Below are 72,089 nucleotides of genomic sequence, written 5' to 3' on the forward strand. Positions count from 1 at the left end.
GGCCATTAATCCTCATAAAACCTTTGCAGCTTAGGGGTCATGGTAGTTACCATGATGCAAGCAACTTTTGTTGCATCATTGTAGTGCTTTTGGTAAGAGGCGTATTCTTCAGGAGTAGCTTTGCCTTCTTTGACTTTAATGAGTTCCTTTTCGAGAACATACTCTTTGCTCTCAAATCGAAGGGCCATTTTAATGTTTCGCATCCAATCATTGTAATTGGAACCATCCAATATGACTTTGGAGCAGATAGAGAGCAAGGAGAAGTTCTTGATAGATAAGAATAATCCTTAATACATAAACCAAAAATAAAATATTAAGAATAATCCTTAATACAGAAACCAAAAATAAAATATTAAGGTTAGGATACAACCGTATAATTCACAAATTAGAAAAGGGATGTCGTAATCTGATTGTAAATTTTATAAATGTAGGTAATGACGATTTACCAATTCCATCAATGGAAAACAAAATTTAAAAGAAATTAAGTTAGGTGAAATTCTTAGGTCTTTTGAGATTTATTGAAATCATTCAATGACATGTTTAATCTCATATTATGCTCTTTTATTTGTGATTCTGATACTGAGGATCACAAACAAGCTGTGAATAACCATGCAAATGTGCTTGGTAACCTTGTTGTCATTTATCATCTCAATTGATGTGTTGGTAAACCACACACGCTCCATCAACAATGATAATTTATGAGATACCCATCACAACTCTTTATTAGTCCTTATTACTGTGTTGGTTAATCACACACGCTCCACTAACGACTTATAAAGTGTAATGTGCAATTCATGGGTTAGCATACAAATTCATATTTTTCCTTAAGTAACTAGATTTGGGATTTTTATAAAAAGGTTTTAGAACTTTTTAATATCATTATAGTTTTTATGAGAATTAATTGTTCTATCAAAACTCATTCGGCTAACGACCATTCACTAATCAAGGAAGAGGTGAGTGAGAGAGGAGTGGGACACCCATTCAACTACCATTTTCTAGACAGTTTCCTTATACCCCCCTTATAGACTAGTTTCGTGAATGAAACGTACTAACGGTTCGACTGATTTAGTCTTATACATATAGTAATTATTAAACTTTTAATTTTACATATAGTATAAAGTGTATTTTAAAACTTTTTTCAAAATAATAGGTTTATAATTAAATTTTGAAAATTAATAACTAATTTAAATTTAAAAATAAACCAAATGATTTAATATTTATCTATTAATTAAATATATTAAATTAAATAAGGATTAACTAATTAAATTAATGAAATAATTTAATCATAATCCTTACCCTCTAAATTTTCGAAAAAATGGGTATATGGTTTATCCAATTTTATAATTATCCATTTTAATCAGATTAAACTAACAATTATCAAAAAAATTAGGAAACCCTAACCACATATGAAATTTTCGAAACTTAAGGAGGAAGGTTAGGGTTCCAAAATCCTAACCCTAATTTCGAAATTCAAGGGATGGGCTAGGGTTTCGGAAAACCCTAATCCCTAGACAAAATTTTAAGTCTTTTATAGTTTAATTTCTATAAACACTAATTTTATCAAATTCAACAATTATAAAAAATTCAATTGACAACAAACCAAATGCTCTGATATCACTGATGGATATTAGGCATAACAAAACAAACTTAAAACTCTTAAGTGTACATACAACCTAGAACAAGATCTATGTTTTCTCTATTGAACCTATAACTAAGAACATCAAAATAAGAACCCTAGAAACACTAGGTAATTTTCAAAATTACTAAAGAGAAGGTTTATGATTACATACCTTTTAGTTGTTATAGTAAACAACCAGAATTCTCCTTTATTGATCTCTTGGAAGCAAGCACCACAAACATCGTGCGTCTAATGTAATCACACCCAAAATAGCAAGAGGAAGATTATTCAGAGAGGAGAAGGGGGAGAAAATTTATGATTGTCTTTCTAAGAGTATTAGTGGACAATATATGAAGGGCGTCCTTTATATACTGGTACAAGGAATCCATGGATAATCCTAATCGGAATATAATAATAATATTTCAAATCGGTAATTATCTAGCCCCATATTTATCCACATGGGATAATCTAGAAACCATATATTATATCCTTGAAATTGTCTACCCTCTTGGTGGAAGGTTCTGGAGCCTTTTGTTCAACTATTGAACAATTACACTTTAGACCCTGTAGTTTTAATTAATTCTATTTGTAACAACGTAAATTTTCAAACAAATTTTTCATTTCAAAATATAGCATTTCCATTCAAAACAAGGCATAAACATTTTAAGTGTCATGTCAAAATACAAATCGTCTAAATCCCAAGATCATAAAAACATCCTTCAGTGTGTACAGATCATGCCGGCGCCTTCCCACGGTCCTCGCTAGTACCTGAAACACATACATAACAACTGTAAGCATAAATGCTTAGTGAGTTCCCCAATATACAACTTACGCACATACGCCTTTCCAGGCCCTGACCTTCCGGTCCATGTGTCTCAGGGGACTTCCGTCCCTGCTGGGTAAACCTTCCGGTCCTACCCACGCCGACCTTCCGGTCCATAACACAATGCCTTCCGGCCCGTAACATAATCGCCTTCCGGCCCATAATATAATCGCCTTCCGGCCCATAACATACATAGCACGTATAACAAATAACTTACCACATATAGCACATATATCACATATCATATCTGACCTTCCGGTCACACAGTCAAACCCTTCCGGGTACAGTATAGTGAGAAGACTCACCTCGTGAATATCGAAAGCTAGCAAATCCCGAAATCACTCGTGCTCGATCCGCCGAGCTACAATCTCCCTATAACATCATATATCTCTTATTAACACTTTTATCTTCTAAGTTTGACTATCCCTAAGAAGTCAGGCATAGGTCAACTCTGGTCAACGGTCAACTTGACCGGACTCGGCGAGTGCTAGGGCGACTCGGCGAGTCTAGACGTCCTCACCAATTCTCTAAGATTCCCCTTCTACTCGTCGAGTATCCTCCTTGACTCGACGAGTTCCTCCTGGAAGAATCGCGGGGCCACCCCGACTCAACTCGTCGAGTCTGAAGAACAACTCGACGAGTCCCAGTAAATCTTCAAGCTACTCGCCGAGTTTGTTCATCGGACTCGGCGAGTCCATGCCATGCAACCGCTTAAACTGCTTACTAAGGTCAGAACTGCTCCGACCATTCATAGGTCTGGCCTTCCTAGACTGATCCATCACGTAAGGTCCTCATTTCGGTGCTCATAATACACCCCATGACTCATAATTTACATTTTGGCTTAAGACATAAGGATTCCAATCCAAAACCTCCATTGATTCCCGAAATGCTCAGGCATGGGACATTCTGGACTTCCAAAGATCCCAATACAGGGTTCCAATCGTTTGGGGGACTAAGGTAACATTCAATCTATCCACAAAAGGGTTCAATAAACCCTAAATCCATATACACATCAACATAGAAGAATGTAACTCGAATTATTACCTGAATAATGTGCTCTCTGTGTCCCCAAATCCTCAGAACGTGACTTCTCTTGTTGTTCCCTTAACCAAGCCTTCTCTTCCTTGCAAAACAATACTTCCAAAATCAACAATGGTCTTCAACCTTGCTCCAGATGCTCACAATCGTCTTAGGGTTTCTCTCAGAAGGCTAGGGTGAACAATGACGGCCATAAAGTCCCTCATATACGTCCCAAACCTGAACGGTTAGGGTTTTCGCTAAACAGCGCAGACTCGCCGAGTCCATATCCGGACTCGTCGAGTCCAGTCGCGAACCCGCGACCAGATCTGCGATCCTACTCGGCGAGTCTAGGCTCCAACTTGCCGAGTCCCCTCTTAAAACACCCAGAAACATAATTATAACAATACCTGAAATTCCGGGCTGTTACAACTCTCCCCCACTAGGACTAGACTTCGCCCTCGAAGTCTCACTCTGAAAATAGCTCCGGATGCTGCTCCCGCATCTCACGCTCCGACTCCCAAGTCATTTCCGATCCCTTCCGGTGTTGCCACTGAACCAACACCAGAGGTACCTCCTTGTTCCTCAGAACCTTGATCTTCCGATCCCTGATGGCCACTGGTCTCTCAGCATAATTCAGGCTCGCATCCACCTGAATATCCTCTAATGGAACCACTGCCGACTCATCGGCTATACACTTCCTCAGTTGCGACACATGAAAAGTGTCGTGGATCTGCCCCAACTCTGCTGGCAACTCCAAACGATAGGCTACCCGGCCTATCCTTGCAATCACACGAAATGGCCCAATATATCGGGGTCCCAACTTGCCCCTCTTCCTGAATCGAATCACTCCTTTCCAAGGAGAGACCTTCAGGAGAACGAAGTCGCCGACTTGAAACTCAAGCTCGGATCGGCGTCTGTCTGCATAACTCTTCTGTCGGCTCTGGGCGGTCAATAACCTTTGTCTAACCTGCTGAATCTGCTCTGTCGTCTGAAGCACGATCTCTGTACTGCCCATCACTCTGTGTCCCACCTCTCCCTAACAAATGGGGGTCCGGCACCTCCTACCATACAACAGCTCAAAAGGTGGCATACCAATGCTCGAATGATGGCTGTTGTTGTAGGAAAACTCTGCCAAGGGTAAATACGCATCCCAGCTACCCCCGAAATCTAACACACACGCTCGAAGCATGTCCTCCAGCGTCTGAATCGTTCGCTTGCTCTGACCGTCTGTCTGGGGATGGTATGCGGTACTAAAATGCAATTTAGTACCCAGCTCCTCATGGAATTTCTTCCAGAATCTGGAAGTGAAGCGCACATCACGGTCTGAAACAATCGAGATCGGCACCCCATGCCGAGATACCACTTCTCTCACATATATCTCCGCCAACTTCTCCGCTGAAGAACTCTCACTGGTGGCAAGGAAGTGTGCACTCTTCGTCAACCTATCCACAATCACCCAAATTGCATCGACTCCTCTGGCAGTCCTCGGCAATTTGGTGATGAAATCCATAGTGATCTGTTCCCACTTCCACTCGGGAACCTCCAATGGCTGTAACTTGCCATGCGGTCTCTGGTGCTCGACCTTAACCCTACGGCAGGTCAAGCACCTCTCAACGAACCATGCGACGTCCCTCTTCATACAAGGCCTCCAATACTCTTTCCTCAAATCCAAATACATCTTCATAGCCCCGGGATGGATCGAGAATTTCGATCGATGAGCCTCTTCCATCAAAGTAATACGCGTACCGCCCACGAACGGTACCCAAATCCGACCCTGAAACGTCAGAAGCCCTCGTCCATCCTTAACGAACTCTGAAATCAACCCAACGACCCACTCTCTCTTCTGCATCTCTGGTCGCACAGCCTCGGCCTGTGCCCCACGAATAGCATCCAATACTGGAGCCATCACAGTCAATCTCAAGCATACATCTCGCAGTGGAGTGCTCTCCGCCCTGCGGCTCAATGCATCGGCTACCACATTAGCCTTGCCTGGGTGGTACAGGATCTCACAATCATAATCCTTGACCACATCCAACCACCTCCTCTGACGCATATTTAGGTTGGGCTGATCCATCAAATACTTCAAGCTCTTATGGTCCGTGTATATCGTACATCGAACCCCATACAAGTAGTGACGCCAAATCTTGAGAGAGAACACTACTGCCCCCAACTCTAAATCATGCGTGGGATATCTCGCCTCATGAGGCTTCAGCTGCCTCGACGCATAAGCTATCACATGACCCCTCTGCATCAACACTGCACCCAGTCCCGAAATCGATGCATCGCAATATACTACAAAATTCTCCATCCCTTCCAGGAGGGCTAATACCGGGGCTTCGCACAACCTTTGGCGAAGTGTCTCAAAGGAGGTCTGCTGCTCGGGTCCCCGTGAGAATGCAACACCCTTCCGGGTCAATCTGGTGAGCGGTACTGCGATCTTGGAGAAATCCTTAATAAATCTCCGATAATACCCTGCCAACCCAAGGAAGCTCCTGATCTCAGAGGGTGACTTCGGCACCTCCCAACTCATCACCGCCTCAACCTTGGCCGGATCGACCAATATCCCTTCCTGATTAACAACATGTCCTAGAAATTGGACCTCCCGCAACCAGAAGTCACATTTGGAGAACTTTGCATAAAGCTTCTCCGACCTCAATACCTCAAGGACCTCCCTCAAATGCTTCTCATGTTGCTCTCTAGATCTCGAATACACTAGAATGTCGTCGATAAATACAATCACCGACCGATCCAACATCGGCCTGCATACTCTGTTCATGAGATCCATGAACACAGCCGGGGCATTGGTGAGTCCGAAAGGCATCACCACAAACTCATAATGCCCATATCGCGTCCTAAACGCTGTCTTCTGGACGTCCTCATCCCGCACTCTTACCTGATGGTACCCTGACCTCAGATCGATCTTGGAAAACCAAGATGCTCCCTGCAACTGATCGAATAAATCATCGATCCTCGGTAACGGGTAACGATTCTTGACCGTCAACTTGTTCAACTCCCGGTAATCAATGCACATCCGGTGTGAACCATCCTTCTTCTTGACGAACAGAATAGGCGCTCCCCACGGCGAGCTGCTCGGCCGAATGAATCCCTTCCCCAGCAACTCCTGAAGCTGCGAGGACAACTCTTGCATCTCTGGAGGTGCAAGACAATAAGGCACCTTAGCAATAGGCGCGACCCCCGGAATCAGATCGATACCAAACTCTACTTGCCTCACAGGAGGTACTCCCGGTAGTTCCTCGGGGAAAACATCTGGAAACTCACGCACCACTGGGACCTCCTCAACTGATCTCGGTCTCTCGGAAACCTCCCGCGTATCCATTACATACACCACAAAACCCTTACAGCCCTGTTGTAGACATTGTCTCGCCCTAGCGGCCGAACAAAAAGCTGACCCCGAACGGGTACCCTCGCCGTACACCGAAAGAACTCCCCCACTAGGGTCTCGTATAGTCACCAGCTGACGCTCACAGTCGATGACAGCGCCGAATCGGCTCAACCAGTCCATGCCCACAATGACACAGACATCACCCATCGCAATAGGAATCAGGTCAATCGGAAACTCAACCCCGAAAATCTCTAGCACGCATCCCCGGAGAACCTCCGTGGCACAAATCACTCTCTCGTCAGCTATAGAAACTCTCAGAGGCCGACTCAACGACTCACGACTAACGCTGAGATGCTGACTAAAAGCTAAAGATACAAAGGACCTACTCGCACCCGAGTCAAATAACACTAGAGCAGGCACAAAGTTCACAAGGAAAGTACCTACGCATATAATAACATAAGCATAACATCTCGACATTAAAATAAATACATGAATTACAGCATACCTGCCACAACATCGGGCGCAGCGCGGACCTCCTCCGCAGTCAGCTGAAAGGCTCTCCCACGAGCCCTCGGGGCCTCGACCTTCACCGGTCGAGTCGCAGTAGCTCTGGCAGTAGGTGCAGATCCCTGAAGAAGCTGAGGGCACTCGGCCTTCCGATGGCCTGTCTGGTTGCAATGAAAGCAAACCGTAAACCCCTTGGGGCACTCCCTAGCAATGTGCCCCTCCTTGCCACACTTGTAGCAAGCACCAGATCGACATGCCCCATCATGACCCTTGCCGCACTTTCCGCAAGTGCGGCCCTTCGGACCTCCTGTCCTCGAATCGGCGGACTTTATCCGCTTGGCTGCCGGCTGAGACTGAGCCGGCCGCCGGTCCACCCGCTGAGACTCGGCCTCCTCCCTGGCCTGGGTCTCCAACTCAATCTCGCGCTTCCTGGCATTCGCCTGAAGCTCAGCAAAGGTATGATAGGTGGAGTTTGACACAAACTCCCGGATATCCCTCCTCAAAACACCCAAGTACCGGCTCATCCGAGCCTGCTCAGTGGACACCAGCTCGGGGCAGAACATCGCCCTCTCATGAAACTTCCGCGTGATCACCGCAACCGAATCAGTACCCTGCTTGAGGGTTAAGAACTCCTGAACCAATCGTTCCCTCTCCACCGGGGGAACGTACTCGTCTCTGAACATAGAAGTAAACCCCTCCCATGTCACTGCTGAAATCTCTGCCAAAGTGAAGTTCGCCGTCACGAACTTCCACCAATCCTTCGCTCCCAGACGGAGCTGGTTCAAAGCGAACCGTACCCTCAGATGCTCCGGACATGAACAAGTGTAGAAGCACCCCTCAATATCAGCGATCCACCTCATCACAACAATCGGATCCTGCGTCCCATCGAACTCAGGTGGCTTCGTGTTGCTGAACTCTCGAAACAGCAACGAGTCACCCCCCTGTGGCCTGGCAGCGGCCACAGCTGCGGTAGCTGCAGCGGCTGCAGCTTCAGTCAATGCGGCGTACCGCTCCTCAAAAGTCTCCATCAAGGTGGTCTTAATAGACCCAAACATCTCCGGGATCTCAGCCCGGATCGCTGCAGCTACCTCCTCATGAATCATCTGACGAATCTCCTCGTCACTCACACCGCTCGAACTCGCTCCGTGACGTGGTCTAACCATGATGTCTCTGAAATACAACATAAAACTATCAGAGACTCCGTCGAGTATAATCGCACTCGATAACGCAACCCTACTCAGTCTCCGATATCCAGGGATTCTTACTTGGGTCTCCCACTGACCCGGTGTCTTCGGTAGTACGGGCCCAATACTACCGACCACACCGCATCACCATTCATCCCAAGTCTTCCTCCCCAAACCCCGGATAGTGAACACTCTACTTTTGTTATGCACTATCTACCCGCACACTAGCAAAGCATCTCATATCGGCAAACTTCCCTAGACTAAGGCATCACAAATCAGGCCACTCTAGTCCTATCATGAATACCTAGTCTTCTAGCATGCATAACAATTCATATCATATAATATTGTAAGGTATTTTGGGGATTTTTACCGTTCGGGCGCTGACTGATCGTACACACTGCTTCTTTCTTGTTTACCACAAAATCATTTATAAAACTTTATGCCTTTGTTTTAAAAGTTTTCCTCAAATCCTCGGTTTGAGTTCAGTTACGCCCGAAGGTGCACCTGAATCCCTCAAACCAAGGCTCTGATACCAATTGTAACAACGTAAATTTTCAAACAAATTTTTCATTTCAAAATATAGCATTTCCATTCAAAACAAGGCATAAACATTTTAAGTGTCATGTCAAAATACAAATCGTCTAAATCCCAAGATCATAAAAACATCCTTCAGTGTGTACAGATCACGCCGGCGCCTTCCCACGGTCCTCGCTAGTACCTGAAACACATACATAACAACTGTAAGCATAAATGCTTAGTGAGTTCCCCAATATACAACTTACGCACATACGCCTTTCCAGGCCCTGACCTTCCGGTTCATGTGTCTCAGGGGACTTCCGTCCCTGCTGGGTAAACCTTCCGGTCCTACCCACGCCGACCTTCCGGTCCATAACACAACGCCTTCCGGCCCGTAACATAATCGCCTTCCGGCCCATAATATAATCGCCTTCCGGCCCATAACATACATAGCACGTATAACAAATAACTTACCACATATAGCACATATATCACATATCATATCTGACCTTCCGGTCACACAGTCAAACCCTTCCGGGTACAGTATAGTGAGAAGACTCACCTCGTGAATATCGAAAGCTAGCAAATCCCGAAATCACTCGTGCTCGATCCGCCGAGCTACAATCTCCCTATAACATCATATATCTCTTATTAACACTTTTATCTTCTAAGTTTGACTATCCCTAAGAAGTCAGGCATAGGTCAACTCTGGTCAACGGTCAACTTGACCGGACTCGGCGAGTGCTAGGGCGACTCGGCGAGTCTAGACGTCCTCACCAATTCTCTAAGATTCCCCTTCTACTCGTCGAGTATCCTCCTTGACTCGACGAGTTCCTCCTGGAAGAATCGCGGGGCCACCCCGACTCAACTCGTCGAGTCTGAAGAACAACTCGACGAGTCCCAGTAAATCTTCAAGCTACTCGCCGAGTTTGTTCATCGGACTCGGCGAGTCCATGCCATGCAACCGCTCAAACTGCTTACTAAGGTCAGAACTGCTCCGACCATTCATAGGTCTGGCCTTCCTAGACTGATCCATCACGTAAGGTCCTCATTTCGGTGCTCATAATACACCCCATGACTCATAATTTACATTTTGACCTAAGGCATAAGGATTCCAATCCAAAACCTCCATTGATTCCCGAAATGCTCAGGCATGGGACATTCTGGACTTCCAAAGATCCCAATACAGGGTTCCAATCGTTTGGGGGACTAAGGTAACATTCAATCTATCCACAAAAGGGTTCAATAAACCCTAAATCCATATACACATCAACATAGAAGAATGTAACTCGAATTATTACCTGAATAATGTGCTCTCTGTGTCCCCAAATCCTCAGAACGTGACTTCTCTTGTTGTTCCCTTAACCAAGCATTCTCTTCCTTGCAAAACAATACTTCCAAAATCAACAATGGTCTTCAACCTTGCTCCAGATGCTCACAATCGTCTTAGGGTTTCTCTCAGAAGGCTAGGGTGAACAATGACGGCCATAAAGTCCCTCATATACGTCCCAAACCTGAACGGTTAGGGTTTTCGCTAAACAGCGCAGACTCGCCGAGTCCATATCCGGACTCGTCGAGTCCAGTCGCGAACCCGCGACCAGATCTGCGATCCTACTCGGCGAGTCTAGGCTCCAACTCGCCGAGTCCCCTCTTAAAACACCCAAAAACATAATTATAACAATACCTGAAATTCCGGGCTGTTACACTATTAATCCCAAAATTAATTCCAATTAATTTCTAATTAATTATTAATTAAATATTACTATTTCTAACTAATATATTATTCTCATAATATATTAATAAATTATTTATTTCAGTTTATTAATCAAATAATAAATTAAACTCTCTCTTCAAAAAATCACCATGTCCAATTGCTAGGTTTGAGGGCAACCGAAAAGGAGTGTGCTACTATCAATTCGATTTTATATCAATTATAGTTATGGGCTTAAACACCTAATCTAACATATAAAATGTCCAAAATAACAACAGACAATGTTTTTGGACTTTGAGTTGTCTGAACTCCATTGAATCATAACGAAGAGGGACTAAAACATTTAAAATACTAGATCTAGCCATAAATATCCACAAAGCTAGAGACTTGATCACTTACAGATCTTGATGATGGAATGTGAAGATAAAAAATGTTTATAGGTTACTTCACTAGGCACCAAGGAGTTAGGTTCTTCTTCAAAAACCACCAAAACCCACAAACACACAAGGAAGAAGGAAATGGAGGCTAGGGTTCACTCTAGGGTTTTCTCTGGAAAATGAGGGTGGAGAAATAGCAAACCCCATAAGTTAGAGTCGTTAAATAGGGCTCAAGGCCTGAGATTAGGATTTGGGCTTTTTCTGGACTCGCGTCACGACATTCAACGTGGCGTGCGACGTGACATTCCAAAAAGCACATCACTAACTATGGTTTTTCCCAAACAAAGCACTTCCGAAAATGGGCGTTACAGGATGGGGAAGTGGGTAAGTTTGGTTGTTGTGAGTCAAAAGCCAGTGATTGTAGGTGGGAATATATAGCAACAACAATGGTAGTGTTTGATCTGGTGTGGTGAAGGGGAAGACAATGGGGTGGATAATGACGATGGCTCACCACGATACTCCTACAAAGATTCTTTGGGGGTGGGGGGATCAGAGGGGAAGTTAAGGATATGAGGGTGAAATAACATATAGGGTTCTTAGTTAATTTCATTTTATTTACATACTTGGTCTTTATATTTTATAAAAGTGTTAAATAACAAAAGTGACAAAACTAGGGTATATTGGTCATTGTAACAAAGTTAACAAGTCAAAAGTCTAATTTAACGTTTAAAGGACCAATTATTCAAAAAAAATCATAAAAACTAAGAATGAAGGTAGCTTTGTGTATTAAAAAGGAGCATTACGCCCATAATAGTCATATTTTGGGTATGGTTTCCAAAATATAGACTTAAAAAAAGTATGTTCCCACAAATAGACATAGATATCACAGAGGTGACCTCCGAGGGTTCCGAGGAATTAGGATACCCTCTGCAGAATGACAATATGGTAAATTAGGGAGGAGCATGTGTAAAATTAACGGATCCGCAGAGGCTATAACGAGGTCCGCAAAACATTCATAATTTAAGCAAGGTGTTCTTCAATGTATCAAAAAAACCAAACAATCCAAAAATCTCTTCTTTGGGCAAGAACAAATCCACCGAGCTAAATGAGCAATCTGTGAAAGGTGCTCCGAGAAACCATTCTTCACCTTTTTTTGTTTTTTTTTTCTTTTTTTGTCATTTCGATTTTTCAGAGCATAAGTTAATTCAACGGAGCCCTTGGAGACATCTCCGCGGAATCCATATGTATTTGTGAAAACATAATTTTTTATGTCTTTATTTTGAAAACCATACCCAAAATACGGCTATTATAGGCATAATCCCTTCTTAAAAATAACCACTTTCGTTCCTAAATAGGCTTGTGAATTACACAAGTGGGTTTGGGCACACAAGTCATTTTGATTTTCTTATACGCATAATCGCTAATCAATTAATATACACGAGCATTGTTGAGATGAAGGGATAAAACCAAGAAAAAAGAAAAATAGAGTTTTGAGATTGTACCGTGAAGAAACCATGACCACAATCATGGTTGTAGAGGCTTCATTCATTTGTTTGGAGGCTGCATCGTTTGTTGGAGGCGATAGAGGCCATATCAATTTCTTTGGTGATTAGGGTTTCTAATGTGGCTAAGATTTAAGAATTAAGATGAAATTGTGGGACTTTACCCGGAATAGCTTTTTAAAGTCTTTTGATCTTAAAAATCTAGGGAATTTGAAAAAGTTGTTAGAGATCTTTTTTCAAACTTTTTTTTTCAAATAACTTATCAATTAACAAGCTTTTAAATAAGGTTTCTAATGCTTTAGTGGGCATATATGTTTTCTACCAATTAAAAATAAACAAATTACATAAAGATCACATAAATAATCATCTTTAAAAAGCTCTCAAAGTTGGAAATAAATTAACTTATTTATATATGTTTTATAAAAAAAAAATAAAACTTCAACAAAAAAATCTCTTAGAGTGTGCGGTGTGGGCACTGCCCACGTTTGTTTTACTGACATGGCATTACGAAAACGCGGTGGCCACGACAAAACATCACCCCCTATTTTGTTTTCGTTCGTTATCTTTGACTTTGTTGCCCTCCGTTGCCTCCATAATGATGTGTAACGTCGGTGAATCGGTCAAAAGTATGTTCGTTGTGAAACGCTCGAGAGGTAAAAAAAATTAATTTTTTCTATTTTACATATAAATACACACATATACATAATTTTTAAACACAAAAATCTTTTCTCATCTTCATATTTCTTCCATCTTAAAAAAACTATTTTTTCTTTCAACCAATTATGGAGCAAAACCCGAAAACACTCCGCCTCAAAACACAAATACATCCGTCCTAATGGGGTTCACACAATACGGGAGTTATTTGAACCTACTCAACTCAAACTCTACCAAATACCGCTTCAAGGGAACGTTTTTAATCCGAACTCACCCTCAATGTAATTTCTTTAATCCCTCTTACACGCAACAAAACTCAAATCTTCAATAAAACCTCTTTAGCGATTTCGCTTCCATGCAACAAACAACCACACATGTAACATCCCGAAATAGCAAGAGTAAGTTGAAGGGCTAAAAGAGTAAGATGGGAAGGAGTGACTCGGCGAGTCCACGAGTGGACTCGGCGAGTAGGGTCGCGACTCTAGTCGCGTGTTAAGTGACCAACTCGGCGAGTAGCATGGGTGGACTCGGCGAGTTGGTGCTGAGTGGAGAAAACCCTAAATCCGGAGGTTGAGCCCTATATAAAGAACATTATGTCTCCTCCCCAGCCTCCTTATCATCCCTTGAGTTCCAGAAGCCCTAATTTCGTGAGGAACCCCCATTGCTGAGTGAATTAGAGCTTGGAGAAGGTGATTTAAGCTTGAAGATTGGAGGCTTGTATCAGGAAGCTTGGGGAAACAGCAATCTACAGTTGGTTGGGCTCATTCCAAGGGTAAGGAACCATTTCCTTAAGCTATTTTCTTCATGGGTTCATGTGTGGTGGTTGGTATGGAATCTAAAGTGAGATAGAAGCATGGATCTGAGGATGCTACTTCAGATCTGAGCTTGTGATGGTCCTATATGTCATAAAGTCCCTGTTGATGAGTGTTTGAAGGAGCTAATTTGTCCCAAACCCTAGCCCTAGAGTGTAAAGTGCCTAGATCTTCCTGGATACACGTAAAGTTTGCCACTTTACGTGATGGATGGCCTTAGGAAGGGTAGATCTATGGTTTGGATCATCTGCATGGCTTGGAAAGCCTCTGTATGGATTCAGACCCGGTGGTACTCGGCGAATCACATGAGTGGACTCGGCGAGTTGCTTGAAGATAGGCTGGAACTCGACGAGTTGGAAGAACAACTTTGCGAGTTGGATGAAGATGGCCTGGAACCCGGCGAGTTGGAAGAACAACTCGGCGAGTAGGTTGAAGATAGCCTTAGACTCGACGAGTCTGTTCTTGGACTCGGCGAGTCTTGTCGAAGAGTCCCAATCTTTTGTAGTTGAGCCGTGAATCGGTGAGTCAAGGGGTGACTCGGTGAGTTGTGTGCGAGTGGACTCAGAGTTGTTGAACTCGGCGAGTCCCGGGGTGACTCGGCGAGTTGGGTCGCGGATTGAAGGAAATGCTGAGCATGGGGACTCGGCGAGTCATCGGGTTGGCTCGGCAAGTAGAGTCAGTCAGGGGTTGACTTTGACCTTGTCTTTGACCAAGGGTTGACCAGTGGTTTCCAGGGGCATTTTGGTATGTAACAACGTAAAATTCCAATTAAATTTTTTATTTTTAAAACCACCAAATGTATATCATATCATAATTTCAAATCCGAAACAACAGTGTTTTCAAAACAAATTCCCAAGATCTCTCAAATGTGAACTCCATCGGTGTGAGTGTGTACGGGTCAAGCCGCCGCCTTCCCACGGTCCTCGCTGGTACCTGAGACATCAAACACAACAACTGTAAGCATAATGCTTAGTGAGTTCCCCAAAATACCACATACCACAAATACACCACTCGAGGCTAAACCCGACCCTCTGGTCAAGATGCCTCAGCGGGACCTTCCAGTCCCGCAGCTCGTCGGACCCTTTGGTCCAGTCATAGCTCATTGGGCCCTCTGGCCCGTCCTGAATCGTTGGACCCTCCGATCCGGTCTATATAGTCATACAACATACAAATAACACATAGCATACAATCTCACAAATAGCACATAAGACCCTCTTGCCAATCCAGAATACCACTCAAGGTAACGTATAGTGAGAAGACTCACCTCGCGTGTCTCGGTAACTCGTAAATCTCTTAACCACTAGTGCTCGATCTCCCGAGCTATCATCCTCCTACAACACAAGTGTATTTCTACTTAATACTACTTGAATCTGGCTGACTAATACCACGAAGACAAACCAGTCAACACCGGTCAACGGTCAACGGTCAACAGTCAACGGTCAACTCGACTCGCCGAGTCTGGCGTGGACTCGCCGAGTTCCTACGGGAACCCGATCCCTCTGAATCTCTTCCGACTCACCGAGTCACTCACCCGACTCGGTTACTCAACCCCTGGTTCGAAATCGTTGAACAACCCGCACCAACTCGCCGAGTCTGGGGAATGGACTCGGCAAGTGGATTCCATGCACAACCCCAAACGACCTTCTGAGGTCAGATCCGCTTCACTAACTCATAGATCCAGTCTCCTTAAGCTTATTGACCACGTAAAGTCCAAGTCTTGATGCTCATCAAGCATGGAATAGCTCATGAATGGTGTTTTAGCCTCAAATACATTGATCCCAAGCCAATACCTCCATGGATGCATATAAATCTTTGGTAAGGAGGTGCTCTGGACCTCTATGGGTCCATATCCAAGACCTTAACTCGCTAAGGGACCATGAGGACACTAGATCTAGCCACAAATGGGTTCAAAAGCCCTAAATCTACATGAACATCACAATAACAGAGAATGATTCGAGATTGTACCTCAGATGTGATGTTCTGGACCTCAAATCTTCAAGAATCCACCCCTCTCTTGCTTCCTCTTGGTTGGATCTCCTCTTTCCTTGCTAGACAACAACTCCAAGATCAATAATGGCTCCTTCCCTCACTTGAATCACTCAATCGCTCTAGGGTTCACTCTGGGGACTGATTAGTGAAAATGACGACCATAAGGCCCTTTAAATATGCCTCAAACCTGAGAAATTAGGGTTTCATTAAACAGCGTGGACTCGCCGAGTCCGGATGCGAACCTGCGTCCAAATCCGCGATCATACTCGGCGAGTCTAGGCTCCAACTCGCCGAGTCTCCTCACAAATTACCAAAATAAATAAATGAATAATACCTGGGAATCCGGGCTGTTACATGGTAATTGTTGGATATTGTTTTGAGTTCAGTTCCTTGATGGTTGTCCAGTGGTGGAGATCGTATCAGTGATCGAAGCAGCTTGGGTTATCTGTTCAGTCGGCAGTTTCGAGGTGAGTTATCCTCACTATATCAACAGGGTCTAAGGCACCAAGGCCCGCCCTTTATCGGATTGAGATCCGGGTATTTGTTGTATTTTATTGCTTTGATATGTTGCATCCTGGTAGCTAGGATGGTATACGTTAGAGACTTGTTTGAGATCGGTATCCTGAGATGTAGGGTGATGCTATGCTAGTGACCGGTTAGGTCGGTATCCTGATTAGGATGATGATATGCTATGTGATCTGTTTGATCGGTTTGTTGACTGTGAATTGTTATATGATTGTATGTTTATGTGCACATGGTTGTTGGACTGGAGTTGGGTTGAGGAGGGTCCTGCTTTGTGCTGTAGGCCAAGATACCCAGGGCGGACCGGTTGTCTCGAAGGCCCAGCGAGCGGTCCGAATAGGCTGTAGGCCCCAAGGGGGCGGACCAGACATGCCGAGGCTCGGAGAGTGGACCAGGCTGACTGAAGGCCCGGTGCGGGCGGACCAGTCATACTGTAGACTCAGAGAGCGGACCAGGTGGATTGAAGGCCCGGTGCGGGCGGACCAATCACACTGCAGACTCGATGTATGTGGTTAGATTCGGAGAGTGGACCAGGTGGATTGAAGGCCCGGTGCGGGCGGACCAATCACACTGTAGACTCGAGGTATATGGCTAGACTCGGAGGGTGGACCAAGTGGACTGTTGGCCGGTGCGGCGGACCAGTCACACAGTATACCCGAAGTGCATGGTTGTTCTGTGATCGGATATGTTATGGCATGTTATGCGTGTATGGTATATGTGGTTGGTTTTTTGGGGATATCTCACTAAGCTTTCGGGCTTACAGTTGTGGTTTTATATTTTTCAGGTTCTTCAGGAGACCGTGGCAAGGCGAAGGCGTGATCGTACCGCTCCTCGTGTTTATGTTGTGATGAGATTCTGGGAATACTTAAAATAAATTGTATTGAAAACCTTTTTGTAATAACTTTAATGGAATCGGGTTGTTTTCGAAAATTTTAAATTAGTTGGAATTTTTCGGTCGTTACAACACAACCAACACCAGAAATTGTACACGAAACACAAGCGGAAGGCAGTCGGAAAGAGAAAGGGAAAAGGAAAGGGAAGGCATCACGAAAATTGAAAAAAGAAGCTCCACTATGGTGGACATTAGAGGAGATGTGACATCCCCATTTTCACGGCCAGAAAAGACCGATTTTGTTTATGGTTTATAAAAATCAGAGTACTTTTTTTAATAAAAATGTTGCGGAATTTGTTCCCAGAAAAACATGATAAATACGTTCTTAAAACATTTTTTTGAAGAAACGTATTTTATTCATTTTAAAACGTTTGAGATGTCATCGTCAATATAGGAACATAAGCATAAAAAAAACTTACATTTATTCACACTAGTGATCTACATCTCTTTAAATCTCTCAGTGTAATGTGATTTCATATCAACACCTGTGATATAAATAAATTGAGTGGGTCAGGTTGGGAAACCTGGTGAGTACACATGGTTTTCAACCCACAATAATATAATTATTATGTTTAAACAATCAAGCAATTAAACCCCATTACCCATCCCCATTATATTCTCTATTCTTAAGGATTTACCCTAAGAATCAACTTATTCCTCGTTCATTCGTTCCTAAGGATCATCCAAAGGAATTGGCACGAAGTCCATCGTTGCCATGGTTTACATAACTGGCACTAAGTCTGCATAGTCGCCAGGGTTTAGGCACTAAGTCTGCACAGTCGCCAGGGTTTAGGCATCAAGTCTGCATGATCACCAAGGTTTAGCCACCAAGTCTGCATGGTCACCAAGGTTTAGAGTACACCGGGTGAACACATCGTTCACAACACCTACAGGTTGCGAGCCTGCTAGTGTTCCACTGGACTGTCTAGAATAGTCCGTGGTTGTCATCCATACTCTGCTGAATGACGGGGACATCGTTTGGGAAAAAGGCTTCTCACATCGTAAACCTCTCACCCATACCTCATGGTCTATATCACCTCTCAGCTCATCGTCCAACTCATATTTCATCTATTATATCTACCCATGTTTTACCCCAACATTTTCGTAGATATAAAATACATATATAGTTTAAATCATTTAAAACATGTATAAAATCTTTCACCGAGCATAGACAGCAAGTAAACAGACAATACGCACACATAACACGTAGTAAATACTTCATATCTATGTGTAATTTGAAGGGGACCATGCACTCACCTGAAAGGTGGTGACTCAGCACTCGGACAGCGCTTCGATACTCTCAAAACAATTATCCCTTGACGAAACCTAGTATCAATACCACTAGGGTTTAGTCTATCGATAACCGCGACAAATTAATAGTCTAGCTATTATTATTATTATATAAGCGTTAAATAACACTCAATATAACTCATAATAATAGCCCAAATACTCATTATAAGTTCCTATTAACGTTACTATATTAAAACATAAGTTATACTAAAGATAGGGTAGGCATAGCTCATTTACAGCGGGTTTTCTCGAAAACCGGGCTTCGCTGGAGCAGCGTTCCCGAGCCGAAAGGCTCTTTTCTCGGGACTCCGGGAGCCTCAGGGCTTCCTTCAGGTGCTAGGGGGTTTACCCTAGGCTTTAGGGGGGGGGGGGGTTAGGGAGCTTAGAGAGAGAGTATAGAGAGAGAAAGAAGAGGGTTGAGGGGTGAGGAAATGAGGGAACCTAGCACCTCTATTTATAGTGTGAAATCCTGATGGACTCGCCAAGTCGGTTTACTGGCTCGCCGAGTCAGTGCCACGTGTCATCATCTGATGGTTTTCCTTGGGGAGAAAGTCTTGGCCCATATTCAGCCACGTCACCCCTTTTGCAGTAGCACCCTGCCGACTTCTAAACCCTGTAACTTTCGCATACGAGCTCCGTTTTCGACGTTCTTTTTTCCACGCGTAGGTAAAATCAAGATCTACAACTTTCGTTTAGACTCTGTTAGCTAATTCTCGACCGATCTCAAATTTAACAGTAGAAGGCGTTTAGACTGTTAAATGACCGCGAAGAATTCGTAACTCCTTCATACAGACTCCGTTTTCGTCTATCTTTTTACCGTTGAGTTCCTATTAATGAGATCTTCAACTCTCATTTAGGTCGCGTAAGCTAAAAACCGCTCGAACTAAAATTCGAGTTTCGGGCCGTGCACTGCTAAGCCGAATCTTAGAAAAATCATAACTTCTTCATACGAAGTCAGATTTGGGCGTTCTTTTTATGGATTTTCTCGGTTTAACATATTCTACGACTTTTTTTATATCACTAAGGCTAAATCTCGCTCTATCGTAAATTCACTTTCTACGTTTCTCGATGCCGTGTCGGTTTTGCGGTAAAACTTCAATGGGCCATAACTTCTTCGTTATAACTCGGATTTCGATGTTCTTTATATATACGGAAACCTTGAGACATATTCTACAACTTGGTTAAGACTATTTATTATAAATAATCTTTTGTTGAAAAGTCGTTTTCGACCCCTATTGCCTCTAAATTGACTAGCTTGGATCTGCGGGCGTTACAAGAGAAGTACGTGTTGGCGGTGGCGTGGTGCGGGACTTCAAAGAGTTCAACCGTAAGAAATGATATGCTAAAAGTTGGGTTTTGGGAAGTCGTGCTCGACAAATTCCATGAGCTTATGAAGAAACAGCCATATCGCAATATCGATATGCTTAGTAGCAAGTGGACTCCGATCACTCGTTGGTGCACCAAGTTTAATGGGATTTTCATGAGACTAGAGTCGCAAAAACAAAGTGGTGCAACTGATTTTGATGTTTACAAAGCTGCGCGGGAACAATATCAAGTCAAAATGGGGCATGCTTTCGAGTTTGAAAAAAATACGGGAGGTTGTCAGGCAAGATTCAAAATGGATTAAGGCGCTAACATCGTCAGAGGCACAATAAATGAGGTATCGCAATTGTAGTTTGTTTGACGTTTCTGACGCACGAACTAACATCGACCTCAACGCCGACACGAATGGCATCCCCGACGACATCGAAGTGATCTCCCCCCCTTTCGATCGATTGAGCACGATAAAGTGAAACGTGCTCAACATCACGCCGACGAAACTGATAAAAGGGAACCAGAGTTCACGGAAATGAAAGCAAAGGTCAACCAACAAAATCTGATCGTCCAACAAAAGGTTAATGTGCAACGTGAGCACTTGGAGTTTCTTCGTAAGCAAGTGAAGAAAGATCAAATAACAAATGATTTAGTAATTTTCAAGACTAGCGAAGAAAATATGGGACCAAGAAAAGTGCAAGTACTCCAGAAGATGAAGAAGAAAATCGAAAAGCAATATTTGGATTATTAGTTGATCGTTTTTTAGTTTTTAAGTAAATGTTTTTTTTTTGGTGTGTAATGTTATTTTAAGTTTTTAATGTTATGATTAATCTAAGAATTAATTAAATTGCATGTTTTTTTTAGTAATCTAACATGATTAAAAAATAAATTGAAAAGAAAAAACAATCAAAAGTAAATAAATTGAAAACAGAAAAAAAAAAAAAAAATGATTGACATGAAAATTTAAAGATGTTACAAGTACTTAATTTCTTCCGTTTAGTGTTATAACATCATTTTGACATGACATATGAGATGACACTTTTTAAATGAATAAATTAATTATTTTATTATTTTTTGTTCTTATAAATCCTCCTATCTAATTAAATAATGACATGTCTAATATTTAATGAAATTTAATCATATTTGAATATATTAATATAACACATATCATTATTTAATTAGATAGTATGATTTATAGGAAAAAAAATAAAAATATATTTAATTTGTCTTTTAAATATGATAACTAATCGCTTACACTAATGTTATTGAAATAGGAATATTCTAAGCGTGGTGAGTGAAATTGTCTTTGGGTAATAGTATATTACTTGTCTAATTGATTTATTTTTGATAATTTGTAATTAATTTGAATATATTTCTATGGAAGAGTATTGTTTTTCTTTATATTTTATAAAATGTTTAAAAAATCAATCACCGATTAAATGAAAGGATTTGTGGAAAAGTGTACTACTTTTTCACTTGAAAAATCAGAAAAAGCTTCAGATTGGTCTCTTATCACAAATCAATATCCAACCATTCACCATAAAGAACCCCATTCGACCAACCTTCCTCGCTCTCTATTTCTTTCACCCACCACCGCCCACCACATTCATTCATCCATGGATGAAAAAGAAAACAAGAAAAAGAAAAAGAAGCAAAAACACAAACACCCAAATGATCAATCCTCCTCAGATTACTCTTTCAAACCCTCGTCGGAAGTCAAAGGCCTCCGATTCGGCGGTCAATTCATCGTTAAATCCTTCACCATCCGCCGTGCGCGGCCTCTTGAACTCCTCCGCCTCCTTTCTCTGCCCCCACCGACACCCATCCACAACAAAACCCCATCTATCTTCCCGTCAACCACCGGTTTCCTCCCTACAAACTTCACCATATTAGCGCACCATGCATGGCACACCCTCACACTCGGCCTCGGCACCAAGAAATCGAAGGTGGTTCTGTTCGTATTCGAATCGGAAAAAATGAAGGTGGCGATGGACCGGGTGTGGCCGGCGGAGATTCCTTTAGGGGAAGTGAACCGGAAACTGATCAGAGGAGTGACCGGTTGCGAGATGGCCCGGTTCAAGTTCAGAAAAGGGTGCATAACGTTTTATGTGTATGCTGTTAGACGAACCGGTAACCTAGGGTTTTCATGTGCAGACGATCTGAGGGTAATTTTGGAATATGTGGTGGCTTTGAATGATTTCATGGATCATACTGCTATGCTTGCCATGCCTAACCAGAGAAACATTAGCTTTGCTAATGCTAATGCTAATGCGAATGCTCCCCCAGCTGCCATGGCCCACTAGCCTTGTCAAAATTACCATATCACCCCTTTATTTCATCTTTTAAGTTCTTATTATTTTTTTTTTAAAATGCCTTGACTGGATATATTTTCTTGTAATCTGGGGAAATTTTTTGATTAAATTTTGTGGGATTCTATACTCTTGTATCTTTACTTTAATGTAACTTAGGATCAATAAATTGAGTGCGACAACTGTACTATATATATTTTTAATTTCTGATGTATTTGGTTCGAATACCACTATTGGGCAATTTTTACGACTGAAATTAGAGTGATTTATGAATATATGTCCTTAAGAACAAACATTTTTTTTTTGTAGTTTTAAATTTACATCCTTTACTACTTTATTATAACATTAGTATCGAATTATTTTTAGTAGTGCTAGTTGAGCGTTTTGAAAGAATCGTCGGCAGAATCCCAAGGCAGGACGATAACTCTCTCGCTCTGACCTGTGTTCCCTCCCCATTCACTTCATTTATTTATTCTTTACTTAAATTATTATTTATCCCACCAACAACCATTTATTTAATACCATTTTTCTAGAATTTTAATATGAATTTAATTTTGGCATAGTGACTGTTAACTTTTCATTTTAAACAATATAACATTTTCTTTTGGATCATCAAAAACTATCATACTTTCCGGTATAAAATTTGCTTATTCTTATATTTTAATACAAATGACTTAAAAATTAATAATTTTGAATTGTATCCACAACTTTTTTTTAAAGGCAAACACACATTTTCTAAATCCGCCAGCAGTGCTCATGAGTCGGTAGCCGTGATCATCTCACGTGATCAACATCCAGGCTTGGCTTCTTATGTTCTGAACATGTCTTTCACTTTGTTTTGAGTGATGGTTTCAAAATACGACTGGGGTCTTATTACAAATTTGCTGTTAAGTTTAATGTTTGTCAAGTGGTGGGGATGCTAAGACAAAATCTATACGGTTTTTTCTTGAAATGTTTAGGTATAGTCACTTATTTCAATATGTTAATTTGTATGTATGCATATCTTTCAAGTCAGGGTTCACATGGCATGCATTTGGTTATTGTAAAGTTGGTTCGGTTGTACTGGGAGTGTCATAAATAATAAAAGTTCATAGAAATATGAAGTTGTTTTTTTTTATTATATTATACAGACTTATTTAGTAACTATATATTTGTGTTTCTATTTTTTGTTACTTACCATGTATACTTTTAGATAAAAAAAAAAAGACTTTACATACTTGATTTGACATTATACTAATATTATCATGTCCATTGAGTACAAAAATGTACGAAACACACATGTTTATTCCTAGCAAAGTACAATAAATATGGAACATGCTATAAAAATGTACACTTATTCGCTCATATGAGTATATGACCATATCGCCGAACAATTTTTATTTTAAATGTTACAAAATATCATATATTTTGGTTATAAATTCAGTTCACTTGCAACATTACCTTTTTTTTGACCTTTTTCGATGGGTTACTCCTAAGACTATCACTTTTTTTCCTTTTTAATAAACTTAACGTGTGAATTTTTTCCAAAATTTATGTCAGAAAAATAACTTAGCAAGTCGTTTCTACTAGTTAAATTGTTAACTTGTTATATCTTCTAAAAAGGTTCCAATTTTGTTATTTAGGTTCTGTTTGGTGCACCACAACTAACTTATTTTCCGAAAATACACATATAAGTTAACTTTTCAAAAAGCTACTTAGACTAGTTTTTAGATTATTTTTAAAATTTTCTTAAATATCATCCTTAACTAAACATAAAAAACATATTATTTTAAATAATTTTATGTCATTTTATATATTTCAACTAACTTATGAACTAATTTTTTCCTAAATATCATTTTTTATCAACTAACTTATAAGTTAGCAACTATTTTTTCAGTTAGTACTCTAAATATCGTTTTACTGAATAACTCAAGAATGTAACATATAGTGTAATAGCGACAAAAATAGTAAAACATTTCATGAATGATAAAAATATTAATTTCTACGCCCAACCCAAAAAATTGCATATACATATTAAAACTAAAGAAAATTCTATTATAATTGTACGAGGAAAATGGTGTAGTTATAATCAGTGTCACATAAATCTTTATGGGTTGTGTAAAGTTCATCTTTCTTAATCGATATTTTGTTCTTATGGACGGTTTTCCTAAACTTCAAGTGAGGGATAATCTACAATATGACACTTGAAGTTTTAGGCACAAAACATGAAGTAACAAACTAAACTCGTGCATGGAATGTTTCAGTACGTAGGAAAGCTAAAAATGTAGTGCATAATAGGAAAAAATATGCACACAATTCCCTTAAAATGTATACGGATGAAGAAAATAAAGATTTTTTTTTTCAAAAAGTAATAGAACATTAGGATTGCAAATATCATATCTGATGTGTTCACAAGGTGTCATACATCCTATTATGTTAAAAAATAAACCAACTTTAGAATAACTACATTAAATTTAACTTTCAAGCATTGTTTGTAAACATTATTTTTGTGCCACTTTACCATCCTCAACGTTTGCTTTAAACAATTTTTCTTATTCATGCAATACATGATAGAAGGTGTACATGTTAGACATGCTCCAAAAAGGATGGAACAAGGTAAGAAATAGATTAGTTCTCGTTCTTTCATGTCATATTCATTATTAAAGTTAACATATAACCAGGGACGGACGCAGGATTTCACAGAATCACAGTAGGTGTTGCCGGCGGCACATTTTTTTCTTTTACGTAGTCGCACAATGTTAGGAAAAACGAAAATTTTACATTGTGTCCGAAAAACAGGGGTTGCTGGTGTCATTATGGACAATAACATAGCCAAGATTTTGGTTTAAAGTAAACCAATAATTTATAAAATATGAACGAGATATGAAATTGAAGTTATATATATATATATATATATATATATATATATATATATATATATATATTCGTTCTTTGAGTTGGTAATTAAGAAAAATAATAACAACTTACATGAGAAAACCAGATTAATGCCTCAGGCAGCCCTCATGCACTTCACAGCAAGAGCCAAACAAAAATTTAAAAATTTATTTGTGGAAGTTATAGAAAAAGAAACGCCCACCGTGGGGCTCGAACCCACGACCACAAGGTTAAGAGCCTTGCGCTCTACCAACTGAGCTAGACGGGCTTTTGTTTTAATTCTTACTTTTAAGCATGAAATACAAAAACTGAAGATGTGTTATTTTTTAAAAAGATACGCCCACCGTGGGGCTCGAACCCACGACCACAAGGTTAAGAGCCTTGCGCTCTACCAACTGAGCTAGACGGGCTTTTGTTCGTCTTTTTAATTTTACACAATAAGATCAAAGAAGGAGCCACATTAAAATCGCAAGTCGGCAAGTCCAAAACAAATAATAGTATTGGTATTTTATTTTTACAATTTCGTCCACGATTCGACTGTATTTTAGGGTTTGCAGAGGTTAAATTTGGTGGGTTTAGTTTTTGCTTCGTTGTGTCGTCGTCGGAATCTGAAAGTGAACATGGGAATATTGGGATGGTCAACGATGCTTGAACTGACAGTGACTGTAGCTGTAATTTGTGGATTAGGTTTAATAGTTGCCATTGTTATTGAAACATTTCGAAGAAGATTGAACCACAAGTATTTTCTTCTGAAACCTAAATTTTACCATGATATTGATCTGAGTATGTCTTTTTTTCTGATGTTGATTTTCTTTTGACAGTCATCTCGAAGCTCACCCGATCTTCGAAGATCCAAATTCTTTGAAACAGGTACGTTCCTATCTAAATTTACGATGTCCTATCTCTAACTAATTGTCACGTATCTGTATCTTATTGGACTTAGGAAGGACAAGTTTTGTTGCTTATGATTTCTTAGGGGTTTATATCACTTGACCTTCTAGTGTATACCTACTTATACCATCTCGCTTTGAATGCTGCCCCTTAGGTCTTTTGGGGACTGGTTTTTGGTTTGGATCTTCGTGTCAAATTCATTTTAGAGGTTCTGATCAAATTGAACTAGGAGCTCCCTCATTTCTTTGCACTTTGCTTTGCTAGAATTGTTGTCAATGAAGGATGGAGTGAAATAGGGATAGAGATATATGTGTGCAAAAGCTATCATATAATGAATGTGGCAAGATCCTCAATTAAAGAAACATAATTCTTGCTCAAAACCAACATAAGAAATCCAAAAATTCTTTTGTGAACGTTTAGTTTGATTGAAAACTCATAGTTTTATATGTTTAATGTTTTTGGTAAATTGGTAGTGGACTATTGGGTAGTAACTCTATTTGAGAAATTTATTGCAGGTTGAATGTCCTTATATATATGATCCTGCAGAAAAATATATCTCATTGATCATTCCTGCATACAATGAAGAACTTAGACTGCCTGCAGCTCTTGATGAGACAATGAAGTGAGTAAAGGCATCAACTATCCATCTCCTTTTCTTCAGTTGTAAAACAAGCAATCATATAAGGATTTTACATATAAAGAACATGAATTGCAGCATTTCTTGCTTGATCAATGTATTAAATTTTCATGTGCAGCTATCTTCAAGAACGTGCAGGGAAGGACAACTCATTTTCATATGAGGTATATCTTTTAGATATTTTGTAGCCAAATAAATGCTTGCATTCAAGGTTATGAAACTTTGAAATGAATTGATTGTTGATCAGGTGATAGTAGTTGATGATGGAAGTTCAGATGGGACAAAAAGAGTAGCCTTTGACTTTGTGAGGAAGTATAAAGTAGACAATGTCAGGGTTGTTCTTCTTGGAAAGAATCAAGGCAAAGGAGAAGCTATAAGAAAAGTGAGCCTAATCCATATGATGATTCAGTTCCCATTTTATATAAATATGATATGATTTGATCCATGTCAACTGATGAAAGCTTGTTGCTTATGCGAAAGCATTGTAAAACAGGGAATGCTTCATTCACGGGGCAAATTACTTCTGATGCTAGATGCTGACGGGGCAACCAAAGTTGATGACATGGAAAAGCTTGAAAAGCAGGTTGGTGTCCTCCATAATCACATATAAGTTAAATTGAGGGTATATTTGTAAATATGAATTGATGTTTTTCTGTATTAGATCCTTGCAGTTGCTAAAATGAAACCGGATGAAGATGTTGCAGATATCCCCATTGTGGCATTCGGATCTCGTGCTCATTTGGAGAAAAAAGCTTTAGCTACAGTTAGTTCCTTGTGTTCTTTTTTCTTCGTTTAATTTTTTCTTTTCTTAATAATTTATTTTTTTATAGAGGAAATGGTACCGAAACTTTTTGATGAAAGGGTTCCATGTTGTGGTGCTTCTGGCTGCTGGCCCTGGAGTCCGTGATACACAGGTTATTATTGTTACTTTATATTTTATTTCTCTGTAATAAAAATATGAGATCTGAAGGAAAAAGAAAAAACATTTTTGAATTGTTATTAGTGTGGGTTTAAGATGTTTACTAGAGCAGCTGCAAGGAAGCTTTTCACTAACATCCGTTTAAAGAGGTATGAACTTTGTGTGCATGCTTTAAGTTACTGATTATGTTTGTATAATATATATATATTTTTTTATTTTTTATGGTGGATTTAGGTGGTGTTTTGATGTGGAGTTAGTTTATTTAAGCAAATACTTTGGGATTCCGATAATAGAGATATCAGTAACGTGGTCTGAAATCCCGGGATCGAAGGTGAGCCCATTAAGCATTGTGAACATGGTGTGGGAAATGGGTCTGATGTCTGTGGGATATAGAGCTGGTATTTGGAAAATACACAAGACTCGAGAATCTTAGTTGTAAAATCCCCAAATTGCCCTTGGTATACAACAAACTATCAAAATGTAAGTTAGGTTAACCACAAACAACAGTTTCTATCTGATTATTCTTTTTGATTTTGCGGGATTCTTTATTTGCTAGGAAAACTGTATACTGGTTATGACTTGTGAGTGACAATTATACGGATTGTTTAGCTTGTGGGTTTGAGTTTGAAGAAAGTGTGTGATCTTTTGTTTTTATATCGAATTTTTTATCATGCCAGGTGGGTTTTCTTTTAATTTTTGCATATTTATGTTGTTTATATGAATGATCCTGAGTTTCAACTTTATTAGTTTATAAAGCAAGTGCTTGTGCTGACTCTCCGGTTTCCATACCGATCAAACAACAATTCATTCATGATGACGGCTATAATACCAAACCTTCATAGCTCATACTAAAACTATTAATGATAAACAGGAAATAGATAAATAAAAACACACAGTTTTGAAGGTGGATTTCGTACATTAGGGACTTGGTACTATGATTTTAATTTATGAGAACAAAAAAGTTGCCCAAAGTTGATACAACAAGTTACTTAGTTGTACCGTGACACTATGGAAGAAGCCTGATGCGACATGATATTGTTGTGAAAGATAATATAATTCGGCTTCATGCGATGGATGTCAATGACAAACAATTCACATTGAGAGGTGACATTATGAATCATGTTGACTCTTGGCATCGGATTACTTGGAAAAAGATTATTGCTAGCAATTAGCAAAGGAGGAGTTGGCAGTTTGTTCTCGTTTAATAATGCCATCTTTTTACCCACATGAGGCATTTTGGGCGCGAGTTATAAAACATTATATAGTCATAATGATGGTTTATTTGGAAGAAATGAATTGAGGAATTTTTTTTTTTTTTTTGATCATTGGATCAATATTGTTGGAGCTGTTAATCAATTACAACAAAAAGAGTTTATTTGGAAGATTTGTGTAGGATTCAAGTGGGTAACGGGTTAAGAAATTCTTTGCTTAAACAAAAATTTCTTACAGTTTATGCCTTTGATCTATATGATCATTGTGTTGTTTCAAGTTTTTCTACTTTGGATGGGTTGGATGCATATTAGAAAAAGTGAATCGAGAGGGGGTGTCGATTGTCGAAGCAGCTCAATGGGTGATTTCTTTGAACCGTATCCCATACGTTGAATCTAAGCGATAAATGTATGAAATTGAACATTGTATTTTTCCTTATCCACGATAAACGCATTGAAAATGTTGATCATGTTTTTTGTTACTTGATAGTCAGATTGCTGCAATTTGGAGCTTTATTGGTGCTTTGTGGAAATTGATTTCCCGTTGATTGTTCGTGGGCATATATTTTTCTTTGGATGATATAAAAAAATGCTTTTATGCAGTTGTGATCACTGTGTTTTGGGTTTTGTGGAAATTTCGATACAACTTGATTTTTGAAACGGTTAAACCCAAGAAATCAGACATTTTTTATGATATTGTCTTCTGGTTAGATTTGTAATAGAAGGAAAATACGTAAGAGAAACCGGATAATTCCTCTTTCTCTTTCACATATAGATTCTTACTAGAATTTTTTAAATTTATATTCAGCCGTTCCAAAACAAAATTCATTTATTTCGTTCGTCGTTAGATTTTATGTAACCGAAGAGGCCCACCCAATTTTGAGTTTTGAATAACAATCAAAATCTTTTGATATCTTGAAACATTTGTGTGCACATGATAACTAAACAAATAAATAATGGAATGTAATCATGGTATATTAAAATGAGATCTCCATCTACCAATATAGAAGATTGGATCTGGTAATGATTGCAAAATATATCTTTAAATCGGAGAGTTCCACTATTTTAAAACACTTTTTTTTCGCCGTAGTAATTCTTTGTGGCGTTCATTAGTTCAATAAATAAAATCATAAAATCACTTCTTTTTCAAACATCATAATTCAATATAAAATATTTTCCTCCAAAAAGCAATACTTCAACTTTCTAAAAAATGCTTTGATTTAGTGATCAGATACTCAAATATTTTTAACAGAGATAAAGTAAAATATAACAATTGTTAAAAACAATGAAACTGAGTTATAACTTAAATTTTGCAGCTTTTAGGTATTCATAAATATTTGGATCTAAAAGCTGAAAACATACTTAAATCATATTTAAAAATAATATTTAAATTTGAAAAAGTGGATGAAATTATTTGATCAAAACGTAAAGCAAAGGGGACCATTTCACAACAAGTTTTAAGCAAAATGAAACCTCCAAACGTGCAACCCATACTCTCATTCCCACTTCCTTGGTGAATCTCAAAGCAATGTCATAAACTTACAATCATGAGTTGCTATCTCAATATATTGCTTAAAAATATGGGAACACAATAATTTATTAAAATTTTACTGTTTGGTAAATCTCTAGATAAATTAGTTGAAAAATACAAAATAATATAAAAAATATATTTAAAAAATATTTTTTTATAATTAATTAAGGGCATTTTAGAAAGAACCATCAAAGAGCTATTGAAAAATTAGTCCAAATAGCTTTTAGAAATATAAATTATAATCTAATTTTTAGCGTGGCAACATGAAAACCTAAAAAATATCAGAAAAAATAAACTAGCTTATAAGCTAGCTGTGGCATCACCAATACAACCTAAGTTAAGTAAGTGAAGTAGATCAATTAACATTAAAAAAGTGTGAATTTTTTTCCAATAAAAATATATACACCTATAGTTTTATCAATTTTAACACTAATTGACACACTATTATAAATAAATATGTTTTTTTTTCAATTTTTCCTTGGTTGCTAACACATAACAGGTACAAAAGACAACCATGATAAGCATTTTTTTATTGTGAATATTTGGTATCAAATTTTATTAAGTTGACATCTTATAACTATATATTTCCCAGACATTGGATTTTTATTGGAAAACAATGTGAATTTCATATAATAAACTAAGAGTCATGGACTCATGGTTGATTACTTGATTTGTCATCACATGGGCTGGGTACGTTTCTTGCAAGTTGCATCATAGGACTGAACTTTTTTAAGGAGTATGATGGTAGTGCCTTTTTTAAGGTTTTTAAATTGTCATGTATTGCTGTATTGCTATTGCAAGGTAAAAAATAAATTCTAAATTAGTTTTTTTTAAAACTAGGTAGAATTTCAACTAGTTTACTGTGAGTTTTTTCTTTTCTTTCAAATATATCATTATTAATTATAAAAAAAACACATTCCTCTTAAACAATTGTTATGTGTTTGTAGTTGTATTTTTCTTGATTTTAAATTACTATTTTAGTCTTTTTTTTTTCTTTGGAACGGGAATTTCCTAATGAGGGCTTCCAAATCAGCTTTCGGACACCGACTAATCTGCCGTTGTAAATATGAGGTTATGCCTCATGCATGGAGTTACTACAAGCGAACCTTCATGACCACATGGATTGAACAGTGTCAGCATTTAAATATGAGTCATTATGTTATCTATCATATATATTCCATATATCTTACCACGTCACCACAACACAAGTGCTTAAATTATTATTTAAGTTAGTAACTTATTTAATTATGTGTCGAAATTGAAATGATTCAACTTATTTAAGTTAGTAACTTATTTAATTATGTGTCGAAATTGAAATGATTCAACTTAGTTTATTTAACATTTTGGTTGCTGAAAATATAAGTTCAAGCTGAAGTTACCACGCTTATATACTTTGTCAGCTATATGTGTAACAAATGTAATTTAAATGAGATAATATTTGAATTTCTACTGTGGAAAATAAAAAACAAAAGTCGACCATTTGTAGTTTTGCCTTCATTTAAACTGTTTGGTTATAGTTTGTTTAGTTGGTGGAATATTTTTCTTGTATATGATATTAATTTAAATTTTCCTAGTAGAAGTCACGAAAAAGCATTATATTTTTTCATCATAATTAATAAAAATATAATCCTTTTTTAAAGACAATATCTGATAAAAGTAAAACTAGTAGATAAGAATTAAATAACAAGTTGTGATAGAGAAGTCAAGGTTAAAACCAATGTACACATAATTTTTACTAAAACAAAACTTATCGTATCTCCCACTCGATTCAAACGTGGGCGATTATGGAGTCGATACCCGTTACGTAGTAAACCAACATAATCCGATACTATGTTTCCCAATAAAATAGAAATGGAATGCAAAAGAAATGACTTCTTGATATTCATATTGATATACCGCTTCTAAAATGAGATTGAAATGAAAGAATTGTGAAAGTTACAATAATCGTCTTGCTTGCTCTCAACCCAACATCACCATTCACCAAAAAATAAAAATAAAACAACATTTATGATGACATAAACGACATGTAACATGTGAAAATTAAATGTTGAATATCTTCTTCAATAATCAATACACCTTTCCTTCCCTTGCACAAACTAGAAACACTTCCTGTGAACAATCGAAGGACCAGATTCATCATATTCCGCCTTCGCAATCCACATCTGCAACAACAACAACAAAAAATATAGATTCATTAACTTTTTGCTTTATTGTAATTGATAAAGATGATGAAAAAATAAAACAAACAAACCTGCTGGAAAGTACTGAGTGATGCAAGAATAGACCCTCCAATCCAGACACTGTACTTCCTTTCCGGCGGTGCCACCACCTTAATCTTCATGCTGCTCGGGGCCAACGCGGTGATCTCTTTGCTCATCCTATCGGCAATCCCCGGGAACATGGTGGTCCCACCACTAAGCACAATGTTTCCATACAAATCTTTCCTGATATCCACATCGCACTTCATGATCGAGTTATACGTAGTCTCATGAATACCCGCAGCTTCCATTCCGATCAACGAAGGCTGGAATAACACCTCCGGGCACCGGAATCTCTCTGCCCCGATTGTAATAACCTGCCCGTCGGGCAGCTCGTAACTCTTCTCAACAGACGAACTAGTTTTAGAAGTCTCAAGCTCTTGCTCATAGTCAAGGGCGATGTAAGCCAGTTTTTCTTTCATGTCTCTTACAATTTCACGTTCTGCTGAGGTCGTGAATGAATACCCACGTTCCGTAAGGATCTTCATCAGACTGTCTGTCAGGTCACGCCCAGCCAGGTCCAATCGGAGGATGGCATGTGGCAGGGCGTAACCCTCGTAGATGGGGACCGTGTGACTCACACCGTCCCCTGAATCAAGAACAATACCTACACAACCACACAACAATGTCAGTCTGACACTGTAACACACTAACACTGACACTACACTGAAGCTGATACAGATATTGGTAAGCTGCTTATATATGAGTGTTTCTTTTTTGACTTACCGGTTGTACGACCGCTAGCATACAGGGAAAGAACGGCTTGGATGGCGACATACATGGCAGGGGCGTTAAATGTTTCGAACATGATTTGTGTCATTTTTTCACGATTGGCTTTGGGATTCAATGGGGCTTCGGTTAGGAGAACAGGGTGTTCTTCTGGGGCAACACGAAGCTCGTTGTAGAAGGTGTGATGCCATATTTTTTCCATGTCATCCCAATTGTTGACGATTCCATGCTCAATTGGGTATTTTAGAGTCAAAATACCTCTCTTAGATTGGGCCTCGTCTCCTACATAAGCATCTTTTTGGCCCATTCCAACCATAACACCAGTGTGACGTGGACGACCTACAATACTTGGGAACACAGCCCTTGGAGCATCATCTCCAGCAAAACCAGCCTGTAATGGAGATTTACCTGGTTTAGACTAACTCTGTGTTTTCGTGTGTGTGTGTGTGTGGAAGGAGGAGAAGATAAAGTACCTTAACCATTCCAGTTCCATTATCGCACACAAGGGGCTGAATGTCCTCTGAGTCTGCCATCTTATGTTACCTACAGAACAAAGATAAATCATTAATACAATTGCGAGATTGATATGATTGTGAAAGTTTAAGTATGCAACTCAAATAGAAGTTATATTGCTCAAGTGCAAACCTAATCAGAGGATCAAGATTATGGAAGAAACTACAAGAAAAAAAGGCATGATATAATAGTAGATAGATGCTGATATCATGGCATCGAGCCAAATTGAGATTCTCTGATCGATACAACCATAGAGAATGACAAATATAATAGGTATTTTATACGGACTGCAACCAGATTGATACGGCAAAAAATATTCGCTGACGTCTGAACACAATTTTAAGGTGGCATGGAGATGGAGATGGAACCCAAAACATCCATAATTATAAGAGTAGCTTCATGTCAAAACAAAATTGATACAGATGAATCTCATCAATCTCCATGGTCGAACCACAAGATTGAAGTTTTTTCGAAATATTACGACGAAGTACAAATAATCGCTTAAGGCTTACAAGCAAAAAAATCGATAATCGACTATAGCAACGAAATGCTCATAACGTTGCTACGTCGCAAACCCTAACGTCAACTGAAAATGACAATTACTGTCTCTGGCCTTTTCTTCTTCTACGAATATGAAAAAAGAAACTGCAAACGACAAATAATCACAAAATTCAACGACAGTCTCTGCGGTAGATGAAAATGCTAGCATTTAACAAGCACGGGAAATCTACTTTGTGGACATGCATAGACGAAATTCGTAGCATTATGTAGAGAAATCGTAGAATTTTACCTAAAATTGGAGAAAAACAATCTGACAGAATTGAACGGATCTACTAACGAAATAAAAAAAAAAAAAAAACAAAAACAAAAAATGGATTGGCGAATAACGTGAAGAAACATACCCGAGGAATGCTAGAAAAATGGCGGTAGATGTGGGAAGAGATATGAGGTGGGAGATTTTCGAAAGAAATGGCAACAGAGAGAAGGTCTTGCCCAGAAATTAAATGGAAGTGTAGGAAAAGATATAGAAGGAGAGAGATTCAATATGAACCGTTGGATGGCTTTGATCTCTAAGATCCTTGATGTACGGTGGTGGATTACACGTCTTGATGGCCACAAGCCCCACATCCCCTTATTTATTTAAATTTTCAAAATCATTTCCCCCTTTTCTCTTTTCTTTTTTTTTTCTTATCCATTTATTCTATTCATTTAAAAGCCATATAAATAAATGTTAATTAATATTTGTAACAACAATGATAGACCAACTAAAAGTTTGTAGGAAAAAAAAAAAAAAAACAATATACCATTATACTATCATAAAACGGTTCAAAACATGTTAGGATTTTGAATTTGAACCATAATTTTTTTTTTTAAATACTAGATATAATTGTGAAAATATAATTGCATAGTAGACAAATGATAACCTTGGAAATTCAATAATCATATTATCTAGTTTTATTTAAGAAAATGGCAAACTACAAAGAAAAAGAATCGTATTATTATCATAAATTTTCAATTTTGAGACCAAGATTTTTTTTTCTTAATTATATCACTATATTTACTATTTTGTTGCAAAATCAACCAAATGACTGATTCTTCATGTTTTTTCGGTAACCATTTTTCCCAAATTACAATAAAATCATTAAGTTTACCAAAATTTTGATTTAACACTATGGTTTGTTTTTCACAATTATACATTGTGTTTTGTTTTTCTCAATTATATTATTACATTTACAGTTTTGTTATAATGTCAACAAATTGATTAGTTACCATCCATCTAACACATTACCAAATAAATGACATAGCAATATTGTGATGCGGAAGCCACATCAGATCTTATGTGGTATGATTGAGTTTCAAATATAAGGTTTGAATCGAACCCAATTTCGCATATCTATATCTCTTCATCGTCTCTTCTCGTCAGAGTACTTCTTCACAAATAGCGTCTGAAAACCCTTGGATTTAAATCATTTTTCGGAAAAATATATCTTGTTTTTTCTCTTCTACAAAAACTTTAACTTGATAATTTTATGGTTTTAGTTAGGTAACTAGCTTTTGGAAAAAGAAAAAATTGATTTTAAGAAAACCCTTATGCTTTGGCTATTTTTTTGAAAAAGCCATTTTTTTCCTTTTATGTTACAATCATGCAAGATAAAAACTAATTAATGCCAAAAAGAGGGGTTTAGGTGATGTTTTTATGATAATGTTTGATGTTTAATTCTCATGAGAATATTTCTTCACAAATGACGTCTGAAGGTACATCCAATAGTTCAAACTCACTTAAAAATCAATGAAAATGGTGTACTTACCTAGGAGATACTATTATTGTTTAGAAGCTCGATTTTGTACAACAAATAAATGAAGACCCCTACAAGGTCGATCCATGAAACACTTACTAAGTTTGAACCACTAAATCGAACTTGTAAGGGTCTTCATTTATTTGTTGTACAAATCGACCTTCTAAACCACAATAGCATACCCCTGTAAGGGTAGCTATGCCTTTTTCCATGAATTGTAAGTGAGTTTTAACTATTGGACCGACCTTTAGATGTCATTTGTGAAGAAATACTCTGACGAGAAGAGGAAGGGAAGTGTAACATCCTAAAAATCACACCCAAATTAAACTTCTCAACCCAACCCATTTACTAATAAAAGTGTTTACAAAATCATTGTTTCCAAAATATAATTTAAAACAGAGTCTCCTAAGATCAACAACATAACAATCAGAATGTATACGGTCACGCCTTCGTCTTGCCATGGTCCTCTGAAGTACCTGAAACCATAACCAAACATTGTAAGACAAAGCTTAGTGAGTTTCCTTCAAAATACCACCACACAATACACATATCATATATAAACAAGCATGTTGGGTCCAATCAATCATCATACTGGAACACCCACGGGTCCATAGCTACCGAGCTGGATTACCCATGTCCCAATCAATCGTCGTACTTGAATGCCAATATACAACAAGTCTACTTATTCATCGGACTGGAATACCAATATACAGCGGGCCCACTCAGTCATCGAACCGGAATACCCCCCCCCCCTCCCCCGTATGTTAACTCACGCACATAGCAGTAAAGTCTCAAACCAACACAATATGTCAGCATATAACAAGTAACAAACACAATCAACAGACATATAATCATGCAGTCAGAAATCACAGGTAGTCCTACAAATCTACCGGTCTATGCATATTAACAACTATCATATAATCATATGGATCTATCCCATACTCAGCATATCATAAATCAATGTATAACAGGAAATCAATGCACACTGAGGAAAACTCACCTCACAATCTGACGAATAGTTGATCAATACTCTACTCCCAAATACCGACTCAACCCAAATCCTAAACGTCAACACATTATTCATTAATAATATTTTCCCCAAAATGCCCTTGGTCAAAGCTCAAGTGTCAAGTGAACACTTAGCCGATTCAACCCAACCGAGCCAACCCGACTGAGTCGACTCAACTAAGTACATTGGGCATACTCTTTTGTATGCAGACCATACTCAATTGTTGACCAGCTTACGAGGCGCTGACCACGTATGCGCAGTGTAAATGTACGTGCCAGTTCATCCATTTCCCCATTAAGAGCTTAATACTCAAGATCTTCACGCCTAAAATCAGATCCAAAGCCAAAATATCCTCAAGAATCATAAAGTTTCCAACTTTATGACTTTGCATGTCCATTAAGTGCTTAAAACACAAAATATCAACATCTTAATGAATTAAGACCTTATATAGCATGCATGGAGCAAAACTAACCAATAAGACCACATTTTTATGACTCGAGAGTCGAGACCCCTCATGTAACGACCCAAAAATCACGACAAAAAAATTTCTTTTAAAACATTACTAAAACCATATTTATAAAACTATATCATAAGTCATAACATAATTTTCGAGTATTAATTCAAAACATAATCTCATTATCAGAGTAAAACATTCCCATGCTAACTGACTATGGTGTGTGCACTGCAATCTTCCCGAGCTCCTCTTTTGAAAATTGAGTACCTGAAACCAAAACTGAAAACCGTAAGCACGAAGCTTAGTGAGCTCCCCTAATCTACCACATACCATACAACAACATATAAATCACATACTGGGCCTTGCCCACTGCATTGGACCGAGGTCCGGACTAACTGCGGCCTTGCCCCCTGCATTGGACCGAAGTCCGGAAACTGACTGGGACCTTGTCCCCTGCATCGGACCGAAGTCCGGACTAACTGGGGCCTTGCCCCCTTCATTGGACCGAAGTCCGGACTAACTGACTGGGACCTTGTCCCCTGCATCGGCCCGAAGTCCGGAAACTGACTGGGACCTTGTCCCCTGCATCGGACCGAAGTCCGGACTAACTAGAGCCTTGCCCCCTGCATCGGACCAAAGTCCGGACTAACTAGGGCCTTGCCCCCTGCATCGGACCGCAGTCCGGAACTAACTAAACATAACATAACATAAACATATCAACTAGCATGAACACACATATACTGCATACTGCATCGGGCCGTAGCCCGGAACACATAACACATAAATCTTGTCTGAGCCACGAAGGCATCAAACATACTAACTACTGCATAGGACCGAAGTCCAGAAACTACTGCTAGCTAAACGGGCTGGCATTCTGGCCTTAGACCCGTTCCTACTGGAAGGAAACTCACCTGAACTGCTGAGCTCTGCCGATAATCCTCTGGCTGCTAATCGACAATCCCCTGAGTCGCTGCTCCTCCAGCTCTCCGAGCTACCAATATCAATATGACACTTAGTCTGACAGTCCTCTAAAAGTCAACTAAGTCAACTCTGGTCAAATTCAACCTTCCAGGTCAACCCTACTCACCGAGTTCATATACTCAGGGTCCTTCTATTCGCGACTCGACTCGCCGAGTCAGTCCATGACTCGCCGAGTCCAATGATTTCCGAGTCCTGTCCTGTCCAACTCGCTGAGTCTCCACCCGACTCACAGATTCGAGTCTCAATTTGAAGGGTTTGGGGTTTCGCGACCTGACTCGCCGAGTCCACGAATAGACTCGCCGAGCCCAAGGCAATCTTCAACCAACTCGTCGATTTGTTCTTCCAACTCGCCGAGTTCATTCCCAACTTCATCCGACTCGACGAGTTGTTCATCCCACTCGTCGAGTTCCTCCTCATCTTCATGCTACTCGCCAAGTCCACTCGAAGGACTCGCCGAGTCCATTCAGATCTACATACATGCAGAGGACTTTTGAGTCATGCATGGGCTCCAGATCCACTCTTCTTAAGTCTATTCCTTACTTAAAGTGGCAAACTTTATGTATAACTAAGGAGATCTAGGATCAAAACACTATAAACTAGAGTTTAAGACAAAGGGGCTTAACAATCAACCCAAAGACTGATGCTTTATGATTCTCTAGGCCAAGATACACTTAGATCTGAAGTAGCAACTTCAGATCTGGGCTTCTAACTCGAAATGGTTCTTAAACTTGCCCTAAAAGCCCCAAATCCCATGATAAAGGTTGATATATATGCAAAAGAGGGAAGGTAGCGACTCATTACCTTCAAATGTTCTGGAAGACCTCACAAACTCTGGATCTACTGCCAATCCTTGAATCCCCAATGGGTGCCTTCTTCCTTCAAATCACCCAAAATGGCAAGAAAGCTTGAATGAGCAACAATGGAGGCTTAGGGTTTCTGGTTCTGGACTATAGGGGCCGCAAATGAGCCCTAGGGAAGAGAATAAGATGCTTAAATAGGGTACCAAGTCCCGAAATTAGGGTTTCCCAACCCAGACCAGACTCGCCGAGTCCACTTGCCGACTCGCCGATTCGGTCACTTACTTTACACCCGGATCCCGCTCCGACTCGCCGAGTTCCTCCCTGGACTCGACGAGTCAACCCTCTTAGGGTTTTTCCTTTCCTTTCTTGACATTTCTGATTTCGGGTGTTACAACTCTCCCCCACTTAAACTAAACTTCGTCCTCGAAGTTCTCTATGATCAACTGACCTGCAATCCGCCTAAACTGAAACGACCCAGAAATACGACCCAAAAATTTCATTTTTTCAACATAACCAAAAACCATAATTTGAGTGTCATATCATGAAACCATACATAATGCATCTCAAAATAATAATAAACCACGGTACGGAAAACTGTATCATATCCATGACATATAAAAATCAGGAACTAAATCAACTCCCAGGATGAAAGCTGAAGCTGTGGTGTGTGCAATGCCATCAACCCGAGCTCCTCCCTCTGCTAGCGGAAGTACCTGAAACCAAAACTAAAACTGTAAGCACGAAGCTTAGTGAGCTCCCCCAAATTACCACATACCATACAATAATATATATATCAAGCACATACTGGGGCCTTGCCCCCCTCCATCGGACCGAAGTCCGAAGCTGACTGACCGGGACCTTGTCCCCTACATCGAACCGCAATCCGAAGCTCACATCAGACCGAGTCTGAAGCTGACTGGGACCTTGTCCCCTACATCGAACCTGAGTCCGAAGCTGACATCAAACCGGAGTCCGAAGCTGACTGATCATAACATAACGTATCACTTAGCATGAACACACATAATCCTGTCTGAGCCACGAAGGCTTCAAACATGCTAACTACTGCGTCGGATAAAGATCTGGATACTACTGCTAGCTAAACGGGTCGGCATTGTGGCCTTAGACCCGCTCCTACTGAAAAGGAACTCACCTCGTGAATTGGCTGCTGAGTGAATAGCTCTGAGGGCTAACTGCTGCTCTTCCGGTATCTCCCCGGCTACAAGTCCATAAACATACTCAATCAAATACTAAACACTGCACTGGGTAAAATGACTCTTTTACCCCAGGTCAAAGTCAACTCTCGGTCAAAGTCAACCCATAGTTGACCTGACTCGCCGAGTTGGGCCGCCAACTCGCCGAGTCCCTATTCTCACTCCTCGACTCAACTCGCTGCTACTCGTCGAGTATGGCATCGACTCGACGAGTACTCTCCCGATCCAAGAACTCAGACAATCTTCATCCGACTCGCCGAGTCCTAAGAACAACTCGACGAGTTGTTCTTGAGCTTAAGAAGATTGCCTTGGACTCGCCGAGTTGTATGAACAACTCGTCGAGTCACTCCATCACTGAGTCTACTCTCAACTCGCTGAGTCCACTCTCTAACTCACTGGATCCACTCGCTACTGATAAAAACGAAGGAATCGGGGACTCGCGACCCAACTCGCCGAGTCGTTCTTCCCGACTCGCCGAGTTGCCGCCATGCAACTGATTTTTACTCGATTTTGTTTGAATCCAACACATACAATTGATAGATCTGAGTCCAATAAGCTGATTTACCACGTAAAGTTTCCAACTTTATGTGTACAACCTCATGAATAAGGGAGATAAGGCTAAAAGATGCACAAAATGGGTAGATCTATGGTTATTATGCAAAGTAACTCCAAAAAGGCAGTAGATCTGGGCTCTACAACCCCCAATCATTCAGATCTAAAGATATCTTGACTTAATAAGGCATTCATGCAAACATAAGGCTTGGAACAAGCATCAACTAGATCCTAGGAGGGCTCTAATGGAGGTTTAAAGCATATAACAAGAGGGGAAATCCGAAAATACCTCAAATAACTCAGATTTGCCCTTGGATCTTTGCACTACACCTCTTCTCCTTGCTCCTTGCTTCTTCTCCTTCTTCAAACCTTCACAAAATGGCACAAAACACTTAGCTCACACAAGGGTGGATTAGGGTTCTTTCTCACAGTGTTCTCAGGGTGAGGGAGGCGAGAATGGGGCTATAAGGTGACTTAAATAGTGGGCAACCCGGGGATTTAGGGTTTCACCCAGTCGGATGGACTCGCCGAGTCAGGGATATGGACTCGCCGAGTCCCCGGCTCACACGTGCTCGAAGTCGCGACCCTACTCGGCGAGTCAGGCTATGAACTCGCCGAGTCCCTCTTGCAAAACTACAAAATAAATACCAAGGAATTACCATATCGGACACGGGTCGTTACAATTCTCCCCCACTTATCTCAGACTTCGTCCTCGAAGTCTGCTACGGCTGAATCTGCAAATAGCTCTGGGTAGTGCTCCCTCATCTCCTCGTCAGCCTCCCACGTCCACTCAGACCCCTTCCGATGCTGCCACTGCACCTTTACTAACTGAATTTCCTTGTTCCTCAAGGTCTTGGTCTTCCGGTCCAGAATCGCGACCGGTCTCTCAATATAATTCAGGCTACTATCAACCTGAATATCCTCCAGGGGAACGACTGCTGATTCATCCACCAAACACTTCCTCAACTGAGACACATGGAAAGTGTTGTGGATCTGGCTAAGCTCCTCAGGAAGATCTAACCGATAAGCAACCCGACCCACCCGGGCCAAAACCCTGAAAGGACCAATAAACCTGGGGCCCAGCTTGCCCTCTTCCGGAACCTGATGACACCCTTCCAAGGTGAGACTTTCAGAAGGACCATATCCCCTACCTGGAACTCCAAGTCCGAACGCCTCCTATCGGCGTAGCTCTTCTGCCGACTCTGAGCAGTCTGCAGTCTACTACGGACCTGCTGGATCAACTCAGTCGTCTTGAGCACCACCTCCGTGCTCCCGATGACCCGCTGACCGACCTCGCCCCAACAAATCGGGGTCCTACACTTCCTCCCATACAGCATCTCAAAGGGAGGTCGGTCAATGCTCGCATGATAACTGTTGTTATACGAGAATTCCGCTAACGGAAGGTACGTATCCCAACTGCCACCGAAATCTAGGACACATGCCCTAAGCATATCCTCGAGAGTCTGAATCGTCCTCTCGCTCTGCCCGTCTGTCTGAGGGTGGAAAGCGGTGCTGAAATGGAGACGAGTACCCATCTCGTCGTGGAACCGCTTCCAGAACCTGGATGTGAAACGGACATCACGGTCTGACACCACCGATACCGGCACTCCATGACGTGCCACAATCTCACGCACATAGATATCGGCTAACTTCTCCGCCGATATACTCTCCTGGATCGGGATAAAATGGGCACTCTTCGTCAACCGATCCACTACTACCCATATCGAATCCACTCCACGTGCGGTCCGGGGAAGCTTGGTGACAAAATCCATGGTAATGTCCTCCCATTTCCACAGGGGAATGTCTAACGGCTGCATCCTGCCGTGAGGCCTCTGCTGCTCCGCCTTGACCTTCCGGCAGGTCAGGCATCTCTCGACGTACCAGGCGACGTCCCGCTTCATGCAGGGCCACCAATAATCAGGTCGAAGATCTCGATACATCTTCGTCGCTCCTGGGTGGATAGAAAATCGAGACTTATGAGCCTCGTCCATCAATACCTGCCGTACCCCACCCCAGTACGGTACCCATACTCTACCATGAAGCGTCAACAAACCCCGACTGTCGTAATCAAAAGAAGCTACTCGGCCCACGATCCTCTCACACTTCTGTCTCTCCTCCTTGAGACCCTCTACCTGAGCCTCCTTGATCCGCTCCAACAACGGAGTGATCACTGTCATCCTCAAACATAGATCCCTGATAGGGGCCGCCGACACCTTGCGGCTCAGGGCATCGGCCACCACATTGGCCTTCCCTGGATGGTATAGGATCTCACAGTCATAATCCTTTAGCACATCCAACCACCTCCTCTGCCTCATATTCAGACTCGGCTGATCCATAAGATACCTCAAACTCTTGTGATCCGTGTAAATAGTACAACGGACCCCATAAAGGTAATGCCTCCAAATCTTGAGGGCAAACACAACTGCCCCCAGCTCCAAATCATGGGTAGGATAATTAGCCTCGTGAGGCTTCAACTGTCTCGAGGCATAAGCTATCACATGGCCTCGCTGCATCAGCACTGCTCCCATACCTGTGATCGAGGCATCACAATAGACTACAAAGTCCTCTACTCCCTCTGGCAAGGTAAGGATCGGAGCCTCGCACAGTCTCTGCCTGAGGGTCTCGAATGCTGTCTGCTGCTCCGGACCCCAACGAAATACCACTGACTTCTTGGTCAGTCGGGTGAGCGGCACTGCTATCTTGGAGAAATCCTGAATAAATCTCCGATAATACCCTGCCAACCCTAGGAAGCTCCGAATCTCAGATGGAGACTTCGGGACCTCCCACTGCATCACGGCCTCTATCTTGGCCGGATCTACCAGAATACCCTTCTGGTTGACGAGGTGACCAAGGAACTGCACCTCGCGCAACCAAAACTCACATTTGGAGAACTTTGCAAAAAGTCTCTCCCTCCTCAAAACCTCCAGCACCTCCCGCAGGTGCTCCTCGTGCTGCTCCTGCGTCTTGGAATATACCAAGATGTCATCTATGAACACTATCACTGACCGATCCAGCATCGGCCTACACACGCGGTTCATGAGATCCATGAAAGCGGCTGGAGCATTGGTGAGCCCAAACGGCATCACCACAAACTCGTAATGACCATACCTGGTCCTGAAAGCAGTCTTCGGTACATCCTCATCTCTAACCCGCATCTGATGATATCCGGAGCGTAGATCGATCTTGGAGAACCAAGACGCTCCCTGAAGCTGATCAAACAAATCATCTATCCTCGGGAGTGGGTAACGGTTCTTCACCGTTACATTATTCAACTCCCGGTAATCTATACACATACGATGTGACCCATCCTTCTTCCTCACAAATAGGATCGGCGCTCCCCAAGGCGAACTGCTCGGCCGAATGAAACCCTTGTCTACCAGCTCCTGCAGCTGTGTAGACAACTCCTGCATCTCAGGGGGAGCTAATCGATACGGTGCCTTGGCTATCGGAGCCGCACCAGGGATGAGGTCGATCCTGAACTCAACCTGTCTCTCAGGAGGTATCCCCGGCAAATCCTCAGGAAACACGTCCGGGTAGTCTCGAACAATAGGAACATCATCAACTGTCGACTTGCCCTTCTCCCGGGCATCCAAAACGTAAGCTACAAAACTGGCGCAACCCTGCTGAACATAGCGCCTCGCCCTTGCGGCGGAACAAAAGGTCGGTCCTCGCTGTGGCCTCTCACCCTGAATCACCAACTCTCCCCCACTGGGAGTGCGAACCCTCACTAGCTGAAGCTCACAATCAATCACCGCCCCATTGGGGCTTAGCCAATCCATACCCACAATAACCTTATTCCCTCGCAGGGGAATAGGTACCAGATCCACTGAAAACTGCTCATCAAATAACTGAAGAGAACACCCTCTATGCACTCTGCCGACCCCCACGGTCCTATCATCCGCTATCTCAACCTCTAATGGACAATCCAGCTCCCCTGGAGCTCTACTGAATCTCTTGCTGAGCGCAAGTGATACGAATGATCGGGTAGCCCCCGAATCGAATAATACCATAGCAGAGATGCCGTTCACCGAGAACGACCCTAAATAAAACATACAATCATAAGCAATATTCAATCAATAATAATAAAGAGATAAAAGGAAGATACATACCCGTCACCACATCAGGAGTCGCTCGCGCCTCCTCTGGTGTCATCTGAAACGCCCTACTCTTCGCCACTGGCGCATCAGCTCGGCCCTGCCGGCCATCGGTAATCCTCAAAGTAGCAAGGGCAGGTGCAGCCACCTTCCCTGCTGCAGCTAAACCCGGACACTGGGACCTTTTATGTCCCCTCTGATTACACTGGAAGCAAATCAGATCTGATGCTGCAACGGCAGTAGCAGGAGCCGTACAATCCCTACTCAAATGTCCAATCCGACCGCACTTGAAGCAGCCGGAACTCCCTGCCTTGCACACTCCTTCGTGCATCTTCCCACACCTACCACATCGACCGTGGCTCGGCTGTCCCCTGGACCTATGATCTGAAACCCTGGGCTTTTTGCCCGAACCGCCTGAACCCGAAACCGCCTCCGGTTTCCTCTTCTTCTCCATCTCAAGATCAATCTCCCTCTCCCGAGCTCTAGCAATCATATCTTCCAGCGTTTTACAGCTGGACCGACTCACAAACTGGCGGATATCACTCCGCAACATCTCATGATAACGGGCCTTCTTCATTTCCTCATCAGCTACATACTGAGGAACGAGAAGAGCCCTCTCCCTGAACTTGGCGGTGATCTCCGCCACTGTCCCTGTAGTCTGGGTGAGGTCCTGAAACTCCCTAGCTAGCTGTTGCACCTCAATGACCGGTGCAAACTCCGCCCTGAACCTGGTAGAGAAATCAGCCCAGGTCATGGCGTCCAATGCTGCATCATCCCCAATGGCATGCCCGACCTCCTCCCACCAATCTCGTTCCCTGTCCTTCAGAAGACAGGACGCCAATCTGACCTTGTCCCCCTCGGGACATCTGCTAGTGCGGAAAGCGTTGGCCACATCCGCCAACCATCTGCTGCTCGCTATGGGGTCTCGCGCCCCATGATAGTCCGGAGCTCCAGATGCCCTGAACTCCCTGAAAGTAAGGGTGCGCGACCCCATCATGGCCGCCACCTCGGCACGGAAGGTGCCCAATCTCTCATCCATCAGCTCTAGAATCCCCTCCTTGATCGAACCGAAGATCACAGGAGTCTGCTCTATAATGATGCGCGTAATCTCCGAAGAAAGAAACTCTCGGGTCTGCTCATCCATGCGCTCATCCCCCGAACCTGAACCTGATCCCTCCCCGGCACCTCCGCTGCCAGATGCTGGTCTCGAACGCAGAACCACCATTCTGAAACACATCACAACTACATCAGAAAACAGAAATATCTTGAGGGATCATTGATACTACAACTAGCTTCCTGGTCTTGTCTCAGCCTTTCTTGATTCGAGTACGGATCCTCTGCTTCCAGTAGTACGGGCCCATACTACCTTCCACATCTATCCGTACTTTCTTCAAGAACTGCCCTGACTCCACCAAGTCACTTCTACTACTACTGATCTCTGCTACTCTCATCCTAGGCTTGCCCCAGGGAAACCTCAAACTCACTCAACTAGTCCTCAGCTGCTGCAGGTCTCCTTATAATGCTAATTAACCATCACCTGAACACCATCACATGTGACGAAGATCAGATAATCCTTCAAGTAAAAGACCCGTCCCTATAACGGTTGGACTCAAACAAGAGCTGCGCAATAGGGCCAGTTCCAGCACTCTGGGATTATTCAACCCTGATCACATGTGGTGTAACGTGTTCACCTAATGGCTAACTTCCATCACTCAGAACTCCCACAAAGCACGAAGCAAGCAGCATTCGGAATAAGGAAACATACTCAGGCAAAACTATTCTCAAAACGAGAAACTGATCTAGCATACAGTGCTAAGCTCATACTATCAGGCATAACCTAAACAGGCTATCCTACTGCTGTCTACTCATTACTAGCATGCAATACTCATAAAGATGTAACACATAAAGCAGGCACATAAGGCATCCTCCTAGATCCTTAGTCCTATACTAGCATGTTGTTCTATTGAACTGAAACTGAACAAATAACTTGTATGGGTAATTTGGGAGTACTTAATTGAGCTCGGCTGATCGCATGCACCACACCCTTATTTTGTTTAAAAATTTCTTTCTTTCTAAGTGCTTTCAAAATTCTTTTAGAAAACATTTTCTTTTTAAAAATCTTTTTATTTCCCCTTAGTTTGAGTTCAGATACACCCGGAAGTGTATTCGAATCCCTCAAACCAGGGCTCTGATACCAACTTGAAACGACCCAGAAATACGACCCAAAAATTTCGTTTTTTCAACATAACCAAAAACCATAATTTGAGTGTCATATCATGAAACCATACATAATGCATCTCAAAATAATAATAAACCACGGTACGGAAAACTGTATCATATCCATGACATATAAAAATCAGGAACTAAATCAACTCCCAGGATGAAAGCTGAAGCTGTGGTGTGTGCAATGCCATCAACCCGAGCTCCTCCCTCTGCTAGCGGAAGTACCTGAAACCAAAACTGAAACTGTAAGCACGAAGCTTAGTGAGCTCCCCCAAATTACCACATACCATACAATAATATATATATCAAGCACATACTGGGGCCTTGCCCCCCTCCATCGGACCGAAGTCCGAAGCTGACTGACCGGGACCTTGTCCCCTACATCGGACCGCAATCCGAAGCTCACATCAGACCGAGTCTGAAGCTGACTGGGACCTTGTCCCCTACATCGAACCAGAGTCCGAAGCTGACATCGAACCGGAGTTCGAAGCTGACTGATCATAACATAACGTATCACTTAGCATGAACACACATAATCCTGTCTGAGCCACGAAGGCTTCAAACATGCTAACTACTGCGTCGGATAAAGATCTGGATACTACTGCTAGCTAAACGGGCCGGCATTGTGGCCTTAGACCCGCTCCTACTGAAAAGGAACTCACCTCGTGAATTGGTTGCTGAGTGAATAGCTCTGAGGGCTAACTGCTGCTGCTCCGGTATCTCCCCGGCTACAAGCCCATAAACATACTCAATCAAATACTAAACACTGCACTGGGTAAAATGACTCTTTTACCCCAGGTCAAAGTCAACTCTCGGTCAAAGTCAACCCATAGTTGACCTGACTCGCCGAGTTGGGCCGCCAACTCGCCGAGTCCCTATTCTCACTCCTCGACTCAACTCGCTGCTACTCGTCGAGTATGGCATCGACTCGACGAGTACTCTCCCGATCCAAGAACTCAGACAATCTTCATCCGACTCGCCGAGTCCTAAGAACAACTCGACGAGTTGTTCTTGAGCTTAAGAAGATTGCCTTGGACTCGCCGAGTTGTATGAACAACTCGCCGAGTCACTCCATCACTGAGTCTACTCTCAACTCGCTGAGTCCACTCTCTAACTCACTGGATCCACTCGCTACTGATAAAAACGAAGGAATCGGGGACTCGCGACCCAACTCGCCGAGTCGTTCTTCCCGACTCGCCGAGTTGCCGCCATGCAACTGATTTTTACTCGATTTTGTTTGAATCCAACACATACAATTGATAGATCTGAGTCCAATAAGCTGATTTACCACGTAAAGTTTCCAACTTTACGTGTACAACCTCATGAATAAGGGAGATAAGGCTAAAAGATGCACAAAATGGGTAGATCTATGGTTATTATGCAAAGTAACTCCAAAAAGGCAGTAGATCTGGGCTCTACAACCCCCAATCATTCAGATCTAAAGATATCTTGACTTAATAAGGCATTCATGCAAACATAAGGCTTGGAACAAGCATCAACTAGATCCTAGGAGGGCTCTAATGGAGGTTTAAAGCATATAACAAGAGGGGAAATCCGAAAATACCTCAAATAACTCAGATTTGCCCTTGGATCTTTGCACTACACCTCTTCTCCTTGCTCCTTGCTTCTTCTCCTTCTTCAAACCTTCACAAAATGGCACAAAACACTTAGCTCACACAAGGGTGGATTAGGGTTCTTTCTCACAGTGTTCTCAGGGTGAGGGAGGCGAGAATGGGGCTATAAGGTGACTTAAATAGTGGGCAACCCGGGGATTTAGGGTTTCACCCAGTCGGATGGACTCGCCGAGTCAGGGATATGGACTCGCCGAGTCCCCGGCTCACACGTGCTCGAAGTCGCGACCCTACTCGGCGAGTCAGGCTATGAACTCGCCGAGTCCCTCTTGCAAAACTACAAAATAAATACCAAGGAATTACCATACCGGACACGGGTCGTTACATCAACACCCTGCCTGGTGACTTTAACCCTTTTGTCCATCACTCCAGCCACTCACAGTGCTGGTCACTACTGTTGTTACATACTGAATTCTTCTCTTTTCCATAATTTCCTTAACGTTACTTCCGCTGACTGAAAATTCTATTACCCCTCATCCGCCTACCGGATGCACTGAGACCACCCTGGTCCAACTAATCTGCCGATATCTAAGTTATCGGACTCTCATCGGTCCCTACACCCCATCGCAACCTACTAGTTGCTTCCAGCGACTTCTGAAGATACTTTGATTATATATAACTGTTCTATCCACTCTACCGCTCATACTGAAACGATGCTGCTGGAACCAGCTTGCTTATCTCCCATCTGATTACTCAACTCCTACTAACTCGAGCCTTCCATCCTGACAGAAAAGCTACCTGCCTCGCTATCTTTACATATCACTTATACTTGGCAGAAGGCTCAACTGATCCTGCTGAGAGGGACTTGCCATTTCCAAATCAACCAACTATACCGTCAGCACTTGCATTCCAACACACATATTAATACTGACCATCACACTGCAACTATCCGAAACACTGAACTGTCTGCAACACTGAACTGCCTGAAACACTGAACTGCCTGAAACACTGAACTGCCTGAAACACTGAACTGCCTGATACACTGAACTGACTGAAACACTGAACTGCCTGAAACACTGAACTGCCTGAAACACTGAACTGCCATATAGCTGCTTCCCAAATATATCGAGACCTTCCTGGTCTCCAATCATTCATCGGTTAATTGCAACACCGAGCTCCAACTCAATTATGGAGTCCAAGGACTCCTTACTTAGTCACCCCCACGACTTTTGAACGAAATCATTCTCTGGAACTAGTTTCCACTAGTTATCCTGTCACTGTGGCTCTATCAACCTCCCAATCCATCGATCAGGTCCAAACGTCACATCCTGACATCATCAATTCCACAACTAACAACATGATGGCTCCCAGACTAACGGTAGCCCCTAACATACCCGAACCCCAACGGTCCACTGCTACTCTGATCTCATAACTGAGGTGACGATCCGACTGTCGAATCGCCGACTTAACCATAACTGAACCATTTGGAAAATCCGAAATCTAACTCGTGGATTCCCATATCTTAACTGCTGCACTCGAACTGGTGGGTACTACTATTTCCCCCGCGTCTAATAACGCGTTCATGCTATCTACTAACTGGACGAGTGCTACGGCTACTTCCGCAGACTTACAACACTATACTACTATCTGACTGCTAGTGAATGCTACGGCTACCCCCGTAGACTTACAACACTACTACTATCTGACTGCTAGTGAATGCTACGGCTACCCCCGCAGACTTGCAACACTACTACTACTACTATCTGACTGCTAGTGAATGCTACGACTACCCCCGCAGACTTACAACACTACTACTACTATCTGACTGCTAGTGAATGCTATGGCTACCCCTACAGACTTACAACACTACTATTACTATCTGACTGCTAGTGAATGCTACGGCTACCCCCGCATACTTACAACACTACTACTACTATCTGAGGACATCCTGACTATCCCTAGTCCTGGTAGTGATTCCTCATCCCGATTTCTCAAAACCAACCCTCAGTCTTTGAATACTGCATTAACCTCGACATCTTATATCCTTGATATACTTAGCGCTTCGTCGAGGAATTCTTCGGCTTGGTTCCCAAACCAACCGTCTACTAATCCGGATACAAGAAGCTATTTTTGGGAAGTTTCCAAACTCCCAACTCCTGAATCTACACAATTCTGCATGCTGACTCTGTCACTGGCTACTAATACGAAAGCATCTCTTGCTAACCGTTCTCAGGATCCTCATTCCGACTCACTTGAGCCCTACAGGTGGTCCTCCAATCCTGAATTCCCAACCAGCTTCTAACCATCTCGATTACATGAACTAACTGCTGGGAAGGTCCTCAAACTCCCAATTCTGAACTCCTCAATCCATTAATCACTGTGCTACTATCTTTTCTTCTCAGAGGCTGCACACTCATTCTGGGTCTACGTGGCTCTTATCCTTGTATACTCGGAGGGTTCTCCCCCACTTGGATTCGGCTAACTCCTTACTAATCACTGGTTGAAAGGATTCCCAACCTTCCTTCCATTAAAAGGGTGATATGTTGTCCGCCAACGTTTACCTCCGTCGACGCTCCAACTAACTCTTACCAGATCCGCACCCTTCTTACTATCTAACTGAGCACCCTTCGATCCTTAACTGTATTTGCTTTAGGGACTATATCCCGAGAACCTGCGTTTAGGGTGCACATCCCCAACCCATTTCCTTACTGACCGGTAGCTACTCCACTAAAAACTCTGGATTATCACTACTGAGAATATAATTGATCATTACCCGACTAACGCCTTCCGCAAGTAGTAAGGCACTACTGCATCTTACACATACATGCTACAGTTACTGTATCCGAAGTAACCTGATCTAGAGGGGACGACCTCCAATTCACCATTCAATTCCAAGGTATGTAAATGGCATAAAACTTAACCATAGGCAGGTAATATAATACCCCAACACATATGCTTATTGACATCAATGCAGCAACATAACAATAATATCATGAATAATAATTGACAAGAAGGTAAAATGTAACAGCCCGGAATCTCAGGTATTATTAAATTATGTTTTTGGGGTGATTTAAGAGGGGACTCGGCGAGTTGGAGCCTAGACTCGCCGAGTAGGATCGCAGACTTGGTCGCGGGATCGCGACTGGACTCGACGAGTCCAGATATGGACTCGGCGAGTCGACGTTGTTTAGCGAAAACCCTAACCGTTCAGATTTGGGTCGTATATAACGCATTATATGCCGTCATTGTTCGTCTTTTAGTCGATTGAGAAGAACCCTAAGCGGCTGTGAGCATCTAGAGCAAGATTGAAGGCCATTGGTGACTTGAAGAAGTTGTGGTGCAAGGAGGAGAAGAGTTTGGCTAAAGAAACTGCAAGGGATTCGAGTTATGAGGTTTGGGGACACAGAGGGTGCGTTATTCAGGTAACATTCGGATCATTTCTGTTATTTTGATGTGTGCATGGATCTAGGGTTTATGGAACCCATTTGGTGATTAGATGGATTATTACCTTGTTACCCAAATGACTATAACCTTGTATTAGGACCTTTAGAGGTCCAGAAGGTCCCATGCTTGTGTATTCGGGACAAAACTTATCTCAGGAAGCAGTTTGATCGACTGCATGGCAGGGACTCGCCGAGTCCGATGAACAGACTCGGCGAGTAGCTTGGAGATTGACTGGAACTCGTCGAGCTGTTCTTCAGACTTGACGAGTGGAGTCGGGGTGGCCCCGCGATTCTTCCAGGAGTAACTCGTCGGGTCGAGGAGGATACTCGACGAGTAGATAGGGAATCTCAGAGAGTTGGAGGACGTCTAGACTCGCCGAGTCGCCATGGCACTCGCCGAGTCCGGTCGAGTTGACCGTTGACCGTTGACCAGAGTTGACCTAAGTCTGACTTCTTAGGGATAGTCACACTTAGAAGATATAAGTGTTAATGAGATATGTGATGTTATAGGGAGGTTGTAGCTCGTCGGATTGTGCACGAGTCATTTCAGGATTTGCTAGCTTTCAGCTTTTACGAGGTGAGTCTTCTCACTATACTGTACCCGGAAGGGTTTGACTGTGTGACCGGAAGGTCGGATATGATATGTGATATGTATGCTATATGTGGTAAGTTATTTGTTATATGTGTTATGTATGTCATGGGCCGGAAGGCGAATATATTATGGGCCGGAAGGCAATATGTTATGGGCCGGAAGGCGATATGTTGTGTGATGGACCGGAAGGTCGGCGTGGGTAGGACCGGAAGGTTTACCCAGCCGGGACGGAAGTCCCCTGAGACACATGGACCGGAAGGTCAGGGCCTGGAAAGGCGTATGTGCGTAAGTTGTATATTGGGGAACTCACTAAGCATTTTGCTTACAGTTGTTGTGCATGTATTTCAGGTACTAGCGAGGACCGTGGGAAGGCGCCGACGTGATCGATACACACTGAAGAATGCTTTTATGATCTTGGGATTTTGATTAATTGTATTTGACAGAATACTTAAACTATTTATGCCTTGTTTTGAATGGGAATAAATATATTTTTAAAATGAAAAATTTGTTTGAAAATTTGCGTTGTTACAATTGGTATCAGAGCCTTGGTTTGAGGGATTCGGGTGCACCTTCGGGGGTAACTGAACTCAAGCCGAGGATTTGAGGAAACTTTTTAAATAAAAGCATAAACTTTTGTAAATGGTTTTGTGGTAAGCAAGAAAGAAGCAGTGTGTACGATCAGTCAGCGCCCGAACGGTAAAGATCCCCAAAATACCTTACAATATTATATGATATGAATTGTTATGCATGCTAGAAGACTAGGTATTCATGATAGGACTAGAGTGGCCTGATTTGTGATGCCTTAGTCTAGGGAAGTTTGCCTATATGAGATGCTTTGCTAGTGTGCGAGTAGATAGTGCATAACAGAAGTAGAGTACTCACTATCCGGGGTTTGGGGAGGAAGATTTGGGATGACTGCTGATGCGGTGTGGTCGGTAGTATTGGGCCCGTACTACCGAAGACACCGGGTCAGTGGGAGGCCCAGGTAAGAATCCCTGGATATCGGAGACTGAGTAGGGTTGCGTTAGCGAGTACGATTATACTCGGTGGAGTCTCTGATAGTTTTATGTTGTATTTCAGAGACATCATGGTTAGACCACACCACGGAGCGAGTACGAGCGGTGTGAGTGACGAGGAGATTCGTCAGATGATTCACGAGGAGGTAGCGGCGACGATCCGGGCTGAGATCCCGGAGATGTTTGGGTCTATTAAGACCACCCTGATGGAGACGTTCGATGAGCGGTACGCCGCATTGACTGAGGCTGCAACCGCTGCAGCTACCGCAGCTGTGGCCGCTGCTAGGCCACAGGGGGGTGACTCGTTGCTGTTCCGAGAGTTCAGCAACACGAAGCCACCAGAGTTCGATGGGACGCAGGATCCGATTGCTGCGATGAGGTGGATCGCGGATATAGAGGGGTGCTTTTACACTTGTTCATGCCCGGAGCACCTGAGGGTACGGTTCGCATTGAACCAGCTCCGTCTGGGAGCGAAGGACTGGTGGAAGTTCGTGACGGCGAACTTCACTTTGGCAGAGACTACAACAGTAACCTGGGAGGGGTTTACTGCCATGTTCAGAGATGAGTACGTTCCCCCGGTGGAGAGGGAACGATTGGTTCAGGAGTTCTTAACCCTCAAGCAGGGTACTGATTCTGTTGCGGTGATTACGCGGAAGTTTCATGAGAGGGCGATGTTCTGCCCCGAGCTGGTGTCCACTGATCAGGCTCGGATGAGCCGGTACTTGGGAGTGTTGAGGAGGGATATCCGGGAGTTTGTGTCAAACTCCACTTACCATACTTTTGCTGAGCTTCAGGCGAATGCCAGGAAGCGCGAGATCGAGTTGGAGACCCAGGCCAGGGAGGAGGCCGAGTCTCAGCGAGTGAACCGGTGACCGGCTCAGTTTCAGCCGGCAGCCAAGCGGATAAAGTCCGCCGATGCGAGCAAAGGAGGTTCGAAGGGCAGCACTTGCGGAAAGTGCGGCAAGGGTCATGAGGGGGCGTGTCGATCTGGTGCTTGCTACAAGTGTGGCAAGGAGGGGCACATTGCTAGGGAGTGTCCCAAGGGATTTACGGTTTGCTTTCATTGCAACCAGACAGGCCATAGGAAGGCCGAGTGCCCTCAGCTTCTTCAGGGATCTGCACCTGCTGCCGGAGCTACTGCGACTCGACCGGTGAAGGCCGAGGCCCCGAGGGCTCGGGGAAGAGCCTTTCAGCTGACTGCGGAGGAGGTCCGCGCTGCGCCCGATGTCGTGGCAGGTATGTTGTAATTCATGTATTTATTTTAACGTCGAGATGTTATGCTTATGTTATTATATGCGTAGGTACTTTCCTTGTGAACTCTGTGCCTGCCATAGTGTTATTTGACTCGGGTGCGAGTAGGTCCTTTGTGTCCTTAGCCTTTAGTCAGCATATCAGCGTTAGTCGTGAGTCGTTGAGTCGACCTTTGAGAGTTTCTATAGCTGACGAGAAAGTGATTTGTGCTACGGAGGTTCTTCGGGGATGTGTACTAGAGATTTTCGGGGTTGAATTCCCGATTGACCTGATTGCTATTGCGATGGGTGATGTCTGTGTCATCGTGGGCATGGACTGGTTGAGCCGATTCGGCGCTGTCATCGACTGTGAGCATCAGTTGGTGACTATACGAGACCCTAGTGGGGGAGTTCTTTCGGTGTACGGCGAGGGTACCCGTTCGGGATCGACTTTTTGTTCGGCCGCTAGGGCGAGGCAGTGTCTACAGCAGGGCTGTAAGGGTTTTGTGGCGTATGTGATGGATACGCGGGAGGTTTCCGAGAGACCAAGATCAATTGAGGAGGTCCCAGTGGTGCGTGAGTTTCCAGATGTTTTCCCCGAGGAGCTGCCGGGAGTACCTCCTGTGAGGCAAGTAGAGTTTAGTATCGATCTAGTTCCGGGGGCCGCGCCCATTGCTAAAGTGCCTTATCGTCTTGCACCTCCAGAGATGCAAGAGTTGTCCTCGCAGCTCCAGGAGTTGCTAGGGAAGGGATTCATTCGGCCGAGCAGCTCGCCATGGGGAGCACCTATTCTGTTCGTCAAGAAGAAGGATGGTTCACACCGGATGTGCATTGATTACCGGGAGTTGAACAAGTTAACGGTCAAGAACCGTTACCCGTTGCCGAGGATTGATGACTTATTCGATCAGTTGCAGGGAGCATCTTGGTTTTCCAAGATCGATCTGAGGTCAGGGTACCATCAGGTGAGAGTGCGGGACGGGGATGTCCAGAAGACAACGTTTAGGACGCGATATGGGCATTATAAGTTTGTGGTGATGCCTTTCGGGCTCACCAAGGCCCCGGCTGTGTTCATGGATCTCATGAATAGGGTATGCAGACCGATGTTGGATCGGTCAGTGATTGTATTTATCGACGACATTCTGGTGTATTCTAGATCTAGAGAGCAGCATGAGGAACATTTGAGGGAGGTCCTCGAGGTATTGAGGTCGGAGAAGCTTTATGCAAAGTTCTCCAAATGTGACTTCTGGCTGCGGGAGGTCCAATTTCTCGGACATGTTGTTAATCAGAAAGGGATATTGGTCGATCCGGCCAAGGTTGAAGCGGTGATGAGTTGGGAGGTGCCGAAGTCACCCTCTGAGATCAGGAGCTTCCTTGGGTTGGCAGAGTATTATCGGAGGTTCATTAAGGATTTCTCCAAGATCGCAGTGCCACTCACCAGATTGACCCGGAAGGGTGTTGCATTCTCATGGGGGCCCGAGCAGCAGACCTCCTTTGAGACACTTCGCCGGAGGTTGTGCGAAGCCCCGGTATTAGCTCTCCCGGAAGGGATGGAAGATTTTGTAGTATATTGCGACGCATCGATTTCGGGACTGGGTGCAGTGTTGATGCAGAGGGGCCATGTGATAGCATATGCGTCGAGGAAGCTGAAGCCTCATGAGGCGAGATATCCCACGCATGATTTAGAGTTGGGGGCAGTAGTGTTCGCTCTCAAGATTTGGCGTCACTACTTGTATGGGGTTCGATGTACGATATACACGAACCATAAGAGTTTGAAGTATTTGATGGATCAGCCCAACCTAAATATGCGTCAGAGGAGGTGGTTGGATGTGGTCAAGGATTATGATTGTGAGATCCTGTACCACCCAGGCAAGGCTAATGTGGTAGCCGATGCATTGAGCCGTAGGGCGGAGAGCACTCCATTGCGAGATGTATGTTTGAGACTGACTGTGATGACTCCTGTAGTGGACGCTATTCGTGGGGCACAGGCCGAAGCGGTGCGACTAGAACTGCAGAAGAGAGAGCGGGTAGTGGGGTTAATTTCAGAGTTCGTTAAGGATGGTCGAGGACTTATGACGTTTCAGGGCCGGATTTGGGTACCGTTCATGGGTGGTACACGTATTACTTTGATGGAAGAGGCTCATAGATCGAAATTCTCGATCCATCCCGGTGCTACGAAGATGTATTTGGATTTGAGGAAGGAGTATTGGTGGCCCTGTATGAAGAGGGACGTCGCATGGTTCGTTGAGAGGTGCTTGACCTGTCGTAGGGTTAAGGCCGAGCACCAGAGACCGCATGGCAAGTTACAGCCATTGGAGATTCCCGAGTGGAAGTGGGAACAGATCACCATGGATTTCATCACCAAATTGCCGAGGACTGCCAGGGGAGTTGATGCAATTTGGGTGATTGTGGATAGGTTGACGAAGAGTGCACACTTCCTTGCCATCAGCGAGAGTTCTTCAGCGGAGAAGTTGGCAGAGATATATGTGAGAGAGGTGGTATCTCGGCATGGGGTACCGATCTCGATTGTTTCAGACCGTGATGTGCGTTTCACTTCCAGGTTCTGGAAGAAATTTCATGAGGAGCTGGGTACCAAATTGCATTTTAGTACCGCATACCATCCCCAGACAGACGGTCAGAGCGAGCGGACGATTCAGACGCTGGAGGACATGCTTCGAGCGTGTGTGTTAGACTTCGGGGGTAGCTGGGATGCATATTTACCCTTAGCAGAGTTTTCCTACAACAACAGCCATCATTCGAGCATTGGTATGCCACCTTTTGAGCTGTTGTATGGTAGGAGGTGTCGGACCCCCATTTGCTGGGGAGAGGTGGGACAGAGAGTGATGGGCAGCACAGAGATCGTGCTCCAGACGACAGAGCAGATTCAGCAAGTTAGACAGAGGTTATTGACCGCCCAGAGCTGGCAGAAGAGTTATGTAGACAGGCGCCGATCCGAGCTTGAATTTCAGGTCGGCGACTTCGTTCTCCTGAAGGTCTCTCCTTGGAAAGGAGTGATTCGATTCAGGAAGAGGGGCAAGTTGGGGCCCCGGTATATTGGGCTATTTCGTGTGATTGCAAGGATAGGCCGGGTAGCCTATCGGTTGGAGTTGCGAGCGGAGTTGGGACAGATCCACGACATCTTTCATGTGTCGCAATTGAGGAAGTGCATAGCCGATGAGTCGGCGGTGGTTCCATGAGAGGATATTCAGGTGGATGCGAGCCTGAATTATGCTGAGAGACCAGTGGCTATCAGGGATCGGAAGATCAAGGTTCTGAGGAACAAGGAGGTACCCCTGGTGTTGGTTCAATGGCAACACCATAAGGGATCGGAAATGACTTGGGAGCCGGAACGTGAGATGCGGGAGCAGCATCCGGAACTATTTTCAGAATGAGACTTCGAGGGCGAAGTCTAATCCTAGCGGGGGAGAGTTGTAACAGCCCGGAATCTCAGGTATTATTAAATTATGTTTTTGGGGTGATTTAAGAGGGGACTCGGCGAGTTGGAGCCTAGACTCGCCGAGTAGGATCGCAGACTTGGTCGCGGGATCGCGACTGGACTCGACGAGTCCAGATATGGACTCGGCGAGTCGACGCTGTTTAGCGAAAACCCTAACCGTTCAGGTTTGGGTCGTATATAACGCATTATATGCCGTCATTGTTCGTCTTTTAGTAGATTAAGAAGAACCCTAAGCGGCTGTGAGCATCTAGAGCAAGATTGAAGGCCATTGGTGACTTGAAGAAGTTGTGGTGCAAGGAGGAGAAGAGTTTAGCTAAAGGAACTGCAAGGGATTCGAGTTCTGAGGTTTGGGGACACAGAGGGTGCGTTATTCAGGTAACATTCGGATCATTTCTGTTATTTTAATGTGTGCATGGATCTAGGGTTTATGGAACCCATTTGGTGATTAGATGGATTATTACCTTGTTACCCAAACGACTATAACCTTGTATTAGGACCTTTAGAGGTCCAGAAGGTCCCATGCTTGTGTATTCGGGACAAAACTTATCTCAGGAAGCAGTTTGATCGACTGCATGGCAGGGACTCGCCGAGTCCGATGAACAGACTCGGCGAGTAGCTTGGAGATTGACTGGAACTCGTCGAGCTGTTCTTCAGACTCGACGAGTGGAGTCGGGGTGGCCCCGCGATTCTTCCAGGAGTAACTCGTCGGGTCGAGGAGGATACTCGACGAGTAGATAGGGAATCTCAGAGAGTTGGAGGACGTCTAGACTCGCCGAGTCCGGTCGAGTTGACCGTTAACCGTTGACCAGAGTTGACCTAAGTCTGACTTCTTAGGGATAGTCACACTTAGAAGATATAAGTGTTAATGAGATATGTGATGTTATAGGGAGGTTGTAGCTCGTCGGATTGTGCACGAGTCATTTCAGGATTTGCTAACTTTTAGCTTTTACGAGGTGAGTCTTCTCACTATACTGTACCCGGAAGGGTTTGACTGTGTGACCGGAAGGTCGGATATGATATGTGATATGTATGCTATATGTGGTAAGTTATTTGTTATATGTGTTATGTATGTCATGGGCCGGAAGGCGAATATATTATGGGCCGGAAGGCAATATGTTATGGGCCGGAAGGCGATATGTTGTGTGATGGACCGGAAGGTCGGCGTGGGTAGGACCGGAAGGTTTACCCAGCCGGGACGGAAGTCCCCTGAGACACATGGACCGGAAGGTCAGGGCCTGGAAAGGCGTATGTGCGTAAGTTGTATATTGGGGAACTCACTAAGCATTTTGCTTACAGTTGTTGTGCATGTATTTCAGGTACTAGCGAGGACCGTGGGAAGGCGCCGACGTGATCGATACACACTGAAGAATGCTTTTATGATCTTGGGATTTTGATTAATTGTATTTGACAGAATACTTAAACTATTTATGCCTTGTTTTGAATGGGAATAAATATATTTTTAAAATGAAAAATTTGTTTGAAAATTTGCGTTGTTACATAAAAGATACATACCTCCTTCACTTGGCGCTGCTTGAATCCTTGCTGAAATCAACCGGAAAACTCGGCTCTGAGCCGTGGGCGCCCTTGCCCGACCCTGATGTCCGCTGGTGGTTCTCGAAGTCCCAGGGGCAGGAACTGGCACCTGCCCTGCTGAATACAAACTCGGACACTGGGCCTTCTTGTGGCCCCTCCGACTGCAATGGAAACATATCGGGTCAAGTTCCTGGACGATGGTAACAGTACAATATCTGCTAAAATGGCCAATCCGGCGGCACTTGAAACATCCAACATCGCCTCCACTTCTACGCTTGCACGCACCCAGGTGCGTCCTACCGCACTTCCCGGATCGACTGCGGCTCTGATAGTTCTTCGTCCTCAAATCCGACCCCTTGGGCCTCTTACCCAAACCTGTGGCTACCTGAGTCCCATCCGTTTTCCTCTTCCTTTCCGATTCCCTGCCCGTCTCTCGCTCCTGCGTTACCTTGTCGACAACGCCCGTCGACTGAACAACAGCTGTCTGATCCTGGAGCTTCGTGATCAACCTATCAGTGATCCTCACGACCATGTCGGGCAGATCCTCGCGAATGGCTCGCGAGACCTCCTCAACTATCCAATCATGCAGAGGTCTCTCTTGGAGACAGGGTGCCCCACTCACTCCTGTCCCCTGATGGCAAAAAATAGAAATGGGATCTCCCTCCCTGATGGATCCCTGATCTCCATAAGCATCGGGCTCTAGACGAGCCCCAATCTGTCCTGAAACTATCCCGGCCTTAAAGGCCTCAAGATGACTGTCCATGAGCTCCACAATGGCCTCTTTAACCGAACCGAAAATCGCTGGAGTCTGATCAATGATGTTGCGCATGATCTCTGTGGAAATGAAATCCCTCATCTGATCATCAAGCTGCCCGGCTCCAAAGCCCGAGCCAGATCCCTCCCCGACACCTGAGCTGCCAACTGATATCTCGCGCAACGTCACCATGCTGAAAATATAACAATTCCTGATCAATTTACACACTACTGCTGAGGGATCTCTCACACACTCTACTAGTTCCCTGGTCTTGTCCCGACCCCTCTTGAATCGAGTACGGATCCTCTGCTTTCAGTAGTACGGGCCCATACTACCTTCCACATCTATCCGTGCTTTCCCCAAGAGTTACCTCAACTCCACCAAGTCCCCTTTTCTCTACCACTGATCTCTGATACTCTCATCCTAGGCTTGCCCTAGGGAACCTCTGACTCTACCCAAACAGTCCTCAGTTGATGAAGGCCTCCTTGTAATGCCAATTAGCCACCACCTGAGTACCATCACATGTGACGAGGCTCAGATAATCCTTCGAGTAAAAGACTCGTCCCTACAACGGTTGGACTCAGACAAGAGCTGCCCAATAGGGCCAAATCCAGCACTCTGAGATTATTCAACCCTGCTCACATGCAACGTGACGTATTCACCTAATGGCTAACTCCCATCATTCAAAGTCCCACAAAGCACAAAGCAAGCAGCATTCAGACACAGAAAACTACTCAAGCAAATCTATTCTCATAACGAGAAACTGTACTAGCATACCATGCTAACCTCATACTATCAGGCATAACCTACACAGGCTATCCTACTACTGTCTACTCAATACTAGCATGAAATTCTTATCAAGCTGAAACACATAAAACAGGCACGTAAGGCATCATCCTAGATCCTTAGTCCTATTCTAGCATGCTGTTCTACTGAAACTGAAATCGATAATCATAACATAAACTTGTATGGGTAATTTGGGAGTACTTACTTGAGCTCGGCTGATTGCATGCACCACACCCTTTTCTCTTACCAAAACTCCTTTCTTTCTGAATTCTTTTGCTTTACTAAAACTGTTTTCTTTCTCAAAACTCTTTTTACAAAACTGTCTTTTCCTTTTGAAAACCTTTATACCAATCCCTTAGTTTGAGTTCAGACACGCCCGAGGGTATGTCCGAATCCCTCAAACCAAGGCTCCGATGCCAACTTGTACCTGAAACCAAAACTGAAAACCGTAAGCACGAAGCTTAGTGAGCTCCCCCAATCTACCACATACCATACAATAACATATAAAGCACATACTGGGCCTTGCCCACTGCATCGGACAACGGTCCGGACTAACTGGGGCCTTGCCCCCTGCATCGGACTGAAGTCCGGAAACTGACTGGGACCTTGTCTCCTGCATCGGACCAAAATCCGGACTAACTGGGGCCTTACCCCCTGCATCGGACCGAAGTCCGGACTAACTGACTGGGACCTTGTCCCCTGCATCGGACCGAAGTCCGGAAACTGACTGGGACCTTGTCCCCTGTATCGGACCGAAGTCCGGACTAACTAGGGCCATGCCCCCTGCATCGGACCGAAGTCCGGAACTAACTAAACATAACATAACATAAACATATCAACTAGCATGAACACACATATACTGCATACTGCATCGGGCTGTAGCCCGGAACACATAACACATAAATCCTGTCTGAGCCACGAAGGCATCAAACATACTAACTACTGCATCGGACCGAAGTCCGGAAACTACTGCTAGCTAAACGGGTCGGCATTCTGGCCTTAGACCCGTTCCTACTGGAAGGAAACTCACCTGAACTGCTGAGCTCTGCTGATAATCCTCTGGCTGCTAATCGACAATCCCCTGAGCCGCTGCTCCTCCAGCTCTCCGAGCTACCAATATCAATATGACACTTAGTCTGACAGTCCTCTAAAAGTCAACTAAGTCAACTCTGGTCAAAGTCAACCTTCCAGGTCAACCCTACTCGCCGAGTCCACCTACTGACTCGCCGAGTTCATATGCTCAGGGTCCTTCTATTCGCGACTCGACTCGCCGAGTCAGTCCATGACTCGCCGAGTCTAACGATTTCCGAGTCCTGTCTTGTCCAACTCGCTGAGTCTCCACCCGACTCACTGATTCGAGTCTCAACTCGAAGGGTTTGGGGTTTCGCGACCTGACTCGCCGAGTCCACGAATAGACTCGCCGAGCCCAAGGCAATCTTCAACCAACTCGTCGAGTTGTTCTTCCAACTCGCCGAGTTCATGCCCAACTTCATCCGAATCGACGAGTTGTTCATCCCACTCGTCGAGTTCCTCCTCATCTTCATGCTACTCGCCGAGTCCACTCGAAGGACTCGCCGAGTCCATTCAGATCTACATACATGCAGATGACTTTTGAGTCATGCATGGGCTCCAGATCCACTCTTCTAAAGTCTATTCCTTACGTAAAGTGGCAAACTTTACGTATAACTAAGGAGATCTAGGATCAAAACACTATAAACTAGAGTTTAAGACAAAGGGGCTTAACAATCAACCCAAAGACTGATGCTTTATGATTCTCTAGGCCAAGATACACTTAGATTTGAAGTAGCAACTTCAGATATGGGCTTCTAACTCGAAATGGTTCTTAAACTTGCCCTAAAAGCCCCAAATCCCATGATAAAGGTTGATATATATGCAAAAGAGGGAAGGTAGCGACTCATTACCTTCAAATGTTCTGGAAGACCTCACAAACTCTGGATCTACTGCCAATCCTTGAATCCCCAATGGGTGCCTTCTTCCTTCAAATCACCCAAAATGGCAAGAAAGCTTGAATGAGCAACAATGGAGGCTTAGGGTTTCTGGTTCTGGACTATAGGGGCCGCAAATGAGCCCTAGGGAAGAGAATAAGATGCTTAAATAGGGTACCAAGTCCCGAAATTAGGGTTTCCCAACCCAGACCAGACTCGCCGAGTCCACTTGCCGACTCGCCGATTCGGTCACTTACTTTACACCCGGATCCCGCTCCGACTCGCCGAGTTCCTCCCTGGACTCGACGAGTCAACCCTCTTAGGGTTTTTCCTTTCCTTTCTTGACATTTCTGATTTCGGGTGTTACAACTCTCCCCCACTTAAACTAAACTTCGTCCTCGAAGTTCTCTATGATCAACTGACCTGCAATCCGCCTCAACACCCTACCTGGTGACTTTAACCCTTTTTCCCATCACTCCAGCCACTCACAGTGCTGGTCACTACTGTTGGTACATACTGAATTCTTCTCTTTTCCATAATTTCCTTAACGTTACTTCCGCCGACTGAAAATTCTGTTACCCCTCATCCGCCTACCGGATGCACTGAGACCACCCTGGTCCAACTAATCTGCCGATATCTGAGTTACCGGACTCCCACCGGTCCCTACACCCCATCGCAACCTACTAGTTTCTTCCAGCGACTTCTGAAGATACTTCGATTATACCATGTCGTCGACCTAAAATTCCAACTTTGATCGATGCCGGTTGGCATAACTCTTTTGCCGACTTTGAACTGTCTGCAATCTCTTCTTGATCTGTTGTAACACCGTAAATTTTCATATAATTTTTTCATTGTTAAATCACAAAAATTCTCATAATACATTACACAAAAATCCCCAATTATCAAATTAACAAAACACAAATCCATAATTGTTTGACTAGTAATCCATGATCCTCCAAAACATAACTCTTCATCTCGTGTATACAATCGAGCCGTCGCCTTCCCGTGATCCTGAGAAGTACCTAAAACACATAACACGGTAAGCACAAAGCTTGGTGAGTTCCCCAAAATACAACATACAACACATATTAGCCACTCGAGGCTATAACTCTGTTTGACCCTCTGGTCAATGTGTCTCAGTGGGACCCTCCAGTCCCATAACTCTGTAGACCCTCTGGTCCTAAGCTTGTTGGACCCTCCGGTTCGGTCTGCTTGAGCCTTCTGGCCTCATGAATAGTTGGACCCTCCGGTCCGATCTATAAACTCCGCATAGCATAAATCACAAAGACATAATGCATAGCATGTCACATACAACAGGATAACATAATACTTAATGTAAGCACATAAGACCTTCCGGTCACACATAACTACCACTCAAGGGAAAGTATAATGAGAAGACTCACCTCGGATGGCGAACAGATCCTATAAATGCTGGTGCTACACTCCGGCTTCTATCACTAAGCCAAACCCACAAATAACCCCATTAGGATCTAAGACCAACTTTCACATTATTAGGTCTAAATATGGTCCATCAATCCAGTCCATAAATAATCCAAGCCAAATGGGCCCACTAAGGCCCAATACCAAATGGGTCCACAAAAGGTCCTCTAATGGCCCAACTATGTCCCAATTTTCCAAATTGGGCCCAAACCCTCATATGGGCCTTACCCTAAAGCCCATATAAATATTCTAGTTCACATGACTGCTCTTGGATGGCCCATCAATAGCTCAAACACCAAAGCCTAATAGGATGACCTAACACAAGGCCCAAGTATAAATTTGGGTTTTCACATAAAATAATGATTAGGGTTAAGTGTTTCTCACTTAACCCATTAAGGACTTAACCCACTAAGACCATTTTCCACTAAGCCATCATACAACATAATAGGCATGAGTCACAACTTTAGTCCACTAGTCCAGACGCGGGTCCCAATAGGTCCAAACCCACAAACCCCAAAATCAGGGTTTTCTAAGCCCTAATTAGGGTTTTTAGCCCAATAAACATCCAATTAGCCCAGATCAAGAATTTTGGGCCGATTAGAGTTCACTATGCCAAGCACCACCCACTACCACCTCAGGTAGTGGTGGTCAGTGGCGGCTCACGGCAGCGGCCACCATTTCCAATGGTGGTGGCTTGAAATCTTGACTCAAAAATCACATATATCACTTTACACACATTGCACACACACAGCCATCCTCCACAGCGGCTGGTGGCGGCAGAAGAAGGTGGCAGGGGGCGGCAACCACCATGGTTGGCTGCCATGGTGGTTGCTTGCAATTTTCGGCAGCTCATACACACCCACATTTAACTGAATGCATTCCTTCGCCACTATAAGTTAAGTAAATACCAAATACATGCAGTGACACACACACTGCCACCAACCTTAAGGTGGTTGATGGCAGCCAAAGGCTCAACGATAGGGGAAACGTCCGGAGCTACGACGACGATAGGAATCGAGAAATGACGAGAGAAGAGAAAGGATTCATTACCAGCGAAAATAGATTCAGCGACGACCACAGACACACCAATCTTCATGGTCACCTGCGACGGCAGTGTACGCGGTTGGCTCCGAGCTTTCGGCTCCTCACTACGCCTCCGACAACAACGCATGAGTGGCAGTGCTCAACGTCGAGGCGGCAGGTGGCCCTGCTTGATCGGAACAGTAGACGAAGGGGGGAAGGCGACTGAGCATCACGTATGGCGGCTGGAAGATAGGGTTAGGGTTTGGGGAGTAATAAGGTTACAGGTTTAATCCACCGCCCATTTTCACAAGATTGCCATATTGACATTATTAATCCCTCCTCCCTTAATTCTTTTCAAATAACATCCGAAATTTACCATATAGCCCCCATCACTCCAAAGTTCTTTCAACTTGAGTCCAAAACTTACCTAACAACCCATATCTTCATAAATCCTTTCATCATAGGTCCCGAAATTACCAATCAGCCCCTTAAGCCTTCAAATATTTTCAAATTAAATCCATAGCTTACACATTTATCCCCCAAAATCCAAAATTATATCAATTAGCTCCCTAATACCAACACTCTGCTAAATATTATTTACTTTAGTATTATTATTCATATTAACCCTTATCTATTTATTTATTTAATATACAGGATGTTACAGATCTGTTGAATAAGCTTTGTGGTCTGAAGGACTACTTCGGTCCTTCCCATGACCTTGTGACCAACCTCTCCCCAACATACTGGGGTACGACATCTCCGACCATACAAGAGCTCGAAAGGAGGGGCACCAATGTTGGAGTGATAGTTGTTGTCATAGGAGAACTCTGCAATAACTCAATCCCAAATCTCTGACCATACAAGACCTTTCACTTTTCGGCCGAAGAGCTCTCCCGGATGGCCAAAAAGTGGGCACTCTTGGTCAATCTATCCACGATGACCCATATAGCATTAAAACCCTTGGCATTCTTCGATAACTTGGTGATAAAATCCATGGTGATATGTTCCCACTTCCACATGGGAACCTCTAAAGGTTGCAGTTTCCCATGCAGCCTCTGATGCTTGGCCTTGACCATCGTACAAGTGAACCACCTCTCAACATACCAGGCTATTCCCTCTTCATACACAACCACCAATAACTCAATCCCAAATCCCGATACACTCACATGTATATAGAAAAGTGAGACTTATGAGCCTCCTTCAATACTATCTGCCTGATCCCACCAAAAACTAGAACCCAAACCTGACCACATTGGGTCAACAACCCCCGACTATCGGTGACAAACCTGTCAATCTCGCCCTTGATCCTCTCATGTTTCCAATTCTCCTTCCTAACTCCCTCTACATATGCCTCCTTGATCAAACACAAAAGTAGAGAATCAACGAATATCCTCATACACATCTCTCCAACTGAAGAGCCAGCCAACTTGCGACTCAGGGCATTTGCTACCACATTCGCTTTACATGAATGGTAAAGGATCTCGCAGTCATAATCTTTGACCACGTCTAGCCACCTGCGCTGCCTCACGTTCAGGTTCGGCTGGTCCATAAGATATCACAAACTTTTTGTGATGTGTGTAAACGGTATAACAGACCTCATAAAGATAATGTCTCCAAATCTTGAGGGCAAATATATATATATATATATATATATATATATATATATATATATATATATATATATATATATATATATATATATAGCTCAAATAAAAACACTAAATAATGTGAACACGTAAAAACACTACTTTTATGTTATTATTCCGCAATGAATTTTGTATCCTCAGCTTTATATCATTATTCTACAATGAATAGAAGAATAATCACACATTAATACTAATATTATGATTACTACAATAATTACAATAATGCACACACAAAATTTATAATAGATTAATAACATTCAAATGAATATATGAATAATCAAATCTTAATATCTATATTAGGATTACTTCAATAATACACATATACAACAATATATATATATACTACATTAATTACAGAATAATAATATAAACATAATGCTTTTGTATTTTTATAGTATTTATTATTTTTTATGTTACATCAATACATAATAAAAAAAATATATTATAAAATTAAATCAATATTCAATACCATGCTATTTTAAACTTATTAGGCCCACATAACCATTAAGTTAACATGCTATATTTCATTAAATCTGCTGCCTATAGTCATAGAATGCTAGAGTCGTCCATGGTTGATAAATTGGTTACAGTAAAACAAACAAACAAATATCACTTTATTTTCATTTTTTTGTTACACAATAAAATAAATAATTTATCAGTTATAAATTTACACTTGCATAATTATATCATCTACTGATCCATATCAATTTCATTTTTGTAGTTCGTTCAATGTTACTTATAGGAGAATGGAAGAATGATTGACGTATGAAAAGAATGTTAATATCTCAAACATTATTGATAATATTTGTTACAGAATTCAAACATAAATATAACTAATATGAATATGAAGTATACAAAGCATTATTTAGTATATGTCATGCACTTTTGATCTTATAATAGAATAGATAAATAGATAAAGGTAAAGTGATGGAATTTGGTTGTCATTGAATAAAGCAGACACACTGGCATTGGTAGCCATAAAGATTTGCCACCTTCTAAACTGCAAAGACTTAATTCCCATGTGTTGTGTCTCAAGAAAGACATTAGAAAGGGGAAATTGTACATAAAACTTTATTTAAGTCCTTTATGGTTGATAATTCCCACTATCTATTGACATTACCAAACGATTATAAAATCATTGATTTAAAAATTTTATTAGGTGGAAGTTATTGAAATGGTAATTTATGCGACAATATTAATCAAAATTGGCCTACGCTTTTAATTGATCACACCAATCAAAATTGATTTAACAGATTCAAGTGTATTTAAATTTTAAAAAGAATCGGACTGATTTAATTCCAATTAATCCCATCCTATATAAAAGTATAAATATCCGTAATTGAAGTGCTTGGAGTTTGTATGAGCAAGGCTTCATTTATTCTAAAACCTGTCACGAATATTTTGTTATAGAATTATAGAATGAATCTATTTTTCATGTATGAAGATTGAAAATATCCAATATTCCAATTGACTATGTAGCATGACATGTGCTATTCTTTATGTTTAAATGATAGAACGAATTAAAAAATCAATAATTTGTTGTATTTCGATTTTGGTAAGGAGTTTTTGTCTTAATCGTTCTCTAAATGAGTTTTATAGACTGATCGTTTATTTAAAACACAACATATATATGCATTTTCGTATTTTAGCGTTTTCAAACAAAATTTGATTTTAGAAAAATAACTTTGTGGGAAAAATAATAATTTTTAAGATATAATAAATAAAGAAATACAGTATATGAAATGAAAAAAGGGTTCCAACTTCCAACTAGATAGAAAAGCTTTTCCTATCATCCACAGTTGTCAATCTTTGAATAGATTATATTAGCAACTCAATAATAAAATAATCTATATAAATCACTTTCATGATATATCCACCCTACCACTACCACACCACCAATATATATAATACTTTTTTGAATCTTGCTAATTGCTATGTGTATATTCTATATGAGTTGAATTGTGCAGGTGATATATACGTGCGCATGTGTATGTGTATGTGTTCACCATACATATATTTATGTAAGATTGTTTGTGTTATTTAAAATAATATATATATTTGAACAGGTATAAAACGACACTGTGATAGTGGAAGCCGAAAATCTATTACAAAATCGAATTTGTACATGAGCAACGATTTTATAAATTAACTATAATTTATAAAAGTATACAAATGTATTTAAAATATCTATTACCTATGGTCTATGGAAGATAAATGCGAAGGATAGCACATGCTAAGGCCCTCCCTAGATTTAATTTCTTAAGTTTTTGTATGAATATTTTGGACGTGTATAGATTTTGAATATTGGCCTCCCTAGATTTAATTTCTTGAGTTTTTGTATGGACGTGTATAAATTTTGAATATTAGATTTTTTCTATATAAAATTCACACCACTTATGAGGCTCTTATCATGGGCCAAAGCACACTATTAGCCTATACGCTGTCCGATATAGGTGGTCGTAACTCGTAAGCATATGTAAATATGGCTTAGCCACCCATGTGTGAACACCGGCCCAACATGATTGTAAACATGGTGTGGACTGTGGAATAAGGTTAATTATGCAGCTTCACAAATCAGAAAGAATGGATGACAAAGATGATATAACTTTCAAAAAAAAAAAAAAACTTTTATTACTAATCGCTTTTAATAATCCTATAAATCTCACACATTTTTTTACAAAACTCACACAATCATTTTATAATTCTAAATATTCTACACAAACATAACAAAAAGATAAATGGTTTTCTTCTTCATCTTCATCAATGAGGATGATATATTTTTTTTCACTCTTTCCGAAAATGGCAATCACCATATTGGATCAACAAGATAAAAGTTCAAATGACATCAAAAAGACTAAAACCTCAATAAGTATGGAGCCATGGGTCGTAATAATGTTGCACGCAAACTTACAATACATGATGCAAAATAGATGAAGACACTTCGATTGTCAAAATTTGACGGAGTATATATATCAAAGACAACTGAACCATGGCGATGAGGACAACTAGGCTAACAGTGACGACAACAATGAATAATAGTTTTTATTTTTTTAATGTTTAACTTTTAATTGTTATTGTTTTTTTTTTATTTTTAATTATATAATTTTTAATTTTCAGTAATAAAATGTTGTTTTCTTAAAAGAAGTTAACATAATTATTAGTTATGTAACTAATTTATTTATTATTTATATAATTTTAATTTTATAAATGTCATATTAAAATAAATATAAAGTAAAACGATAAAGATGATGTGAAGTGGTGGATATTTTCTAAGGTTTGTGAAGTGTTATTGAAGATGTAGGTGTTGTTTGGTTTTTCGAAGCGAAAAATCATGAAGTCTGCGGACCACCTCTGCAATCCTCTGTAGCAGAAGAGGTGGAACAAACGGCTGCAGCCTATAATAAGAAACTTGTTTGTTTTTTAACATCTGCAGACTGGTGCAATAAACTGAAATTTAAATAAACTAATTTTATAAACTGAAAATAATTCTCAACACCGAAATTTAATAATTCTAGTTTTAAAACATTGAAATAATAATAAAAAGAACATGTTAAAAAACAAAAATATAAAACTTTTTTTCTTAAAAAAACTTTAAAAAATGTAAAAGAAGCTAATAGTTTTATTCTAGAAAAAAAAAACTAATTTTAAAAAACATTAAAAAAGAAAATAATAAAAAAATTAAGAAAGTATTGCAAACATTGTCTACAAAGTTCGTAAAAAAAATACACACGTTAAAAAAGATGCAACTAAAATTGAAAAATTAATAAAACGGTAAAAAAAAATTAAAAAAATCATGTTAAAAAATCGTGGAAATTATAAAAATAATATGTGTCACATCCGTAAATAAAAATTTAAGAAAATTAAAGTTTAAAAAAAAAAAATTTAAAAAAAGTTATACAAAAAATTCTTAAAAAAACACTTAGAAAAAATGAAAGCTGAAGAGGTTAGAAGAGGCAAGTCAAGTGCTGCGTCACGCAGCACACGCGCAGAGGTTTTGTAGTCTGAAGTCTTCCAAAAAACAAATTGCTGCGAGAGGGAAAATGCTGCGCGTGTGCTGCGCAGCGCAGCAATAAGTGGTTTGAAGAGGTTTTT

The 72,089-nt window shown here is 42.1% G+C and overlaps 3 protein-coding genes and 2 non-coding genes across 5 annotated transcripts; 2 read left to right on the forward strand and 3 right to left on the reverse strand.

Moving 5' to 3' along the window:
* Positions 1–21,579: 21,579 nt before the first annotated feature.
* Positions 21,580–22,586, forward strand: LOC145088505 (uncharacterized). Its single transcript, XM_079026874.1, has one exon. The coding sequence runs from the start codon at positions 21,691–21,693 to the stop codon at positions 22,375–22,377; it is 687 nt and encodes a 228-aa protein (XP_078883000.1). The 5' UTR covers positions 21,580–21,690; the 3' UTR covers positions 22,378–22,586.
* Positions 22,587–25,452: 2,866 nt separating this feature from the next.
* On the reverse strand, positions 25,453–25,525 carry TRNAK-CUU (transfer RNA lysine (anticodon CUU)). Its single transcript has one exon. It is a non-coding gene; the product is annotated as a tRNA-Lys (tRNA).
* A 69-nt stretch (positions 25,526–25,594) lies between these two features.
* TRNAK-CUU (transfer RNA lysine (anticodon CUU)) lies at positions 25,595–25,667 on the reverse strand. Its single transcript has one exon. It is a non-coding gene; the product is annotated as a tRNA-Lys (tRNA).
* A 110-nt stretch (positions 25,668–25,777) lies between these two features.
* Positions 25,778–28,358, forward strand: LOC145088506 (uncharacterized). The gene is made up of 10 exons (XM_079026875.1): positions 25,778–25,996; positions 26,079–26,127; positions 26,664–26,770; positions 26,904–26,949; positions 27,033–27,167; positions 27,279–27,368; positions 27,447–27,548; positions 27,616–27,699; positions 27,789–27,853; positions 27,939–28,358. The coding sequence occupies exons 1-10, from the start codon at positions 25,878–25,880 to the stop codon at positions 28,135–28,137; spliced, it is 996 nt and encodes a 331-aa protein (XP_078883001.1). The 5' UTR covers positions 25,778–25,877; the 3' UTR covers positions 28,138–28,358.
* Positions 28,359–32,300: 3,942 nt separating this feature from the next.
* On the reverse strand, positions 32,301–34,997 carry LOC145088507 (actin-like). Its single transcript, XM_079026876.1, has 5 exons — positions 34,846–34,997; positions 33,904–33,973; positions 33,428–33,821; positions 32,695–33,308; positions 32,301–32,605 (listed from the first exon to the last, which is right to left on the reverse strand). The coding sequence occupies exons 2-5, from the start codon at positions 33,961–33,963 to the stop codon at positions 32,540–32,542; spliced, it is 1,134 nt and encodes a 377-aa protein (XP_078883002.1). The 5' UTR covers positions 33,964–33,973; positions 34,846–34,997; the 3' UTR covers positions 32,301–32,539.
* Positions 34,998–72,089: the final 37,092 nt, after the last annotated feature.

Source organism: Lactuca serriola, chromosome 2 (assembly GCF_051521515.1).
Source record: "Lactuca serriola cultivar US96UC23 chromosome 2, Lser_US96UC23_V15, whole genome shotgun sequence".
Classification (NCBI taxonomy): Eukaryota; Viridiplantae; Streptophyta; class Magnoliopsida; order Asterales; family Asteraceae; genus Lactuca; species Lactuca serriola.

Excerpts from the sequence above, each read along its gene's own strand:
- LOC145088505 (XM_079026874.1), top strand. The coding sequence starts at position 21,691 with ATGGATGAAAAAGAAAACAAGAAAAAGAAAAAGAAGCAAAAACACAAA.
- LOC145088506 (XM_079026875.1), top strand. The coding sequence starts at position 25,878 with ATGGGAATATTGGGATGGTCAACGATGCTTGAACTGACAGTGACTGTA. Across the intron at positions 27,168-27,278 it reads AAGGAGAAGCTATAAGAAAA|GGAATGCTTCATTCACGGGG; the intron begins GTGAGCCTAATC and ends ATTGTAAAACAG. Across the intron at positions 27,369-27,446 it reads TGGAAAAGCTTGAAAAGCAG|ATCCTTGCAGTTGCTAAAAT; the intron begins GTTGGTGTCCTC and ends TTTCTGTATTAG.
- LOC145088507 (XM_079026876.1), bottom strand. The coding sequence starts at position 33,963 with ATGGCAGACTCAGAGGACATTCAGCCCCTTGTGTGCGATAATGGAACT. Across the intron at positions 33,309-33,427 it reads TGCTAGCGGTCGTACAACCG|GTATTGTTCTTGATTCAGGG; the intron begins GTAAGTCAAAAA and ends GTGGTTGTGTAG. Across the intron at positions 32,606-32,694 it reads CACTCAGTACTTTCCAGCAG|ATGTGGATTGCGAAGGCGGA; the intron begins GTTTGTTTGTTT and ends TTGTTGTTGCAG.